Source organism: Rhipicephalus microplus, chromosome 3 (assembly GCF_043290135.1).
Source record: "Rhipicephalus microplus isolate Deutch F79 chromosome 3, USDA_Rmic, whole genome shotgun sequence".
NCBI lineage: Eukaryota > Metazoa > Arthropoda > Arachnida > Ixodida > Ixodidae > Rhipicephalus > Rhipicephalus microplus.
In genome coordinates, this window is record NC_134702.1 from 57,701,613 (window position 1) to 57,773,701 (window position 72,089).

The following is a 72,089-nucleotide window of genomic DNA, read 5'->3' on the forward strand; positions in this document are numbered from 1 at the left end:
ACCTGTGCCTTAGGCCGCCACGACGGCTGCATCATGTCCTTCGCCTTCCTATTCGGAACAAGCATGACTTCGATGTATTTTTCTTCGTGCTAGGGCATATTTTGGCGAACAGCCGTCGAAAGAACGAGGTTAAGCTCGTGCTCCTTTTAAATGAAAATTATCAAGAGGTGAGAACTTCCCGTGCAAGTAAAACGCGCGTTGGATTCCAAAGTTAAGGCAGTAATTATATGCGCACTTCCCGAAATGATGTCCACAGCTCTCAATCGTTACGCGGATATGATAAGAAAGAAATAAGATTAAAAAGCCAACGACGTATACGTTCTTGATGGCGACCCGCCCGTTATTACTTCTTAATCCACGCATGAAGTGAGCTCCTGGTTCAAGCGAGAGAAGCGGAACAGGAAAGATAGCAAGAGCGGAAGTTGAGTAATGATAGCAGAACGAACACGTCCCCGCACTAATGACGCCCCCTTTGTTGATGAGGGAATCGGGTCCGCGCGGAACCATAGCGAGGCGGTTAAATAATGACCGCATTCTCCTCCCTCCCTCCAAGGAAGCTCATTTTGAAAATCGCGAACGAGGGCATAGAGCGCGAGCAATTAGAGTCACTCGCAATTAAAAGTTGCTAAAGCATACACGTTTCTCTTTTTTCTCAGCTGGAACGTATATACTTACGGGAACTAGAGCAGAGTTTCAGAAGAAACCTTTAGGGAATTTCTCTGTGACCGCAAGAAATAAAAACGAAAATGAAGCGAACCAAGAGTCAACGAAAGAACCTTCGGCGACCTTTAAGTTTCGTGCATTTTATGGCTACAGTCCCTAGCATTTGGTGTCCTTTTAGTTAGCTTGGGTGTAATTTGCAAAGTTGTGGGTATGCGCCATCTTGATGGCACGAACCCACTAGCAATCTGCTTTTCCGATGAACTCATTTAAAAAATAGAAGTGCACTCGGTTGGCGCAGCTGCGGTTCCCGCTGCGTGTTCTCCAGCAGCCCGCTGCTAAAACCCAACTCCGAGGCCACGTAAAACGAAGAGCATGGTTGATATCGGCCCCAACAGGTGGTGCAACAGTCCTAACTGTTCAGAAGCTGTGGTTCTCTGCGCACACCGTGCCTCTGCTTGTTTTCCAGCAGCACGCTGCTGAAACCAATCTTAGAGGCCACCTAAATTAAACGAAGGGCGTGGTTGAGATCTGCCCTGCCAGGTGGGGCAGCGTTCTCAACTGTTCACATGACAAGTCCGCTCTTCTACTACTTCCACTTATAAGTAAATGGTTATTATTTTTACCGAATTCATGCACCGACATTGCGTTTGTCTTATGCCAGCCGTAACAGCAAACTATTCACTGTTTTAAGCATGAGCTTTTATTTTATTCAAGGATTTCATATACAGCACAGAAAACCTCAACAACTGGTTGACAAGGAGTGGACCGGAAGTCCTCGAGTGAGCAAGCGCCATAAAAAAATCGGTAGAGTTGTATGCGAAATTGTAATGACGTAAAGTCCAATGACAAAAAGTTTGGTATCATAGACTGTCCGCTAAATCTACCGTAGAGACGAAAACACATCACAACACTAATTCTTCTTGGAAAGAGTTATGTGGGTTAGCAAGAAGGATGGCGCATTTACTTGCTGCCGTATACTATAGTACTGAACAATATTTGGCAAGCGCAGCCTAATGCTTGCTACATGCTTCTTTTTAAAAATGGCTTGAAAATGGTTGATATCGGCCCCAACAGGTGGTGCAACAGTCCTAACTGTTCACAAGCTGTGGTTCTCTGCGCACACCGTGCCTCTGCTTCCACTTATAAGTAAGAAGAAGGCACGAGATCGGCGATCAAGCACCGTCATCTGGGTTCGCCTGCGTTCCTTTAGAGCTACCACCCGCTTGCTCAGCCCTTCAATAAGCCCCCTTTACATTTGGTTCTACGTGTGTTCTACACTGCGTCTGCCTAAGTAATTGATAGATACTTGGGGTTTAACGTCCCAAAACCACCATATGATTATGAGAGACGTTGTAGTGGAGGGCTCTGGAAATTTCGACCACCTGGGGTTCTTTAACGTGCACCCAAATATGAGCACACGGGCCAACAACATTTCCGCCTCCATCGGAAATGCAGCCACCGCAGCCGGGATTCGATCCTGCGACCTGCGGGTCAGCAGCCGAGTACCTTAGCCACTAGACCACCGCGGTGGGGTCATTCGCGAACCTAGAAGAGTGTCTCATCACTCGGCAAATAGAATGTGCTGGCACAAAGAAGTAGTGGAAGAAGAAGAAGAAGAAGAAGAAGAAGAAGAAGAAGAAGAAGAAGAAGAAGAAGAAGAAGAAGAAGAAGAAGAAGAAGGTGTTGATGAAAGTAAGAGTTGGCAAGCGATGCACATCTAAATCTCGGCGCTGTTACCGCAGGGCACGCTGACCAGCGCAGCTCAGCGGCTTGATAAGGCGTTCCAGACTGGCCCAGAATCGGTCGAGCGAGGAGGGTTCTCTAAGGAGCAGCCATTAGCGGTGGCTAAATGTAACGAGCCGGGCCGGTCGCGGGAATGCACGCGAGCCACTCGATCCGACCACCAAGATTGCGCGCATTGTCGCGGTAGTTCTGTGCAGTGATACCGAATCGGCGAAAAGGCCGAATGGGCTTAGCGGTTTCGTTAATTATGATTAGCATGAGTTACTGGTCGGCTTCTCACGACGATACTATTCCTGTATACGAAAATGGTTCGAACTTCAGGTGATGATAGACATCGAAATTTCCGCTTCTCGAGTCCCACGAGGAAAAAAAAAGGAAGAACAAAAAGAGAATACCTTATGATCGGAATCGTTCCTACCAGAGAACTTCATCGAACCCTGAAGCTGGACACATTAGTATTGATTCACTACTCCTTGACCAATTGTGTTGAGCACATGTAGTTATCAAGGTTAGCAACGTGAATTTGAGCCTGGTTATATTTTTTGTTAATGAAGTGTTTTTTCTTCGTAGGTGATTCCCGCCATGGTCTACGGGAAGATGCTCACATTTCCCCTTACTTGTGCAGGACATTTTCTTTTCTTACTCTGAGTGCAGTCCCTCCATCTTATTATGGCTGAAATCGTCGCAAGATTCGGATACTCGCTACTATCTTTTTCATGTTACTTATAGTGTTTCGGCATTAACTTGACGCAAACGAATAAAATGCTGTACATTTAATCTTATTATTCCTTTAATAGAGGCTGGCGCATACACTTTTAAATAACGTGCTCAAGTTATTAACCATTTTGCTTCCGCTGACGAGTGTATAGTTGTGAATGAGGGTGGCGATTTGGACTTGTTAGTATGTTAGCATGAGAATATATGGTAGCGCAGACAAAGGACACGGACAAGAGAAGGCAGGGTGTTGTCTTGAATGTGCCTTCTCTTGTCCGTGTTCTTTGTCTGCGCTAACATATACTATCAGAGTGTAGTTGTTCTGAGATTTTGAACCGAAATTACCTATGACGGCCTTCAATCAACAATATTTGGTCTCTAACGAATCCAATTACAGCTGCACTTGTCATAGTTGTGTTTCTTGATGGTAGATAGTTATACATGCTCATGGTGGGCGATTGGTGCCTCGGCTTTTACTTTATTGCCATATTTCATTTTATAGTCATGCAGTGAAGACTTCAAGTCATCTTTATTTACCCAATTAGTGAAATTAATGAACCCCTTTGAATTGAAAAGTCGTACTGCTCCATAAAAAAGACTTCTAAAAATTTAACAAAAAATGCTGCGTAAACTTAGTACATCTTTTTTTTTTCGTGGTAGTGTATGGCTCAAGGAATTTTTAGAATCCTTGAAACAGCAGCAGAATGTCCATAAATCACGTGGGCGATCAGGTTAGAATATATCTAGCAGACATTTCGAGGCGCTGCGTTGAAAATGCACTGCAGCCACGCTGTCACAACTGCCCAGAGACATTTGTTTCAAAGTATCGCACCATATAACTAAAGTGTGTCAAAAACAGCATAAAAAGAGTGGTGTCGAGACTATAGCCGACGTTCTAGTCATCTCGCAACATGGCAAGTACTCTATAAGGTGGTTTTTAAAAGCACAATAATTCGTATAATACCAGACACCAAACCATCTGTGCACTGTTTTAATTAAGTGAAGATAGATAAGCTCGCTTTATTTCTCGATAATATAAATCTGTTCTTCCATTTTTGAGCACAGAAAAGGCTTGTGAACTAGAAGAAACTACTTGAAAAGTATGTCTTGCTTTTAGAAACACGCCCATGATAAAAACAACGCGTTTATTACCTATTTTCAACGCTCAAAGCTGTTCGACATCCGAAGAAGATTTCATATCCACGGAAAGCTTCCACAACTGCTTTAATCCTACGCATAAATCTAAAGTTGTAACTTCCCGGATTTTAAAAAATCGTAAGTGGCGAATCAGTCCGTCGTTTCTCGTGTCGAGGAAGTGCCCCCACCCGAATTGTTGCAAAAGGTACCATTCGATACATTTGCAAATGAGGACGTGGGTGTAGCAGGCGGAAACAGGCAGAATTTTATATACAGTGTAAGAACCACTGTCATTACACAATTTATCGCACTTTACTTCGTCGATGTTACACTGCTCTACCTTCTACAGCTTGCTCACGACTAGCGTGAGGCGTCGTTACGAAGCACGCCTGAAGTTCTTTCTTTCTCTGCTAAAAGAATCAAATGAAAACTTATACACAAAAGTAATGAAAATACGTACAAGATATTTGGCCGATAACACACGTTGCTAGCGGCCAATCCAACATTAAAAACGTACAAAAGTTAGCAAGGAACATAGGTAGATGAAAACGGAACACGGTTTCATGCATGAGATTGAGTAAGTTTTGAATGAACAGTTTTATCTATGAAGGAAGAGACGAACTAGGCAGCGAACAAGCAATGCGAGGTTGGAAAAACTAAGGCAAACGCTAGGAGGTGTTGGGCAATCTCTATACTGTAGCACTTCCCGACTGATGTGGTCGCGGCCAGCACTCCCTGTACTGCACGGAACTGGCGAACTATGCATGGAGTGCGCGGCGGCCGATTCCCAGAAGAGGTGGTTGCTGCCAACTTCCGTTCCTCTCGCGCTCTCACGCGAACTAAGAAAAAAAAAAAAGCGCGAAAGAAAAAAAGAAAAGACGGTGTATAAAGAAATACAATGTAGAAGTATTAAAAAAAATCAAACGAGACTGAAGAGAGGTATTTTGCCGAGAGTGCTAATAGCCCTGTACAGTGGTCTTTAACCGTATAATATGGTGGCAACATTAGCTGGTTTTTTGTAGCCCCAAGTCGGTTTTTTTTCCTTTTCACATCTTCCCTCCCCCATTCTTCCCAGAAACATCCTCTTACCCCCGTTTTGTTCAACAAGGCGAAAGAATTTGTAAGCACTTGTTTACACTCTCGGGCGGCCCGAAGCACCTAGCAACAAAGCGTCGACGCCAATGGAGACGGCGTGAAAGGAAAAGAAGCGAACGAAGGCGGAAAAGCTGTTGGAATCTAGAGTGGCGCGGTTTATACGAAGGCACAAAAGGAGTTTCCCTCCACGCGTTTCTCTTTTTGTTCTGTTTTTCAGTCTTAGAGGGCTTTCTGAAGTGCTTCTCTTTTGCCATTAGGAGGAAGTACACATATGGGATTACACGGCGGTGACTAGTGTGTACCTTCTTTCTGCATCGGAGGGAGTCGATACACTAATTTATTCCTTTTTAACCCCTTTCACAGTGTCTCGCATTATCCTCCCTCGACCGGCTGGATAGTTGATTCACTCACTCAACGCGCCCTACGAATCCTACGTTTCCCCATCTTCATCGGTTTGAAAGAGAGACGGATTTACTTTGCATACTCGCGACAAAAAGAAAGTGTTCGGGCTTCCTGGTTCCTTGCGCGTAACGTATTCTCGTTTTGTTTTTCCCACCTTCTCCCGCGCCCGTTTCTGATTCCTCTTCAACTCGTCGACGAAGAGTGTGCATAAGAATTTCTTCCTCGGCGCCAGGCACCCCTTTCAACTGAAGTTGCCTTCCCGTAGAGAGAAAGATAGAAAAAAAAAAAGATCCTTCCTGTTGGTGTCCCCTCCCTTTCGCGTTCGTTTTGATTTGAAACCTCCTCGTCGGCGTAGCACTCGTGCTTGGTGTCCGCGCCGGTGACGGCGAGGACTGCTTCTTTCTCTCTCTCTCCTACTTCCCATCACACCCCTCCTTTCCCCGCGAACTCGCTCGCTAGTCGCTCGGGGAATTGCAAATGGCCCGACAGCCTAATTTGTCGTTCCCCGCTGCCGCGAGTCGCCCGGTCTCGCGCGAATGCCTTTTCCATTTCTTTCTTTCTTTCTTTCTTTCTTTCTTTCTTTCTTTCTTTCTTTCTTCCTTTCTTTCTTTCTTTCTTTCTTTCTTTCTTTCTTTCTTTCTTTCTTTCTTTCTTTCTTTCTTTCGTTCGTTCGTTCGTTCTTTCTTTCTTTCTTTCTTTCTTTCACATCCCTTCCTCTAGTTTTTTCCGTGCCGTCGCTCAGTGATCGATCAATTCGAGTTTCCTCACACGCTCCGCTGGCTTCGCAACTGCCTCGCGCATGCATTCGTCCTAGTCTTTTTGCGTCCCCCCCCCCTTTTTTTTTTCTACTTCTAGATTCTCGGGTTATTACTTTCAGGGTGGCCGAGCCACTACTATTTTGCGAACTCCGTCGAACAGGCGTTTACACCATGTGAAGGAGCACCCTTCTGTTTCGATGCAAAACTATCTTCCCCGTCCCCCGTTAATTCCGTGCATCGCCGCACAAGCAGCTGAGATTAAAGACAACCCTACCGCGATACCTGTTTAACTTGCGAAAAAAAAAGCGTTACATTTTTTTTTCTCGAAGTCGACTGACATTGATTTAATTGAACCTCAAGCACTAAAGTGCATCTAATGAACTGCGATAATTGAAGTATGCTAATTATGTTACGGAGTGATAACAGTGGTGGGCCGTGAGGGGAGGACGAGGTCACCGGCGAAGTGAGGGAGGTGGCGCTATTTCTGTTTATGAATAATGACACGAGTGTGGCCGTTCAACTAGCTGATAATTGAAATACCCTCACTGCGCTTACAAACAAATGGTCGCACACTTTCGATGAACCGTCAATTGGAGAGACGAAAAACGTGCCATGCCTCCTCGAATGTGAAAGAGAGAGAGAGAGAGCGAGGGAGAGGAAGAGATATAAAGCAAGGACATTTATTTTTCGTTAGATCCACGTGAAAAAAATGACTCTCAATATTATTTAATCTTAATTATTTGCTATTTAATGAACTTTTCTCAACTTAGTGTGCCAATGGTGAGCTCTTTGTCCGCCAGGTGGATCAGTGGTTTCGGTGCGTGGCTGCTTACCCGAAGGTCGCCGGTTTGATCCCTTTCGTGGCGGTCACATTTAGATGGAGGTGAAATGTTAGACACTTGTTGACTGCGTGATTTCAGTGCACGTTCAAGAACACCAGGTGGTCGAAATTTCCGAAGCCCTCCACTACTGTGTCTCTCATGTTCATATCATGGTCTTGGGACGTAAAACCTCACATATTACATATGTTATTACGATTTATTATTGCCATAGCATTACAATACGATTTGCCTTCTTTCTTGTCTGCTCCTGCTTTCAAGCTGTGACGCCGCTGGAATTAGATGAAAGCATAGAAAGTAGGTGTAAGGTGAGCACAGTATTTGACAAGTCTTCTGCACCTCAACTCGGCCCCTCAATGGCTCTTTCTCAGGCGTGTATTGTTCATCGTTGAAGTGGATGCACGATAATATCGATTGAGCTGGAAACGATTAGTCGCACTCGAGTCTCGTGTCAAATTCAACTGTATCGCCTTCTCACACAAACGCGAAGCAGCTCCATGGTTCGAGAGTGATAGATCTCAATGACTATGCAAATTATTCTGGCGAGCGATGCAGTATAGACTACGCCACACTATAGTTCAAACATTTCGCGCAGCGTTAGCATTTCGGAGACGGTTTCAGGTGGTCGAAATACGTGTGGTCAATAATCGACGAGATTGGTGTGCCATAGACAAATGAATGGTTGTGCTTTGGGTTCGCCGACAGATTAGATATGTAAATTGAACGCATGTGAATGCAAATGATTACTGCATTTCATTCATACATTAAATAAACAGCACGCATTTGTTATTGATCAGAGCGCTGGTGCAGTAATACGCTGCATGAACTATTCAGGGAGGTGGACGCATGTCTGCCTAATTTGTTCATGTTTTCATTGCTAGTACAATTTTTCACGCATTGGTCGGGGTTGTCCATCGATCTATGTTAACGAATTTTCCCAAACGGGGTTGTTGCCACCGGCTGGCCTGCTTTCGTAATATACCCTCGATATCAAATCGCACCAAGAAGATAAATTCTGTGTGTTTGTTTAGCACCAGTGAAGGTGGTGATCGATGATCGAGGCTTACAAAACAGGAGGCGTTGCACTGTGGGATGCCGCAAAAACTCTTTGATACCCCCCCCCCCCCCCCCCCCTCCCCAACCCTAGTCGGACAACCGATGAGTTAGATAATCACAGGGTATTAAGTTGCGCCGATCTTCGCAATTACATCAAACACACTGATATCTGTTCATGGCTAACGTTACCGGCACTCCGAACCAGCCGCTTCATATGTCACTGTATATAATTTGAGGATACCGCAATATAATTCGTGACGGATTGCCTGCAGAAACGTTTGCTGAATGCAGTCTTTGAGGCTAGCGGCGTAATAAGAAGGCGGTGCAGATAAGCGGGTGCGTAGTTATTACGCAACACCTCGTTTTCGAAACCACGCTCGCGCCACTCCATCCATGAGTTCAAATCGCTGCTCGTATACTCTCGTTATATATAGGCTTTATATCACCACTTGCACAGGAACTGTTCAAGTAACAACGCGCATCACATACGGCGCAGTCGCAGTGTGCTACGTACGCAGTCTTGCCAAGTCCTGTTTCAAGCGCAGCTTGCATTGCCTCACATGTGTCATTGACGTACGTTGCAGGCGTGACTGAGAGCGAGAGAGATAGAGAAGGGAAATGGGAGGAGGAGGGAAGGAAAGAATAAAAGAGATAAGGTTTGAAGTTTATTTCATAATTTTTACAATGACACATGTATTTGCAACTTTATGGACGCAACAAAATTGTTAAAAGGTTCCTGACGGCCTTATACCTGTGTCACACGGGCGCGCAAAAAGTCTTTTAAGTAAGCGGTCTTTTACGAAGTTGAAAGACTTTTAACAAAGAGGTGTTTGCGGCGCAGACACACGGCAGCAACGATCTCCTTTTAGTGTTTTCGTTCGAAGACGCTAGCGAAAGCGTGGCGCTAGCAGTTAAAAGAGAAGCAATGAAAATTAAACGATGTATCACGATGTACAAATTAAAGACTTGTTGCACTGCTCATTTCTTCAAATAAATTTAAGAATAAGAGATGAAAAAACACCAATGTGAATGTTTTTTGCACTAGATAAGGAAGCATTCATATAACTAGCGACGTGCACAAGTCCGTCTGGCACCACTGTGCTTTTATTTACCGCATTTGTTTTTCGCTGTTCTCGACTGATCTCGACACGTTATAGGCGACCGTACGGGAGAAAAAGCGAGGATCGCAAGCCTCACGGCCTGCCTTCTCGCTCTGGAAAGCGAGGCAGACGCTGCAAAAGCCGCCAAGGAGAAGATCAAGCAGCGCAAGACCGAGCGTCACCACGTGATATTGCCGACGCGCTGTAGCTGCTTACGAGAGTATAAAATGAAATAACCATTAAAAGAGTTCATTACACCTTCTGCAGGATATGAAATTTGTTTTTACAAAGAATTTTGATGACAGAAAAATAAGCATTCGCTCTTTTTTTCCCACCACTCGAAAATTGCTGGCGCCCACTGGTTTCGGGGCTACTCATTTGGAGCCGTAAAAGAGATCGACGAACGCCGTTTACGAAAAAGACCGCTTCTGAAAATGAGTTCGCTCTGTGCCGTGTGTCTGCTGTCAGGAACTCCTTTTCGGAAAAAGACCGCTTACTTAAAAGACTTTTAAGTGCCCGTGTGACAGGGGTATTATAACATCAATATAACATCAGAAAACTAAATGGCTATTCAGTGGATGGGAACGAAATATGTATTTATAAAGAACACAAGAGAACATAGATATAAAAATATTATGGTTTAAACAATGCCACTGTTATACCACTATTAAACAATGTAGTGTCAATAACAGTACTAAGAAATGTGGCTATTAAACATGCTCCAGCCACCCGCGTGCTTGTAGGTGCCGTTTTGCAATAACTGAAGTTCTCTCGATCATGGGCTTGTCGGCGATCAACAGTTTCTAATACGGCAATCTAATATTTTTATCGCGCACATATGTCAGCTTACGTTGTCACGTTTCATTAATGTTGCACGAAGTGTTGAACACGAATGCACCGCCGTCATTGTTTCCAGCAGCAACTGAAATGTTGTGCAGCTGAGCACGTGGATGAAGGTCCATTTCCCGGCATGAAACAAGGAAACAGTTTTACATAATTACGCACTGCGTCCGTCATATAGTTACGTCAAAGGAAGGGAGTGTGGTGTTAGATAGCCTTTTCTGTCTGTTCGGTTTTTTCTTTCCTTCTACCCTATTTTTCTTTCAAGTTTTATCTATCTATCTATCTATCTATCTATCTATCTATCTATCTATCTATCTATCTATCTATCTATCTATCTATCTATCTATCTATCTATCTATCTATCTATCTATCTATCTATCTGTCTATCTGTCTGTCTATCTGTCTGTCTATCTGTCTGTCTATCTGTCTGTCTATCTATCTATCTATCTATCTATCTATCTATCTATCTATCTATCTATCTATCTATCTATCTATCTATCTATCTATCTATCTATCTATCTATCTATCTATCTATCTATCTATCTATCTATCTATCTATCTGTCTATCTGTCTGTCTGTCTGTCTGTCTGTCTGTCTGTCTGTCTGTCTGTCTGTCTGTCTGTCTGTCTGTCTGTCTGTCTGTCTGTCTGTCTGTCTGTCTGTCTGTCTGTCTGTCTGTCTGTCTGTTTTTAAATGCGAAGCATTTCTTAGCGAACTTCAGCGACTTTGAGCGTATCTATCTATCTAGCCGCCCACGACTTGTAGCTCTCCTGGCCGTATCGATAGTAGTATCGATACCTAACTTGTTATGGCATAACATGACCGTATGAAGAACATATTTCACTACTCATGAGATGAAAATCACGACATCTATGTCATGATTTACATTTCATGGTCCTGCAGCTCTTGTGGTTATTTCGTTCACATGGCATGTTGCAAAACTGGTATTATATGACATGATTGCATGGCGAACACAAGGGACAAACCCTAACATGAAAATCATGACATGCGTGTCATGTAACAACATGACTACATGCCACACTCATGATGCGCTCACGGCCATTTCACTAGCTTCAGATATGCCAAATTTGGTATTACGTGCCGCCAATGAATGACGAAGGTATGTGACTGGTGCAAACATGATGATTATGAGATGCGTGTCATGTGAGAACATGACAACATGCCACAGTGAAGGCACCAAGACATTTCGACGGGACGCGGTGCGCGTGCTTGCCGGCGTTCATTTCGTCGCGTCATGTCGGCGTTGCCACGCCAGGCACCAGTCCTGCCATATACTCGCCGGTGCACGCCGCTCTGCATGGGAGCAGCCAGTCACAGCGCGAGCATACGAGTGGCGTCACAATGATAGTGGCGCCATCTCCCAGTCGCTGCTCTCATCACCCTTGGTCCAAGGCTCCAGGCCAGTTCAAGCGAGTCGCTGGAGCGGTGCGAGCGTGGATTTGCTGACATCGCCGATTGCAGAGGCGTGACAAACATCGAGTACATTTCTCTGGTGACGTGATGTTACACCGGATTGAATAAAGTGATGTTTGAAGAGTGCCATTTCTGCACGACAACGCCCGTTTTGAAACCGTTAGCGAGATTGTAGATCGTGAGCAGTGATGCAAGGTCATTTCGCAGGTAAACACGGCTACCGGCGTCTCTGCGATGGCTCGATTCGCTTCCACCTTTGCTCTTCACATCGATGGCATCGATAAAGTAATAGCGTATGCTAGCGCTTTACATACGAGTGCAAAGCCTAATAATGTTTTCAAAAACAAGCGCTCGATGACTAGCTCACGTGTGAACGGCGTAGGCGACGGCCGGTGCCCGCCATGCTAGGCCTATTTGTCGGAGTCATGAACAATCAGCTGTGGCCGCTGTTGCAACGTGCTTGTCGTTCACGAATGCGATTTATTAATTTTTTTTATGGAACGGAGCGTGGCTGTGCAATGTTGTTTGTTTTGAGCCTCATTACTAGGATACCAAGTCGTTAGACCCTGCATGCCGAGGCGCCGCATGGGGGCGGAGCCTGCCGCCCGTGTGTCCCGCAACGTCGCATTCAGCACACCGCACCATGCAACGCCGCACGCCGCATCGTACGGAAAATCGCACGGAATTTTGCGTCAGTTGCCGTAGGGCCGCGCCGACCGACGCTGTTCGCACCTGGCGTCAGACTTTAGAGTGCTCGCGTTTTGCTAGCGTAGCGTTGTTGTGCCCAGCGTGCGCAGGCGTCAACGCAACAATGGAGTATATACTTGGGCCTTTCATGATGCGCTTGCAGCTGTTTTGCTAGCTACACATATACCAAATTTGGTGTTACGTGACGTCAATGAATGACGAAATATATGACTGGTGCAAACATGATAATCCTGCCACGCGTGTCATGCAAGGACATGACAACATACCATGCTCATAGCGTGCTCGCTGCCGTTCCACCAGCTCCGCATATACTAAATTTTGTATCACGTGACGTGAATAGATGACAAAGGGAAACGAAGCACCCAAACATGATAATCATGCCACGGAAGTCATGTACGGCATCATTTACCTCCGCCTCATAACGTTGTGCCGATTTCAAAGTGACATATCAACCTTTCTTATTCGTCTTAGCATATCATCGATTCCCACTGTACGCGGGATCTGCCATATTTTTTTCCTATTTTCATCTTTCTGTTTCTATTTCTCGCTTGCTTCCTCTTTTTTATTTTTGATACGTCGTTCTTCCGGCGTTACGCTAAGCGATGGAAGCAACTGGCAGAATGCGACAGCCCGGGCCCCTAAAGTGATCCGCACTCAATGAATGATTGAATGAATGAGCGGATGAAATGCAGGTAGCATGTGGAGCACGTAGACGCAAAGCATCGCTTGCTTTCAGCTTCCGTATATGTTTCTCCCGTGTTCAATTACAATCACAGATACACAAGAAGAAGCACGTGAACTAGGCACTTTGCTCTAATGTGTCTCCTCAAATCGCAGAATACGTCGCAAACTATTGTGTACGAGTTACACGAGCAGTGTTGAATGGCACCGCAGAAGCGAGGGGGAAGAAGGAAATATCCGTCGAGCGTGATCAGACTCCATCGTTCGCTGTCTCCGTGACAAAGCCACAAACAATGCTGCCCGTGGTGAACAGGAAGCTATAAGAGAAGAAAGGCCTCGAGGGGTAACGGGAGTAAGACAGCAAGCTCGAGTGTAGAAGGCAACCACGCCTCCGAGTGTCAACAGGGCCCGACACGGCACGAGACGAGAGGACGTCCCCAGATGAGTGCACGACAGTCCGTCCACGGAGTGTATTGCTCAACGAACTCAAACGAATACGCGCCCTTGGTGGTTTCCGCACGATACAGGCGCTATAGTGGCGCATTGGTGCAGCGCATCACAGTTTGAGCAAGGAGGAAATGGGCAAAAGCAAAGAATGGAATGGCGGGCAACCGGATGAGCGATTGTGCAAGTTGCGGCATCATAATGCACCCACTTGCCCAACCTGCGTGCCTTCTGATAGCGAGAGTGCGTTATATGATCATGCTTTTTTTTTTTTCTTTGGCGGGAACGGATGTTGTCGTAAGCAGTCTGACTGATGTGCTGGAATGCATAGATTTTCCCACAATACTTACTAGAGGGAACTCTGGCGCTAGTGTCAATGGGAGTTGCAACACACGGCGCTTCAGCGAGCATGGGAATGATGGGTAGTACACACATTTGTCTAATTTTCGTACTTCTGACCTGCTTCTGGCTCCGTGTGTGTTCGTGTGGCTTGGAGCTGTTTTTTCACGAAAACATAAATTAGCAAATGTTCACCGTTTCCGCTTCACAACCTTATTCTTTTAAGCTTACTATTTGGAATCAAGTCCCTAAGTTCAAAAGGGTTCGTTCTTTCTTTCAAAACAAAACCGTAACCAGTAATAAACAAAGCCGCAAGTACGATTCGCCGCCCGCAAGTACGAAGACTATAGGCAAATGTGTGTACTACCCATCATTCCCATGGTCGCTGAACGATCGCAGCGCCAGAGTGCCCTCTAGTTAATTTTGGGAAACTCTATGCTGGAATGGGGAAACCGCCCTTGACATTTCCACCTTCTTTTTATTGTTTTCTCATTAATAAATGTTGCATCATCATTATGAATGAATGGAAGCCACGTGAGGGTTCGCGAATGGGCATATGGGCTTCGTATATATTATATATATTCGTACTCGCACCTGCTTTTTCGTTCACGGCGACATTCGTAGGAGGGATATATGGTGCTTTGGCATTGCTATTTTCAAATACTTTATGAGCCTCTAGTTTAGTGGTGGCAGTTTTTTTTTCGCGCTGCACGAGCTGTTTCGAGGCCCCGAGAAACAAGGACGGCATAGGATGAGGAAGACAACATCACAAAGCCTTCTTGATACGATAAAGGACGAAGCTATATTTGCTTCCGGGAACAAGGACTCATATAAACGTTTTTTATAAAAAGCGAAAAAAGCAGTATAATGACATGCAACTTCATCGCTCTCAGCGCGCTTAATTAATTATGCACACGTCGAAATTAGCCACTCTAGAGCTTTTTATAAAACGGAGCGCACAAAACGCGGGACAGAAAGAGATCAGGAGAAGTGCATGTCTTGATTTTTTTCAACGATGAATAACCAACGCACCAAAACCTTCTTTCTTTTGAAGCACTATAGAGCTGCCGTTGTAGACATCGACTAATTTCCCCCTTTGTGTGCTCTATACTGGTACATCCACCAAATTTGAATTCGGGTGACGTCAGAGCGGACATCAAAGGAATCACTAAAGACGGCGAACGTATAGAAGGAACCCTTAAATAATTTTCCAAGTATATACGAAGGGGGAAAAGAGCGGTGGCTCTTCTTTCGAGAATTTCTTTTCGAAATTCTATACGAAAAAGTATGTCTAGATGACCTTATTGTATTTACATTTTTTACTTTATCATTCGTTCTTGCCATTGTTGCCTTCCTTAACTACCACGTTGGATTTGAAATAAATGGCCAAATTTTGTGGGTGCTAAAAACGTTAAAATACGGATTGATTGTTCGACATCATGACGCCAGATCATCAGCGCGAAAGAAGCACGAAATTTGTGTTTGTGTGTGTTTGTGTGTGTGTGTGTGTTTGTAGCGTTTTGTTAGAAACACCACACTGACTGCAACGTTGTGACTACACGGGCAATATTTCCTTGTATTTGTTAGGCATAAGCATATATAGTCTTAAGATTAATAACCTTGTGGTGTTTGCGCAAGCCTCTCCCTCTTGTTTTTTTTTTTTACACCCACTTGCGACGTAGCCAAGTACAGAGTATGCATTGCTGCAGATCTCTGCTCTGGTTCAGCTGACTGTGCGCGCGCGGTGAGCGTTGATGTGTGTTTCCGCGTATCACTTCTACTCTTTTAGGGGCAAAGCTCCTTAGGGCGTGGGTCTGTCCATCCTCCGTTGTTGTCGTACGTAGCCACCGGGATGCGAGGTGGGAGATGGCATAACTTGGAGTGCCCACTAGATGGACGCGCGGACGGACGCTTGGACAAATGGACTAGTTGATGAACGGACGGACGCGCCGAGCGGGTATGTGCCACAGGGGATGCGAGATGGCGGTACTTGGAGTGTTCACTATAGATGGGCACATGGACGGACGGGTATACTGACGGACGCATGGACGGACGCACGGAAGGTCGCGCGGATGGACGGAAGCAAGAACGAATGGATGGACGGTAGCACGGACGGGCTGACGGACGCTTCGCTCCACTCATCATCATTCACTCCGTGGATATGCTGTGATTTTTTCTTCATTCTCTCTATTTTTTTCTCCCCTTTTCACCTTCCCGTTGGGTATTGAACCGTAAACAGCCTGGTTAACCTCCCTGCCTTTGATTTGCCTTTCTCTCTCCCCCACCCGCTCTCTCCCCCCTCTCCCTCTCTCTCCCCCTCTCTCTCCCTCTCTGGTTAAGCTATTTGCCTTGCCTTTTCTTAGCATTCTTTCATTCTTGCATTAGCCGGCTTTAACGGCGCTTCCTATATTTCGCTGCTTATAATGAAGGCGGTGACAGTCCGAAGTCTACGTAACCTGTCAAATGCATTCAAATTAAGCTTTAAGCTTTTCGCCAAAGAAAAGAAAGAAAAGAAATGTGTGTACTCTTGACAAAACGAACATCTGCGTAGAGACAACCTGAGGTAATTTGAATAAGATTAGACAGAAATTGTGCAATAACTGATTGCCTCACATATACGGAACTGCTGAAGATTAGTAAACAAGTATAGAAATGTTCATTATGTTTATACCTCTGATAATTTCCTCTGATTGAGCTTTGAATGCCATGCACGCAAAAAGAAAAAAGAGCAGAATAACGCGAGAGTTTTACTAAGTGTATAAAAGCCTTCATTGACAAAATAGAAACAAAAAAAGTCGAAAAACGAAAATAATTGAGAGCAGTCGAGATACGAATTAACGCAAGAAGTGACACAGAGGCAAAAAAAAAAAAGTGGACGAAACAATATCTCTACACCACATCCATGTGCCGTAACATTTACAAAGACACTCAACATTCTCGACACCACCATTGCAAAATGCAGTAGGCTACAATGAATCAACTATAAAGAAAACAGAAAACAAATGTAACCTAACTGGTGGACGATTTCGCAACAGTCTTGCATACTGCTTGCGCCGTTATACCGCGATGTTTCGACAGCACAAACTTTGTATACGATAGATTTACGCCTCCCCATACTTCGCGTAATAGAAAGAAAGAAGCCTGCGGAAGAGGCCGCCGGCAGTGTTACTCAAGCGCTAGTTCTATACCCGACAGCGTATGCGAGCATGCACTCGCAATCGGGGAGCAACTAATTAATGCGAAGCCGCACACAACGAAAATTGTTCCCGTCGTTTTGTTATCTTGTTGAGCTGGGACACGGGCTTCGAGTTTGAATCGATCGATGCTCTGCAGCGCTCTAGCTAACAAGCTGAAACTCTGAAGCTAGTTTTCCCGCCCTAACCTAACCATTTCCCAACCGTTACAACGGCGCTCTGAGTGCAGCCAGGTCATCTTTAAAATGTAATATTCGGAAGTATTGGGAACATAAAAGGGACGTCTCTTTACTTATTTATGTGCCATGCATGTCTGACGTGTCTCAATAAGCGATTTCAAATATTCCAGTGGATTGTTTGTTGTCTTTATAGGGCCAGCTCGGTTTTCCAAATATATGTTACTGGGAATATTCTGAAGCGAAATCTTATAACAAAACCTTATCAGACACGATGCGTAGTTCTTTCTTTTCCACTTTGATAAAAAAAAACGTACAATTTTTTTTTTGGGGGGGGGGGGGGTGAGAGTAACATAATTGAAAAAAAAAACGCCCAAAATTTTTATAGTACTTTGGTGCTTCTATTCTCATCTGACTATTTCCATTGTCTGCCTTCGAGAACACGATAAATTGAGACGACAAGTCTTTCTTCACTGTTTGGCATAATTTAATTTTGATGTAGCCTTGCGAAAACTGCCGTGATTATAGATCATTTCTTATCGATTGACAACGTGAGTTGGGGAAAAGGCGTGAATCTTCCTTGATAGTAGAATACATCGCTTATGCGTGTCGGTGGTGGCGATGCTGTTGCTGCTGCTGCTGCTGATGATGATGATGATGATGGCGATGATGATGATGGTTGCGGTGATGATGACGCTATCGGAATAGTAAATATGGCAGACCTGACCAGCAAGAACGTCTTTCTTAGTGTATACCACATATTGCCCAGTCTATCACTTAATCAGATTTCTCGCCAAAAAGTCAGAAAAAAGCAAAATGTTTCTCTGCGCTCCCTCAGTGGTCCTTCTGGGAAGCCAAGAGAAAAATTCAGTGGTTCAGCAGACCGCTTACCATATAAGTTTTTATGGGTTAATCGAAGCCGTTGACGGTGGTGGCAGAGCTATAGACATATATTAGCGTTTTGTCTAACTGCAATGCCACAGGAAAAAATTTGCAGTCGCGTCAGTGCACTTGTCTAAACAAAATAATGAAAGTATACTGTAAGTAGAACATAACTTAAATGGCAATGCTTTCAATCAGCCTAAAGTAAAGCTGCTAAGTAATCGAAACATTGGGATTGCGCGTCTCTGGTTAGGTTCTGCATTATCAAGAGGCACTACCTGCGTTGTACGCAACGTTTGCGTCGTCGATTTGATAAGCCGCAAAAGCAACCGTCCGTCCATCCATCTATCCATCCATGTGTCCATCCATCCATCCATCCATCCATCCATCCATCCATCCATCCATCCATCCATCCATCCATCCATCCATCCATCCATCCATCCATCCATACATACATACATACATACATACATACATACATACATACATACATACATACATCCATCCATCCATCCATCCATCCATCCATCCATCCATCCATCCATCCATCCATCCATCCATCCATCCATCCATCCATCCATCCATCCATCCATCCATCCATCCATCCATCCATCCATCCGTCCGTCCGTCTAACCTCACGTGGCATAATTTTTTACATCGGCTCCTCTTGCCGTATCCACTCCAGTGATCAACATATGGTTCGATCTCCAGGCAGCCGCTGCTGAGGCCCATCCTTGATTCTACATAAAACAGACCCACCTTGCCTGACTCGGCGGTGCCTGCTTGTACTTGTGAATGAGCTTCAGTGTGCTCTCTCGTCCACTGTGGTGGAACACTGGTCACGGTACTCGACTGCTGACCCGAAGGTTAAAGGTACGATCCCAACCGTGGCTGTTGAATCTCGGCGGAGGCGAAACGCCAGAGTCCCGTGTACTGTGCGTTGTCATTGCACGATAAGCAACACCATATTGTAGAAATTTCGGTAGCCCTGTCCTACGGCGTCTCTCACAATCACATGTTGGTTTTGTGACGCAAAAATCAAGATATTATTCCCTGACCCTTTCACGCACGTTTTCATTTTTTTTTAATTCCTTCTAAGACGATCTCCGCACACTCCACGCCACCAATAACCTTCCATACGAGGACGTTGTCCGCGTATGGAGTTCCATAGATAGACGTATTCCATGGATGTAGTCCAAGAATTTCGCTTCCTGAATTGGCGGTGGTCTTGCTGGCTCTTAGTTATGCGGAAATGACTCCATCTCGGTAGTTTGAAAGAGAGTGCACTCGCGAAGAAGGTGCGTTACTGTTTCTCTGCACCCGCTGGTTTCACCTGATAGGCTATTCACCATATCACTTGTAAATAAATGAACACAGGTATTTGTGAATATCACTTCAAGTTATACGTGAATAACGACGGCAGTGTTACGTCGCATGAGCTAGAAGCGACAGTATACCTTGTAAATTAAGGGCAAATGTGTGAATACGCTTAGCCTATTCTTTTTTTGCGTTTGTTGATCTTCTCTTGTTCAAACCTACGTTTGCAACTAATTTTACCGCTCTTAAAACGGTGAAACTTGTTATTTCTTTCTTTTTTAAAAATTTGTGTACAAATGCAACTGTCACTGCGCTGCCGTGAGCCCTTGTAGGGGGGCGGCGGGCTCGTCAAGCTGTCAGAAGATAGCTTTTCTTCGCCGCTCCTCCTCTGTCTGCTTGTGAAATGGACACAAATAAAGTTAATTGATTGATTGATCGATTGGTTGTTTGTTTGATTGGTTAATCTGGGCGAGTGCCTGAGATCGAATGACCGACGCGAGACTCTAACAGGCCCGTCAAGGGTCATAAGAAGTTGTTAACGAAAGATCACAACCACTGATTCGAAAAAACCAACTTCCACAAATGGATCCTCACATCTTTTCACAAGACCATTCACTTCCCAATAAAGCTTCGCACAGAACTAGAGAATAGTTGAGTATCGAAAGAAATAGCCAAAGACTCGAGATCATTGCACACACACACACACACACACACACACACACACACACACACACACACACACACACACACACACACACACACACGCACACGCACACGCACACGCACACGCACACGCACACGCACACGCACACGCACACACACACACACACACACACACACACACACACACACACACACACACACACACACACACACACACACACACACAACTATAGGTAAGACACGCTTTATCGTATATAGCTCCCAGCGACACGGTCGAGCGCTTTGTAAAGCACGCCTCGGGATACTTTCTTTTTTCCTTCGCGGTGCTGCTGCAAGGCCGCCAGTATATACTGCTCAGGCAGGCGGGTCACGCTCTCAATGCCGAGCCGGCTCGCGGTTATATGGGAGCCCTTGGAAAGCGTGACCTGCGGACCAAGGATCCCCACTCCTCGTCCAATCAGTGGAGCGCACACGAAAGACGACGGCGTCTTTGGTGTGCGCCGCGGCTCACTTTAGACGAAAGGAGCAACACACGTGTTCGCGCGTGCGTGTGTTTGAGGGCTTTTTGACGCATGCTCGCATGAGTGTGTATGCTGGAACAACCAAGTAGTAACGAAAAAGTGCGGAGTTTGAAAGTTTTCGTGGTTCTGTCTTCGTTAGCTCCCTGGTAAATCAGTCTGCACCTTCGAGTCACAGCGCACAATGAAGTGCCGGTAAATATTTAGACGGAAAAGTTTTCGGGGGGTGGGGTAAAGTGTTGTCTCAATTTATTGATGTTATTTTCTGTCCAGTGAGCAGCAGCGTTCCCGTGAATATTTTTTTATGAAGTGTAATCGACTTGCTGATGTTTCTTAGCCACCCGATAATGATATATTCCTTGACATTTCTATCTTTTTGCTTCAACTTTATTTATATTTATTTTTTTACCCTCAGGGCCAAATGAAGTTACACCGGGGGGTGGGTTATTTACAATAAAATATTTAAATGTACACAAATCAATGAATACGGTTAGATCGTACAAATAAATCTCCTAAAACTACAATGTCTGCTAAATAAATCTCTTAAAAGTGCAATGTCGCTTCCTTATAGATCCAGTAAAAAACAAAAAACAAAAACAAAGCACATTATAGAAGGTTTAGCCCAATGCCGTAGTCGAACGTTTTCTTCCCTTCTACTCCGAATATCGTGAGTCGTGGCAAGAGGGGGTTTCAGCTAGGCATACTGAAATGGTGTCTATCTGGGATACTTGATTCGGGGCGAAAGTGAAGCTTTATATGTTGAACTGATTCATCGGGCATACAATGAAATCGCTGAACTATCAACCACGCAGTCGATAGAACATCCAGAGGGTAGCTCGGACATCGTCCTAATCTGTCCCTTAACTTTATTGTTTTGCCTTTCTGTTCCACGATTAAGGTCGGCTGCCCGCAACCTGCCCTATAGTCTTATGTCTGCTGTACCCTTTCGCTTTGCAGGAAGGTGATGGCATCGTAAATTGGGACAGAAGTCCTCCACTTTGACCGAGTGACTCCTGCCTTTCTCTCACTGTTCATCTTCCTGTCCCCGGCGTGATCCACATCTCGGACGACAACTATCGAGACCCAAGAGGGGCAGCGCGCAGAAGAAGAAGAAAAAAACGGAACGAGCAAACAGAGGTTGGTCCTTTCGGGGCACAATAACCCATGTCGAACACGTCGGCAATGTCGTCGTCCATATATAGATGCGGCGGCGCGGATGCCACAAACACAGCAAGCGCACACCGCACACGTGAGCAAGGACGCGCGAAGGCTTCCACTCAAAGACTCCAGGGGTGCCGCTTTCTCAATCCGCGCCTTGTGCGACCCCGCGGGCTTTTGTCGCAGCGCGTGACGTGGTTACGACGGCCGTCAACCGACAGCTGAGGGATCGAAGGAGGCGGCCACCGTGGCCCACTTTTTTTTTTTTCATTTCTCCTTTCTTCGTACGTGCCTCCCACATTCTTCCATTCTTGTCCGTTCTGCCTTTTTCGTGTAATTTAGTTTGTTCCCCCTCATCAGGCCTTTCTCTTCTTTTTTTTTCTGCTTGCTTTGCTTAGTAATTCATTCTCTTCTGTGTTTCTTTTTCATATTCTCTGCACATTTCTTTCTTCTCTCCCATCTTCTTCAGTGAAGAGCTATCCTACGACCGAGTGACTCTGGATTCTGACGTCAAGCTATGAAGCCATGATTCATGGTTAAGCGAAAACGACAGAGATGTGTGTTTGCGAGTACGCTTTTGTGTGTCTCTAGAGGAAGGAGCTAGAAAGAACCCACGTGGATCCTGTTCGGCTGCTACCGCTCTATTGAATGAAGTGAGTTGTGACGAGGCCTTGGCTGCCGAAAAACGCCTTTTCCTCGACGGACTCGATGAGAAATGGCCGGTAATGGCGCACCGCGGAGTACGCCATCGGGGCCACACTGTCTTATTTCCGAGCGTTCCGCCAATGTTCGGTACCGCGCTTTTTCGAAACGTCCAGCGCCCCAAAATTATAAAGCAAAGAACGTGACTAAGTTTCCTCTGCTGTCAATTTGGGGTGGAACATAGTAAACGTATCTGCCGCCAGCCATCATTAACTATTCTTAATGACGTATACTTGTCTACTGCGGATCACTTGATTATGAGATCGAAAAACACTAGTCTCAATTTACAGCCCTTGACTGCAGCACTAGCGAAAGCGGGTTGTTTGCCTATTGGGTACTTATCAATCAATCAATCAATCAATCAATCAATCAATCAATCAATCAATCAATCAATCAATCAATCAATCAATCAATCAATCAATAATTGAATAATAATTTAAATATATAATATGTCTTTAAACAATAAGATACGTGTACACTGAGCCTACTAAGCACGTACACGAAAACATACGATATGCAGATTCGTTCTTCAAAAAGCAAGAAGTTGGTTATTGTGTTAATTTTTCAATGACGCTGTCCTCGCGACCCTTGGATTTGTGGTAGTCGGGGTTGACGTTGTTTTTATAGCTAAATATTCTGTGGTCTTCGTTACTGTTCTTGAGGTGGTGGTCCTTTAAAGCAGGGGTCGGTGACATTCCAAGGCGGAGGACTGTGTTCTACGAAGCCGACGTGACCGGGTGCTCACGGTGAACAGGTAAAGGGGGGAGGGGGCATACTCTGGAGGCAAAGAGAAAAACATTGACGAGCAGCGGCAACACTGTAGAAAACTGATATAGAAATCTTGCCCATTTAATACACAAAGGGCTTCTTCACAGCCGAGGTAGGAATTGAGAGGGGGGGTTCCCACGTTACTTCGGGAGCCGCCCAAAGGGGCCCCGAGGGCCGCACGCGGCTCAAGGGCAGCAGGTCGCCGATCCTTACATTATAGAGCATCGTAAGACAAATGGGGGCAAATTCAGGTCGAAGATTCTGTGTACGCTATTCCCCTGTTAGATGTATGTCAGGGCACTGTTATCATTCGCGCCTTGTGGCCGATCCCTACTACAAGAAAAGAGGAGTATGTTAGGGCACCCAAGTGACGGTGACCATAGACTCATTGTGGTCCCTTTATGTTCTTTTGTGCACTGGTGGCGCACAGGCCGCGGAGCACCAACACAAAAATGTCGTCAATCCTACAAGAGTGCTGTTACGTCCGACTCTATGAAAGTAGAGTGAAACAATTGGAATTGCATACAAAACAAGAAAAGTATAACAATGGAACGTAAAACGCGTCCCCGCTATCAACCATGAATTCCCGCGCGCACTAAACCGTTCATGTGGAAAACCCCTCGAGAAGTACAAAAATCACCGGACGAGAAGCATCTTAATCTCAACTTTATTCAAGAGACGACAAAGAAATTTTTCGAGTCAAAGGAATATAATGACGCTCGCGGCCACGAAGTTTCGGCCTCGCGAGCAGTAGCGGTCGTCGCGCATAATTCCATTTGACGGCGCCCCGTAGAAAGTGGCTCTGTCAGCATAATAAGCAGCTGTCCTCGTCCGAAATAAAAAAAAAAATAAAAAAAGAGAACGCAAACAAACGTAACGAACACCTCTCGATGTCCTCGGTGAATGCCGCACTGCGCGGCGTGGTTCCTCTGTGCATTGATGCCGGGTGACGAGCGAAATGAACCACGCACCGAGTGCACTACTCTGCATGAGGGCGGAATAAGCTCTCTTTCTTCCCTCGATTCATTATTATGATTTTCCTTTCTTGCGCAATGACCGCAACTCCACCCGTGCCCACACGACCACGAAACGTCGAGGGTCTGTCGCTGTTTCCATTGTGCCGCGACGATGTTGGAAGGAGAAGAGGGAGAGAGGAGGAAGAGGACCGGCACGATGCATTCAGGACAGCAAGTGCGGTCGCTCGGATTTCCTGCGGGTGCTGCCGGTGCGCTTGGGTCAGCGAGCGTTTGTGCGTGCGTACGTACCCCACACATTCCCCCACTTTCTTTCATTCCTTCTAGAAGCCCGCCAGAGATCTACCTTTTTCCCCCGGGCTTTTGTAGTTCGCGCTACGCGTTCATTATTCATGCATATCTCCCGTAGGAAAAAAAAAGAAAAAAAAGAAAGATTCCTCGTTTTCAGCTTACTCCTGTGTGTGTGTTTTCCCCCTTTACATTCACCTTCTTTATTGCTCTTTGTGCGTAGAGGCAAGGTCTTAAAGACACCGCTCTCCGCGTTCAACAGAGTTGCGTGCAGCACCTTTGGAGCAACCAACTGAACGCGTCGTCTATTTCCGTGTTCCAACCTGTTTACGCGCCATTCGTGTTCCTGCACGAAAGTTGTATCTCGTGGAGGTTGTCGTTTCAGCCAACTATATACCCGAAAGGCTGTCTTAAGCTTCCTTATCGAAGAAGACGACGTTGGTATAGGCTGCACCTAGACGGGACTGGAAGCTATACTCTGACTGTTGTCAGGCCAACTATGCATGTTAACCAGTAGAAGACGATGACGACGGCAACGCAACAAGCATGATACGTCATTTTAACATATGGTGTAGTAGCACAAATTTGACAGGGACACAGAGTGCAAGAAAACACGACGCTCGCTACACTCGCGAATAATTTTATTTCAGAAGCAGCACTTCATATGTGACACAAGTCCCTAGCGACACAGGCAAGAACTACGAACTACGAGATCACAAGATGGTCGCGCCTGTTCTTGTTCGCGTCTGCATGAGTGGTTTCGGACGAAATACATAATCTGTTGTCTCACAGCATCGACATCTGTCAGACTGCTCCCACTGCCCTAACTGGCCCGCCAACAAACAGTGTTGTTATAGGTCTGATGAAGTTTGTGGAAGCGTCATATAAGCGTTCTCGTGCGACGGGTTTCATAGACGCTGCCTAAACTTGTCCCTTACAGCATTCGCTTCCACTTTTAAAACTCCCGCTTTGCTTGAGGAATGATTGAACTTGTGTTGGGCGATGTTACGACCGGCCCTGGGGAGCCAAGCAGGGAGAGTTTGGGGGAGAACCGGTTCTTGACCTGACGGTGTCGTCCACCCCCACCTCCCCATTCGGGTTCCTCCTCGCCGGGAGAGCTACGGGGTCTGCTGTGCGTTCGTGACCATATTTGGTAACATTTTGGGGCGCCGGGACCATATATGGACCTCGTGTTGGGTTGTGCCACTCCTTGTGTTGTGAGAGGTGTTTTCCCCTCCCTCGTGGCCGAGGTGCCGGCGACACCGTATTGGCTGACGATGCGGACAAGGCGCCCAGTGTCAACAACGTGGCGCTATAAAATGCCGAAGACGTTTTGTAACCATGCACTCTTCTCTCTTTGGGTCAGTTGACCACTTCTCCACATGTAAATAAATCTCTGTTGTTCGTTCGGGCGCTTCTTCTCGCTGAATTGTTGGACGATGGATCCTGCGACGGGGCCAGCTACCGAAAACGAGACCGGCAGGACCCGGAGTCACAACAACTGGTGGCAGCGGTGGGATGCTGATAACCCCGAAAGCGACCACTGGACGGAGTGAGCCCGAAGTTCAACAACGGGACGACAGGAGAAGGAGGACACGAGCTCATCGACTTCCAGAGGGAATCGAACGGCACTTCTGAGAGGCACGACGCCGGAGACATGACTGCGAACTGGGTGAGTGCCGGCTTTCTCTGTTAAATTTTACCAGGCATTTACTCTATGTGTTAAGTAAAAGATGGTAGAGAGGGGCTGTCTTGGTCATTGGGTTAACAGGTAACTTGCGTCAGGCAGAAATTGTGTGATAACTTGGTTAAGCTCTTTCTGTCAGTGGCGTCAAGGTTAACAGTGACAGGGCAGGATTCCGTGTAAGAGCTTTTGGAGCTTTATTTGTAGACTAAGTTAACGGAAAACTTGAGGCAAGGCAGGTATCTAGAGCAGTCGTTGCCGTCAAGGTTAATTAGTTGCAGGACAGGAATCTTTGTGGAACAGAGACAGCGGTACTGGAGGCAGCCATGAATCTGAAATCCCTGCGAAAGTCCATGTTGTTGCTTCTTGCAAGGGAGTTGAATCTGGAGGTGTCGGACTCTCAAAGAAAGCCAGAGCTGATAGAGGCGATTCTCGCATTGGGGGCGGAGGATGACGAGCTGTCAGAATGTGTCGAGGAGATTCAGGAGAGGCAAGCGGCAGAGGCCGAAAGAAAGGCGGCCGCGGCCGAGGCCGAAGAAAAGGCGGCGGAGGCCGAAAGGAAAGCGGCAGAAGCCGAGGCAGATAAGATGCGAAAGCACGAGCTTGAAATGAAGCGCCTCGAGCTAGAGATTAGCCATAATAGTAGAGCAGGAGGCAGCGAGGCATCCGGTACCGCAGAGCGGGTCAGGTTCAAAATGACGGACCTAATGAGATCGTACAAGCTAGGGGAGGATATTGGGCTGTTTCTCGTCAACTTTGAGAGAACTTGTGAAAGGCAAGGTTTCAGCCAGGATACGTGGCCTCAACGCTTGTTGTCCCTACTTCCGGGGGAGGCCTCAGAAGTAATCGCGCGCCTCACGAAAGAGGAGGCTGACGAGTACAGTGAGGTAAAGTCGAGCCTTCTCAAGAAATACAGGTTGTCAGCGGAAGGTTTCAGACAAAAATTTCGCAACGCCGTAAAAGAGAGCAATGATTCATACCCGGAGTTTGCTTACAAGTTAATGGCCAACATGGGGGAGTGGCTCAAAGAGGCAAAGGCGTATGGGAATCATGACAAGGTGCTCGAGTGTATCGGTCTGGAACAATTCTATCAAAGGTTACCAGAAAAGGTGAGGTTCTGGGTTCAGGATAGACCAGACGTGAACACCGTAACAAAAGCCGCAGAGCTCGCTGAAGAATTCGTTACGCGCCGCGCCCTCGGGGCAAACAGCGAGCCTAAAAGGGAAAAATTCCTACGGCCGAATAAGGCGCCGTTTAGAAAACAACCAACAAGTCTCGCACAAAAGGGTGAGGAAAACAATTCATCTAACCATGGGGCGTCGGCAGAGGCAAGCAAAAGGAAATTTGAGGCGAGAAAACCGGCTGCTTGTTTTAATTGCCATGAAACAGGGCACTTCGCGAAAGACTTCCCGAAAGAAAAGGTGGCCTTTTTATCTATAAATGAAGCCGACGAGAACATGAAGTTGTTAGAGCCCTATATGTACGACCTTACCGTGAACAGCAAGCAGTGTCGGGTTCTTAGAGACTCCGCAGCCACTATGGACGTAGTTCATCCGTCTTTTGTTCAGTCCGGACAGTATTCAGGAGACTGTGCCTGGATTAGACAAGCCGTAGAAGCAAACAGTCAGTGCCTCCCCGTAGCTAAAGTTGTCCTTAAAGGCGCATTTGGTACGTTGGAAACGGAAGCCGCGGTATCGCCATATCTACCCCCTCAGTATCCTTACTTATTTTCAAATAAGTCAGATCAAATGCTGAAGGAGAAAGGTCTAACGTTGGGAGAAGGCATAGTGCAGGCACTGACTAGATCAAAGGCACGTGCGCTGGCTGCGAGAGCAACATTCACTGAGGCAAACAAGCCTCAAATCGACAACGGGCCTGGTTGCGAGTTGGACACCACGGTAACAAATCGACTTGTGCGAGAACAGGCTGCAGAAGCCGTAGTCGCGGAGGCAACCATTCCTAAAGGCGAAGTTGAACCTCCTCCCGAATTGGAAGGGGTCAATTACGCCTCGTTGACCGAGCAAATAGAAAATGCCGTTGCTCCCAAGCCGATTCCTGGTAGTACAGAGGATAGCACAGAGGGTGACACATTCCAGGTACTAGGAACTACAAAAGAGTTGTGTGTCATGCCAACTTCGGATAATTTCAGTCGGCTGCTGCAGGTGAGCCCCGCTTCATTAATAACCGAACAAAAGGGTGACCCAACGCTTAAGCAATTCCAGGACAGTTCGAAAGAGGGAATCGCCAAACGAAATGTGAGATTTCAAGAGAGGAGCGGCATACTCTATCGAAAATATCTAGATAGGCGAGGAGTAGAGTTTGACCAGGTAGTCGTACCTCAGGCGTATCGTCAGGATTTGCTTAGTTTGGTGCATGGAGAATCATGGTCAGGCCACTTAGGCGTAAAGAAGACGAAAAATCGTCTTTTACAGGAATACTACTGGCCTGGATGCTTTGAAGATGTAGAGAGGTTTGTAAAATCTTGCGATGTGTGTCAGCGAGTGGGTAAGCCGGGAGATAAGGCGAAATTTCCAATGAAGCTGGTACCCGTAATCACTGAGCCCTTTCGTCGGTTGGTAATTGCCACAGTAGGTCCTTTGCCCAAGACAACTTCAGGCTACCGTCACATCCTGACCTTAATCTGCCCAGCTACTAAATTTCCAGAGGCGGTCCCGCTAAAAGAGCTAAGTTCCGTGGAAGTAGTGAACGCACTTCTGTCCGTGTTTGCCCGGGTAGGCTTTCCTGCCGAGATACAATCAGACCAGGGCACCATTTTCACGAGTGCCTTAACGACAACCTTTCTAGAGCGGTGTGGCGTGAAATTATTGCATAGTTCCGTCTACCATCCGCAGTCTAACTCGATAGAAAAGCTTCACTCCGTGATGGAGCGAGTGTTAAGAGCCAACCTGTGCTTAGTTCACCGGACTACTCGAGGCCTTTCATAGTCCAATGCGACGCTAGTGATAGAGGCATGGGGGCAGTTCTTAGTCAAAGGGATGAGGGGGATCAAGAGCATCCCGTCCTCTATGTTGGCCGGAAACTCACCCTTCGCGAGCAGGTTTACAGCGCTAGCGAAAAGGAATGTGCGTGCTTGGTTTGGGCAGTCCAGAAACTGGCTTGTTATATTGCCGGAAGCAAGTTCATTGTGGAAGTGGACCACTGTCCTCTCACCTGGCTACAGACCATGTCCTCTAAGAACGGCCGCCTGCTGCGTTGGAGCCTCGTTTTGCAACAATATACGTTTGAAATACGCTACAAAAAGGGTGTACTCCATGGCAACGCTGATGGCTTAAGTCGATGCCCCTGACGCGAGAGGATGTCTCGAGAACTCTGGCATTTTTTTTTCCTGACCTAGACAAGAGCTAGTGATTGTTTTTTTACTCTTTTAGGTGTACTTGTTTGAAAACGTTGAAGACACGGCTATCCAGGTTTTCGGGTTCGGTGTGCTTCCAGTGTTGTTGTTTTGTGTCACCTTAAAGTGTGAGTAACATTTTGAATAAATTGTGTATTTCCTTTAATATCAGTTAAAGGGGAAAATTGCCTGGTGGAGTTTGGCGGAATTGTCCGGCGCTCACCGGCTGAGTAGTTGTGTTTTCATGTGCGTATGTGACATCTGTTGAGCCCTCAATGAAGCAGGTGTTGCCCTCGACTTCATCAAAGACAGTCGTCACCAAACCGACTGCCGGCGCTGATCTCTCCGGACAGTGGCTGCAAACCTCAGCCCATCGAGATCTTCACCCCCCCGCGCGAGAGACTGTTACGACCGGCCCTGGGGAGCCAAGCAGGGAGAGTTTGGGGGAGAACCGGTTCTTGACCTGACGGTGTCGTCCACCCCCACCTCCCCATTCGGGTTCCTCCTCGCCGGGAGAGCTACGGGGTCTGCTGTGCGTTCGTGACCATATTTGGTAACATTTTGGGGCGCCGGGACCATATATGGACCTCGTGTTGGGTTGTGCCACTCCTTGTGTTGTGAGAGGTGTTTTCCCCTTCCTCGTGGCCGAGGTGCCGGCGACACCGTATTGGCTGACGATGTGGACAAGGCGCCCAGTGTCAACAACGTGGCACTATAAAATGCCGAAGACGTTTTGTAACCACGCACTCTTCTCTCTTTGGGTCAGTTGACCACTTCTCCACATGTAAATAAATCTCTGTTGTTCGTTCGGGCGCTTCTTCTCGCTGAATTGTTGGACGATGGATCCTGCGACGGGGCCAGCTACCGAAAACGAGACCGGCAGGACCCGGAGTCACAACAGCGACAAAGATGAGTGATTGGCCTTGAACTTCAAATTTTCCAGCTAATCATGCGACGAAGAAAAGGAAGAACAAGAGAAAAGGTCAGAAGGTTAACCAAGCACTTGCCTGGTTGGTTACCCACACCAGGCGTTGAAATAACGGAAAAGCAGGAGGTTAACATAACAAATATCTGTTGTAACACTGGGTCATGGTAACACACACAAACACACACACACACACACACACACACACACACACACACACACACACACACACACACACACACACACACACACACACACACACACACACACACACACACACAATTGTGACAGCAAATGATGATAGCTAACAGTACCTAATATTACTCACAATATTCATAAATGTTTGTAGTAAGTATATTAGTACGATAATGGATTCGCAATCCTCTGATGCAACGGCATAATCATCAAATCTGTGTTCGATTTTTTTTTCTTTTGACAATGATCTGTCCTCAGTAAGAACCAGCGCTGTCACTGTATAGCGTTTGGTTGGGTGCAGTCAGCCTGTAACAGTGACACGTAACTTCTTCAAACGTCCCGCCGATAACACGGCTGTTGGAGGCAGTGTTGTCCGTTATTAGAATACGTACGTAATGCAGAATGTTGTGTGCTATACCTTCTACCGTAAACCCACAACGCAGCTCAGCATCGCATTGTCGAGTTGCGCAATGCAGAGGCGCACTGCAAAAATGTTCCAAACGATTAAAGTCAGTGCTGTTTCGACCTGCTGACTCTTGTCCTGGCATTCAACCTACTGCACAGATCTAATACAAAGACTAGCTCCGACGTGGCGTTTACGCATTCCATTGTGCGCTTTCATTATGCAACCTCGCTTTCCCGTGACGTAACACGTGCGCGCTTACCCCTACCACCACAGAGAGGAGTGGATTAATGGGAGAGAGAGAGAAAAAAAAAGAAAGAATAGAAATTCGCTTCGAAGTTTAGACCGACAAGGCACACACGTAGATCAAACCCCTCTCCCTCCCTGACATGGTTCGGTTTCTTTATTTTTTTCCAATATATGTGAACAAAACAAAACAAAAAAGAAACAAACCACGGATTTTGTACTGCCTCCTTTATTGCATTGTTCTGCTTTGCACGTCTTTGTAGCCCAAGTGGAACACACAATGTCGCAGTGAGATAACAAGTGTATTGATACCGCCAAACACCAACAAAGCAGCATCCATGTAAGCCTGCAATAAAGTGATTTCATTGAAAAAAAAAAGCTGCTGACTGAATAGCGATGTAGCGGAGAAGTGCACACTATAAAGAATCTGTACGTGACTTCTGTTGCAGGACTTGCGCCTCAATGTTAGAACACTATATTAAAAGGAGATGCTGCTTTATGTTTTAGCGCTTGAGGAATGTACGCTCACCTTGACAGCTTCGAAAAAAAAAACATGAAAAGAAGAAAGAATGCAATAGATGATATCAGAGCGAGAGAGAGAGAGAGAGAGAGAGAGAGAGAGAGAGAGAGAGTCATGCGAAGCAGTTAGAAAGCGTTCAATAAACCCTGCCTGTGTATTGATTGGTTATCGAATTAATTGGCGTAATTTTCCCTGAGTTGGATAACATACATGATACATACGCCTACACGTACGAGACATTTGCTCTGCATTACGTCACGACTGCTTGTTTGTTTCCCTGGACTGATGAATCATACCCACTCAGGGAGACTGGCCAAGAAAGCGTAGGGCAGTTTTTTGTGATCATTTTAACTATGTGTAATGAATTTGTATTATAATATGACTAATGTAAGGAAAAGGACATAAAAAGGGAGCAAACGACAAAAAAATAGAAAAGTCAAGCTGAGAAATTTTGAGATTTCAGGTGTTGTGATTACCACTCAGCTGCGTTTACTTCACTTTGACAATTAGAATTTTTGGGGGGGAGTAATAAATAATAATTATTTGATTGAAGATCACAAAGGTATACGTTTGTATGCCTGAATATAATCGCAAACGGCATTGAAAGCATCCCTGTGGCAATGTCCCAAAACTGGGGCACCAAAGCTTACTAAGTTTTGGTGCAGTTTCCACCGTCAATCTAACGCCTATCTTCAGAAATGGAATAACTAGAAACATTTTTCGAAGTATAGCGTATCGGCTACAATACAAAAAATAATGTTCTAGTAATTCCATTTCTCCGCAGAAAGCGCAGAGGGGTGATATCGTCTGACCAGCTCTGTGTAGATACAGGTTTAGGGGGGGGGGGGGGGGGACACGACTTTGGAATTTAGTAATTAAAACTTCGAGCTTTCTGGACTGGCTCCAGTGGGGTCGCCATGGACACTTGAGGTGGTTATATTAGGTCCATGTAGTTACCTTTTCTATCGTATCAGTGGAGATTGCTGATTTTCGATATCTTATTGCTGTAATATATTCAACATCTGGTAGTATGGATAAAACTGGGCCATCAAGTGCGGCTCGTGCTAAGGAATCGGCCAATTCATTTAATCTTAATCCACAATGTCCCGGAATCCATAGTAACCTCAGGAGTCTCAACTGCGGGGGTACTAATGTTTTGATTGTCCTTACCATTCGAGAGCTCTCTGAAGCTGTACGACTGCATTCGCACTGCTTCTTTTTCGTTTCGCCGAATCCTTTATTATCAATAAGGAATGGGAAAGGGTGCTCATGGCCCCGCCTTGCTTACTCTGTTTTTAAGTCTTGTTGTCGGGTACGATAGTCTGGACAATAAATAAATATATTGTAAAGGCGTTTATTGAGCGGTTCCGTGAGAGTCGACCAGTTTGATTAACGGCCCAGCTTGAGGAACCTGAGAGCATGCGGCGTCCTCGAGCAACGCGCGGTATAGAGACGATGTATCGGTAGAGACTCCCCTATAGATGTCACTGGAGAGGTTTCCTGTACCATTCATTCCTCTTCGCTACAAGATGAATAAATAAATAATTAAAGTGCGCAGTTAATTACTTCGACTGTTCTCGTGGGCACGATGAATGAAGCCAACTGAAAGGCAACTATAGTTGCCTTTCAGTTGGCTATATTGTATATATACATATTGAGTGACCTCAGTTAGCTATTGTATATACACAATACTGCCGCTGTGGTAGCCTTCTGGTAATGCGCTGAGCTCGAGGTCTTAAGTTCAAAGCCAATTGCTGTGGCCGTAATTGGATGGAAGTGAAATATCAAAGCGTTTCTCTACATAGATGTAGGTACAGTTTAAAGATAAAAAAAATAAACGTCAGATATTAAATAATTTGGAGCCCTCTGGTACAGTGGCCCTCATAATCGGATCATCGTCATTGAACGCGACGCTCCACAATTTGTTTATTATTTATTACATTATATATCTGGGTGCCTACTCGCTCGTTAAGTCCCAACCATTGGCCGGAAACCTCTTTCGACGGGCGCTGTCTTTAGCCGCTGATAAGTGGATAGACTAGTTAATCCAATGTGGGTAAAACGCTGTGCGACTGAATCAATGTAGAACGGTACATCTTATTTCACTTTCTGCTAAGCTGGCATAAAAATAACGCGCGTTAAATGCCAAATGTGATCAAGCTATCTGTGATCAACAATATGAATTTCGGCTCATTATATTAGCGTCTAAACGATGAGCGCTACTATGGTAGCCAAAACTAGAATGAGGACGTATTAATAGTGAGTTATGTAGATAAGCCGCTTAAGTTAAGCGTGCCCCTTAACCGAACGTGCTTACCAGATGGAAGGGCGCCGATTACGGCTTAAGCGCAGTAACCTTTACACTTGAGGCAGTAAACGCCTCAAGAGAGCTGCATCGATGGGTAACCGTGCTCCAGAACAATATAACAAAGAAGGAAAAAAAAAACAAGGTCATTGATGAACTTAGTGAACCGCAGCTCTCCAAAAGGGTTTTTTTTTTTTTTTTTGGTGCGTTGGTTGTTGATGGGAAATCATATTGCCTAGCAAAGCAGAACGAACATTGCCGAGAAAATAGTGGAGTACACCTGACGTATGCTCGATCTAAATCCCGTTGAAGTGAACCCGCTTCCTTTACGTTGAAAGAAATTTTATCAAAAGGAGTTTCGTTGCTGACTGTATACGGTGCAGCATCGTGAGTAAGCGTGTATTTACTGCAAGCAACGCAAAAAAAAAAAAAAAAAATCAAATGACGCTGCTTCTTCAAACAGAAACTGGTTTGACATTTCAAGGAAATGTGAGCCTCGTAATATTGTGCCATCGTCAACTATAAAACTGTTTTATACGCATTAAAGTAACAAAGCGTCATTGTGCTTCGCCATGCTTTGTGTTTGCGAAGACCTTCGCACAGGGTTATGTCATTGGTCTCTTCACGGTGTACGGTTATATTCTGTCTCGCGAGTGGATGCGTGCTTTCTGAAAAAAAAAAAGGATAGATTCCTTTGCAACATGTTACCCATCGTGAACTATAGCTCTCCGGTGCGAGTTCCCAAGTCCAAAGGCCTGCGCAGTGCTCATGTGTCGGTATCGCATTACTCTTTTACGACACTTGCTAACGCTCAGAGACGTGGCGCTGTTTTACCACACACGGCCTTGCTTCAACAAACTCCCTCATCGATCTATACTTCGACGATTGACGGATGGGAGGTTATGAACGTGGTTGAAACAAAGCGGATCCGGAAGGGCTCATGGCGCCATCTATAGGAGCATGCAGGCGATACTCCATCGATCTGTGTTTCACTTCTTTCTTTCTTTCTTTCTTTCTTTCTTTCTTTCTTTCTTTCTTTCTTTCTTTCTTTCTTTCTTTCTTTCTTTCTTTCTTTCTTTCTTTCTTTCTTTCTTTCTTTCTTTCTTTCTTTCTTTCTTTCTTTCTCAGTTGTTCCGGATTCCGGGCATACGAACGCCATCGAGTAAAGGAATGTACACTGATGGTCCTGTCATTAAACAACAGTTACACCCAGAGACGTGCATAAAGAAATGGCGGCAACATTCGAGGGCGTCGACTGAACAGCAAGAAGCGCTGCAAAGCACTCGTGAAAAGCGAGAGTACGTAGCAGGTTATCTTAGCTGAAATGGCTAGTGCATGCATGGAGTGACACACTCAAGAACATATAGGCGTCATCAGTATTCTTCGATAAAGTACACCCAAAAGAGCAAACACACTTCAGTATGCCTTGCGATTGCTTCGAGATGACAGCTCGGCACTCCGGTGCACTTATATAGCCGGTGGTGGAATATTCTATGTTCTGTGTACGTATTGGCCTCCTGCAGCCACTTAGGACAGATAAGAAGGCGATAGGAGTGTTGGAAGTGCGTACAACGTGGCTGCTTTCTATTTCCGATCGCTTCTGGCGGCCGATAGTCGATATGGACGCACGCTTCACCACACCGGTACCCACCGGGACTCATACGCAGTTGCGAAGGTCGGAAAGCCGCAATACACGCTATCCTTTTGATGCGGTAGACGTGGGTGCTGCTTCCAGCTGTAGCAAAGTGTCTTATTTTTGCCCCGCCGCAGTGGTCTAGTGGCTAAGGTACTTGGCTGCTGACCCGCAGGGCGCGGGTTGAAATCCCGGCTGCGGCGGCTGCATTTCCGATGGAGGTGGAAATGTTGTAGGCCCGTGTGCTCAGATTTGGGTGCACGTTAAAGAACCCCGGGTGGTCTCAATTTCCGGAGCCCTCCACTACGGCGTCTCTCATAATCATATAGTTGTTTTGGGACGTTAAACCCCAGAAATCAATCAATCAAATCAAAGTGTCTTATTTTCCCATTTTTCGTTTCCTATGTTCGAATCATAATTCGAACGAGATAAGAAATTTGCCCAGGCCTTCCTGGCTTCATAGGCTTAAAGATACTGGTGTGATTGACAACATTCAGAATGTTGATTTATCGGTTGAATATTTATTGCATCATCTTAGGCTGTCGTTCACGTTGTGCTTGAAGTTGTTCTTGACGTTAACTTTGTTAAAAGCTGTTGTAAAACGTTGCCGCGGTAGCCGCGTGACCGGTAGCCGCGTGACCGTGGAATATAGCGCACAAAAGTTCATTCCGGTATTCCACGTATTTCGCCTCGCGCTTGTTTGAGCACGGTATTTGTGTCTTGTCTGGTATCTCCCGCCGCTACATATAAAAACAGGACTTCTCGGTAGAGGTGGAAAACACAGGATACTGATGACCTTGCCTGGAAACAGCCTCGTTCAGCTCGTTCACACTGAAGTGGTATCGAGAGCGCAAAATACGACATAAACAAAGAAGCCCGCATGGAATCGGTCTTTCGTCTCGCATACGGGGCTGAAGAAATCAATCCATTTTGAATCAGGGACTGCTCGCTCAGCTGCACATTTTGTTATTTTTCAGGCTGTATGTTGTCTTATTTTAGATGATATGTTGTAATCATTTGGGCTAATTGAAATGAATAGTTAACAGTGGGTGGACATGCTTTCCATACTTTTCTCATCTTATAGACCTCATCGCTTATTTCAGGTTGCCAGCCATGTACAACTCAGCCTCTTAACCTCCTCCGCCTTTCATATCTCGGTTATTATTTCTGTATATCTTTTGCGCATATATAGAACACAATGACGTATATGCTTAATTAGTTTTCTTGTTGATAATCATTATTGTCATTTCACTCATTCACTGTCTTTTACCGAGCTGCCATACTACATCCAACGATTCATCATCCGAATGCAACTTCAGTGGCAGAGAACCGAAAACGTGACCCATGTCACACCGACGCAGCACCGCAACCGCTGGATTGTCTTGGTTGGTATACGCGCGCGTGTTTCGTTTCGCAAGTCACGATCTGTGTGCCACGTCTTCCCACCTCGCAAGTGTTAATCTCCGACATTCGCATCACAACATGTGGCAGTATTTTGCGCCGTTTGTGCGCAGCCAATGTATCAATCCTGTACTTGCTGTTTGGCGACTGCTTTTTTTTTTTTTCGTTTCATCATATCCCGGTAAAGCTGATTACGCATAAATGCACCCCGAATCTACTCTTATTTGTTGCTTTTCCTGCATTGCAGTAATGCCTTGCGTTTCGGCAACGCACTTGCGTTTCGGTTAGCCCAGTACAGCGCCATCACGTCATGCATCGTTTTGTCGCCACATTATCGCATGAACGATTTCTGACAGGGAAGATGAGGGATGCCATTCTCCTGCGCACCTTCGAGGTACTGCATATATGTATACCTTTAGAAGTACAAAAGAAGGCGAACTGTCCAAGGGAGGACGAGGCTTCTTTTTTTTTTTACATCATGCACAGCTAGTGAAATCGACAGTCAAGTAAGGTAAGGATTGGTCAAAAGACAATACTTGTGGTTTCTTAACTGCAGTACAATGATTCTAGCTCGAATTAAAATTAATTAAAGTGGCCTAAAAATTCCCTTTCATGGTGATTAGGATTCGGACCTCCAACCTTTTAAATACACGTGCGATTCTCTACCATTTCAACTACGACGAAGGGTGCTCCCTCGATCACTTTGTTTTTTTAATACCCCACAAAAATATGGCCGAGGAAGCGCCATTCGTCAGAGCTAAAATGGTAGAGCATCGCAGGCGTAATTCAAAAGTTTGGGGTTCGAATTCTATTGACCAAAAAGGGCGATTTTTCGACCACTTGATCATCATGTGTACGCTGAAGTTTAGCGAGCGCCGGAATTATTGTGCGCACAAGCGTGCATGTGAGCATGTCGCATTGTACCTTTTTCTTTTTTCACTTCACGGGCGTCATATAACCGCGAAGTGGAAAGTTACAACCTGTTTAATCGATCGTTTTGTAAAGTAATGTATCACTTTTTCACTCACATTATGTCCAGTTTCATTGCTTCAAAGATTAGTTATTTAAGCATATTTAGCTGTGTAATTAGGCGGAACGCTCAAAGTATTCTGAGATATTCCATGCAATAGTCAGCAGCATGAATTCGGTTGCTTCTTCACATTTTCGAACTTAGGTTACAGTTAAGTGGGATGACTGTAAAGGGGGGCTGAAAGTAACGGTCGTTGAAAACTCAAAGCCAAATAATGTAAATGAAAGAAAGTGCAATGTCAAGCCATTGAACGAAACTTGAGTCCAGGTAGACATGTTATGAAGTTGATTCCCTCAGGATGAGGCGATTGCGAAATTGGTGGATAAGCACGTTGCTCATACTTCCCTGGCGGCCCTGATCGGCATTTTCTTGGCGGCGGCATCCTTTCAATCGTATGCCTTATGTTTATTCTACGTACGCCCATGCGCAATGATTCTGCTTCAATGTATAAACAGGTTAAGGGGCACAGCAAATGTAGTTGACGATTTGCACTGAGTCTGCCTTCTTCTGTGTTGCCCGCGTTTTTCTTTATTTTTCTGGTTGCGCAATCGCACGGAAGTAATTGATTTTAAATTTAATCGAAATGCTGATCTCATTAAGCAAACGAACTCAATTCAGTTGACCACCAATGTTTACACTGCTGAGCCGCATCTCGGACTTGAACTTTTGCAGGGAACTATAAAGAAGCAAAACAGAAATATCATCGTGCAGCAAGACTGTCGACTCAGAATCGCGACAGACGTGGAGTCCTTGCGAGCGTCTGAAAGTTGAGACCATGGGATCATATAAGTAACGCGAAAAATTTGGAACTCATCTAACCGAAAGCTTTATAGCGTTTCTACGTCTACAGTTTAATATATGGTCAGCGTTGCGTTCGTCGAGTAGCTCTCCATAGTTTCAAGGCTTTTCATAAGTACCCGAAAGTAACTTCAGTGTACTTTCTCGCGCAGTGATGCATTCTAGTGCTGCCCGTATATGAAAGCCCACGGTGCATATACCGTGTATGCACGAGAAAGCAAGCTAACGTGGCCTGCGGCCATCACCGTTCTATATAGTCCGGTAGAAGCCGGTCCTGCCTGTCTCCTTATACGACGAAGCATTCCCTTTCCTCCCTCACCCGACTACTGCCACTCCCACCGCTTCCGTGCTTGCCTTTTTAATCGCTTCGGCGAACCGTTTCGAATTTCCGTCGCTCCTCGGCAACGCCGAAATGAGCGTCACGACTCGCCAAGTCACTTTCCTTGCCCCGAAACAGTGGAAGATTGATATTATAGTACGAAACGTGGTTTAATACCGTTTCCCTTTGCGGGCCTGCCTTCGTAGAATGAACCATTAATTTTCACGAAGGCTGGCTGAAACATTATTAAACAACATGTCGTACGAGCGTTCTTCTGTATTTAATAATTTGTCTCACGAGAGACTCATCAAACCTCTTTCCCTCTATCTCTATCTCTCTCTCTCACACACACACACACACACACACAGAGAGAGAGAGAGAGAGAGAGAGAGAGAGAGAGACAGACAACTCAATGCCATGAAAACCTCCGGACAGCTAAGCTGCAAGTGCGCGAGAGAGCACGCATATCATCATCATCATGATCATCATCATCATGACCATTGTCGTCGTTGTCATCATCATCATTATAATCATCTCGAAGGGCGTCATCATAATTTCGTTGTACTTTACTTTTTCACTCTTTGGTCTTGTGACCTGCGTGAACTACTACTACGCTACTAATAATACTGCTACTGCTACTAGTACCACTATCACTACTACTACAACAACTACTGCAACTACTACTATACTAATACTGCGTCCACGCCGATACAGGGTAGCATAAAGACAGCTTCGCCGCCGATTGATTGATTGATTGATTGATTGATTGATATGTCGGATTTAACGTCCCAAAACCACCACATGATTATGAGAGACGAGGTTCTTTAGCGTGCTGCCAAATCTGAGCACATGGTCCTACAGCATTTTCGCCTCTATCGGAAATGCAGTCGCCGCAGCCGGGATTCGATCCCGCGACGTGCAGGTCAGCAACCGAGTACCTTAGCCACTAGACCATAACGACGGGGCTAAAAGACAGCTTGGCCTCTAAAGAAGAAAAGTTGGCTTCCAAATGCACTGCCGCTACTTGCAGAGTTATCAACAATTCATTACCGGAAAAAGGGGGGGCACCCAATCGCTTCCTACTCGGGCTTATAGTTGAGTAGCTATGATACAATCCTAAGCCGCAGCCTCTTCCACTTTTGCTTTTATTTTTTCTACGTTGCAAACGCCGCCAATCTAGCTCCCGAGAACTGCCCGTTCATTTTCCCGGCTCATCGGATAGGGAGGGAAGGAGGCTGCGCGGCGTTACAGACGTTTCATCGCAGAACACCATACGCATGCTTTGCTCGAAGCGCGCCCCCTGCTTACCCCGACCAATTCCTCTTTCGATGGATGCGGCTCAGAGAAGCCGAGCGACCGGCTGTGGGGAAAAAAAAAAAAAAAAAAAAAAGAGCGGGTCTGCCTGTGCCTTCTCCGGAGTCGAATACGAATGATCTCATTACCCGGTCGACGCCGCCGAGACTGAACAGAACAAAAAGAACGCAAGCCAGAGAAGAGGGGAATAAAGAAGCGGGAGCCAGATTCCCACGGATAACTTTCTGGGCCAGAAAATGCGTGCAGCGTAGCGTGAACCGCACTCGAACTCGTTTGAGCAAGAGATCTGATGCGGCTAGTTTGGTTCGACAAGCAGCTGTTACAGAAAGAACAAATGCATACCCTAGAAAACTTTGGTGAGCGTTTTGTGACAATGCTTATTTCCGCGATGTGTGCTCATGTCGACATTCAATACCATTCTTACCGGTTCTTCTTTTTTTTTTCTTTATACCCTTGTGAAAGGCAACCGAGGAGAGTTTTTTTTCGTTAGCCTCCGTTCTTTCCTACTTGCTCTTCCACTTTACCCGGTCTCTGTTCGTCTGCTGTATAAATTGGTTGAGCCAGAACAATGGAAACCTGCAAAGCAGAGTTGTTTCGGAGCTTCATTTGACATTCTTTTGTTATCTCTCGTTTCATCACGGCTCCCGATGGCGATTTAGTGGTTGTGATGTTGCACCTGCCAAGGCTCAGTTTGATGAGAATGAAACGAAAAAAAAAAGAAACGGAAAAAAAGGGCGAAGAACACACTCGTATTTCTTGCGCTCGTTAAAGAACCGCAGGGTATTAAATTTGATATCGAGATTTGAGATTTGGTTTATTTCACCATACTCGATACATAATAATATATACAGTTTGAACAAAGGTCGAATGGGAAAGAGGAAATGTATCATACATAGTGAGGATAGCAGGGTGAGAGCTGCAATATCTGCAGCTTGACAAGCCTCGCCGCCCCGACACAATGGCAGCAACGTGCGGTACAGAGAGAGGTTTACTTAAGGTAACCCATTTCAACTCGCACTGCAAAAATCACTAAAAACACCCAAGAAACATTTTTATTAAAAAGTAAAACATTTATTCAAACCAAACTGGAAATAGAATTTTTAGGCACTACACGTAAAGTATCGCTGGTTAATTTGAACTTATTTAGTACAGTGGGTAGGGAAAATTGTAGTAGCTGTGACCAGTTATTGTGTAGCTGTAACCCATAGTTTGTATGAGGCCGCGGAGTGTACCAGTTTGCAGAGTGTCTCGTTGAACGTGTGGAAGGATCTACAATTAAAGTGGCAAGTGTATGTATGTAGTGGCTTTTACGGATTAGTTCTGATCTGAATGTTGTTAAGAGACAGTATTCATAGAGAAATTAATTTTTAATATCTTCAATCTTGTGAAAGAATCACACGAATGCGCATTGTGAGAAATATTTGAGATGGCACGTATTGCGTTTTTTGTGATATTATCAAGTTATGTAACGATTTTTTGTCCCCTTTCTCCAAAGTAAACGACAACAGCGTATGAGGGCAGTAAATAGGGCATGATATATCAGAAGTTTTTTGCAGTTCTGGTAATATGCGCTGACGTTTTATAAGAATTCCCACTGCTCTAGAAATTTTATTCCTTATGTAATCGGTGTGATGCTTATAATACATATGTTCGTGAAACACAACTTCTAGTGTCTTTGCAGAGGGAAAGAATGTTATTTTCACGTTATTTTAGTACAACGAATTAAGTGTTGGACGTGGTGTAGATTTCGCTCTGAAGATAAAAGCTTTAATTTTAAAACAGTTAATATGCAAGGAGTTTTTTAGTGTCCAAGTGTAAAGCTGACTAATGTAACATTTGCCAATGATATGATATTGTCAATGTTCATTACAGAAACAAAAAACTCGTATCATCTGCATAAATAACATACTCTATTGATGTGTTTATCCTTGTGATATCATTTATAAAATTAATAAACAAAAGTAGGCGAGTATGCTACCCTATGGTACGCCATGTCTTACTTTTGCTAGTGGGGACAGTTCCTTCATCGGTAGTTCACTATCGCGCATTGCATCCGAATCATATGAAATTATGTACTGGTCAAGGAATTGATTGACTTATTGCAATATAAAATGCACGACGGAGCTGTTAGTATAAAATGGTTGAATGTTTCCTCTCCAATGTGGGATGAGCGGGGTTTCGATTCCCTGTGCCACCGGGTGTTAGAATAACAGAGATCTGTGGTGTATGGTAAGTATTTATATTTAATGACATGGAGTGCGAATACGGGCTGTAGAAAGAAGCCGTGACTCAAGACACCACAAACGCCTCCTGGCACAACAATGAAATAATCGAAATATTTGGTTTTCACGATTTCATGGATAAGGTGAAAATGGAGAATTGAAGAAAAGGCCGAGAGTTCTTTGTTTCACAAAACTGACCCGAAGTACACACAGAACATACGGGTTTGTTCTGAAAAAAAAAAGGAAATTTATTACCTTGGCATGGAGATCGGTTTCGTATGGCCATTCACCACTCACCCACTCACTGTACTCACTTTGCTCGAGCACTCACTCCCTGCACTCACTACGATCACTCCCATCACTCACTCACCCACTCACTCCACTTATACAATCACTCCACCCACCCACTCACTGCACTCACTCCGCTCGAGTACTCACTCCCTGCACTCACTACGCTCACTCCCACCATTCACTCACTCACTCTTTGATAAAGATGAAATCCCTAGAAAAGCTGCGTGACTGCCCGGCTCGGTAACCGAAGCGACGACGACCAACCTTGATGTTGCGGCTGAGCCACACACTGCACAGGACAGCGGCGGCAGGAAACGCATCGCGTGCGAAAGCTTTCGTCCTCGGTTAAAGAGCTTCTTCCACGCTGCACCGTATTGGCGGCTCTGTGGTGGACCAAGAGCAGGCACTGAACGGCCGACCGAGCTGAACTCCCGAGAGCATAAAAACGCGCAGCAGCCGAAGCGCGCGCATATAGTATGCCGAAGCAAAAAAACTTAACGGACGAACAAAGTTCCGCGGCCTGCCTGGTCCGGCATTCTATAGCCGGCTCGGCGGCGCGCTCGGCTAGTGCCGAGAAAGGCAAGCAGCAAGAAGCGAGTGGGGCGCATTATGCGAAATGGAGCGAATGGTGGGTGATGGGGAGGGGAGGGGGACCTTCTTTCTCGTTTCGCAGAGAGGCTCCACTTCAATTTCGGGAGCGGCGCTCAAGCGAATCGGCGCGCGAAGACGCTGCTGTTGATAGAGGGAGAAACGGCCGGGCTTCGCTCTGGCGTTCCTCGCGAAACACGCAGGAAAATAGAAAAAAAAAAAGAGGACAAAGGAAAACTCGATTGAAGTAAACACGCGGCAGTTAATTAGCGATGTTGTTGTTACGCTTTGCAATAGCGTAACAGAATGAATCGCCGCGGACAGGGCAAATCTGCGGGCGCGTCAAGACAGCCGAGACGAGCGTGTGAAAGTGATAAAAAAAGAAAAAAAAAGGACGAAAACAATGAACGCGCTTGTATACAAGAAGCGCGGTCGAAAGGGCGCTTTGGGAGGTGATGCAAAGAATGGGAAAGGGGAAAGGGGGAGGGAGACGAACGTGGAAATAGCTTTCACTCACCGGCGTCCTCATGAATGTTTTCTGCTGCTTTGACTGGGGCGCTTCTCTGCATTCGAGCTCCGCAAACACAAAGATCTTCATTGTTCGCCCCGCAACGTCTTATCTTTCCATCCTCTCAAATTTCCTGACTCCCGTACATATAATTCCTTCGTTCCGTCCTCGTTTTCTTGTTCTTCTATACCCATTTCTCGTTGCTCCGCTTGTTTATTGCGTACTCTCTCCTTCTCTCCATTATTTTTTTTTCTTTCTTCAAACGCGTGAACATTCCCAGGCGAAGCGAGTGCTGTCAAAACGCGTGGAGTGTTTTGCATGACAATGGGATTGGACTTGAAAGGAGGGGAGGTAAAGCCGCGCACCGTGACGAAGAAATGCCAGGTCACTTGCTTCCGTTCACTGAGAAATAAAAAAAAGACCACAAAAAAAAGGGAAGAAAAAGAGAACGAACTACGATTGCGAGATGAATAAAGAAAGAAAGAAATGAAGAAATAACGAATGAATGAATAAAAGAAAGCAAAAGAAGTGCAGTTGCTGATCGTGCGGGAAAAAGAAGATTCACAGACACGCAACGTCTTTGCTCGAGTGGAACGGCGATACCGAAAGGGGCAGCCATAATCGAGCGGCAAGAACAACAGATGTGTGCGAAAGACATGAGAAAGCTGGGAAACGACTTTTATTTATTCTTTTTTTCTCGCCTAGAAACAAAGGAGGAATGCGGAAATGGCGGCGACGGAATAAACTTATCCCTTTGTAGTACAAAAGAAAACTGGGACTTCGCTGCACGGTAAAAAAAAAGAGGAACAAAAGAAAAACAAAGCGTGAAGAAAGATCGGGCAAACCTTGGAATCAACAACGTGAGTATATTGCATACACAAGCAACGTCGAGAATAAGGAAATAGTTGAATGTAAGCGCGGCATTTGCTTCGTCGCGAGAAAAAGATGTCCCCCCCCCCCCCCCCCATTCAGCTCCTCCGAGAATGGCTCGTCGAACGACGATCGGCTTTACATGAAGCGGTAACTCGCGATGACGTTAGGAAAGTCCCTGCTTTTTTACTACAACTCTCGCTCGCATTTTCCCTCTCCTTCTCCATCTTCTCGCGCGTACTCTCTTACTCGCCGTTTCACTCCTTTTATGGAGTTTAGTTTTTGTGCGTGTCGTCTTCGGTTGTTGAGGGAATGAAATATGAACCTCGAAGAAGCTCAAAAGGAAAAGAAAAAAAAACAAGAAAAAAAGGAAGTGTGACGTTTCGTGCAAATAGAACTACGGCTGCTTGCGGGGATGTTTTTTCCTTACCTTACGTTTCCTCTTTTTCTTTTTGGGTGAACTTTCTTTTCTCTTTTCTCTTCAACAGGGTTGATTTATCTCCCTTTAACGGTTTCAAAGCTAAGAGGCGCAGTTCGCTTTTAGGTCCTGAGGGCCCTTTCGGTGGGTGACATTATTATAGGTGGACAGATAATGTTGCGGTTCATGAAGCAAAACGTTCTTTTACTCGGTAACGCAGACGACGTTCTCTAGTAACGAAATTGACCTTAAAAAAAAAAAACAAGCTGTTTTGCCGGCTTTTACGTCATCCTTGCGGCAGCGCTATAGATATGGGACGCGGATTTCGGAGGCAAGCACTTCTCGTTCGTACCTGCGGGCACGTACGTTTTCTCTTTTAGCCTGCCGCAGAGGGGAAAGTGTCAGCGCACATAAATTGGCGCTTGCGTCAAAATAATCACTTTGGGATTTCATGTGATTCTTTTTTTAAATGTTTTGCAAAGTGTTGTGTAACTTTGTAAAAATTGTGTCAGTTCAGAAAAGAACATTGTCGCAGCAAAAAAAATCTCTAGCGAGGATTAATGACAAAGGATGGATAAGGTATTAAGGTACTAAACGTATGGACACTCCTATCTCCTATGTATGTATCCTTGGGGTTATGGGTAACGAAAATCTTGAGAGAAATCAAGCGACACACACCGCGGCCCGGTAATGCGTCAACCGAGCATCCCCGCTTGATATCCGAGGCACCTCCCACTCAGCAACACAAGCAGATGCAAGAAAATCCGTGCCGCTATCGTATCATGCATTACTGCAACATTGTCGGCTTAAACGCATATTATACCTTCCGGCACACCCGAAACTCGAAAGAGAGGAATGCATGCAGATGCCTTTAAAGCAACACCTTCACCCACGGCACTGTATGAGGTCAACGTTGCTTTGCTACATCTGCTCTCACAGCAATGTGGCAGACACTCTGGCGCACCTCCTTCTGCAGTGTAAAATAAGCGCACCAAAGCTATAATCAGCGGCAACAGATGCGGGCACAAACCTGCCAAGTGAAGCGTGGGAGGCTGCGATTTCCCAGCCGAACGTGGTCGACTACTGTCAACTCGTCGCTCGAGCTCGGCGGTTGGTCCAGGCCAGAGGGTTCCTGGAATAAGGGACCCTCCCACCTTCACTCACAAGCTTTACACAATAAATGTTCTCTCTCTCCCTCTCTCTGACGCTAGACTTTGGACTAAAAGCGTGTGGTTTGCTAACTATTGTCTCACGATCAAGTGATGTGCGTGCAGTTTTTTTTTTATTTAGGAACGTGAAGATGCTTTCTGGTTAACCTCACAGCCTTTTCTTTAACTTTCTCTCTCTTTCCCCTCCCTCGTTGCTCTCCCTGAAGATCGTTGCATGTCAACCATCCGCATTGATCAACGTTATATATTAGTCTCTCTTCCATCCCTCAAAGAGGCCTCAAGAACGTTTAATTTGCGTTTCTGAATTTACCATGAAAAAAATGCACGTATATAAAACCCACAAAATGATAAAACGAAAAACAATAAAACGCTATAACTTTCTCGTGAATTTCAAGCAACGCTTTCCTCTTTCCCATCTAAGCTGGAAAGCCACTTCGGCGTGGTCTCGTGTGTGTACACGCTGCTCATGGCGTACTTATGCGGCCTTGCGCGCCACATATATCATACTCAGCGCCGCAGTTCGTGACAGTAATCAGACACGACACGCAAGACTGCTCATGGACTACCTGCCTCGAAACGACAGCATAAATAAAGAAGCAAATAAATAAATAAGGGAAAAACTGCCCTCAAGCCTGTTTACCGAACGTTCCCGACGTCGTCCAGCAACAAGCTAGGAAAAGGGTCGCGGAGTGTACTGGCCGCATACTAATGGAGATCGGACAGCAGCGAAATAAACTGCAGCAAAAACAAATCAAACGAAATGAATAGCAGAAGTTGCGTGTGTTCGTGCGTGTGTTTGTTTGTGTGTATGTGTGTGGTCACGGACGTTACCTGTTTATCTGCCAGCGAAATAAAGCGCGCACGCCGGGCAGAGGCGTGAGGTTGTTATCTAGACTACGAATCACCATTACACGCAATGCACCCTAATGGCATTTTTTTCCTCTTTGATGTTCGCAGGGGTGACTTAGTATAACACGATAGATAAATATTGCCCGTGTTAGTGGCAACTAAGCTGGGAGTGGGGATGATGGCTGTTGTGCGGGTTCTTAGGATGTTCCTCTGTTCCGTCAATTTGGGTAATCGCTCGCGTATAATTGATCCAAAAAGGGGAAAAAATCAATTGGAAAACATAAGGGAGTGTAAGTAGGCACAGAAAACGCTTCAACCACATGATGAGTGCACTAGCAGTGTAGAAGGTGGAATAGGCTCTGTGGGCGCGGGTAAACATCCTTTATAGTTACGAAAGAGCGGTAATCAAATGGGTATACATTACATTTTTATGAACGGCCAGACATGGTGAACAGATTTCCTCTACATTTATTACTTTCGTTATGATCATAATCTCGCTCATGTCCTTTACTGTGTTTCTCACACTTTATCCACTTTTCAGCCCGTCACCCTTAAAACAATTATTATTCAGCAAAGACACACAAAAACATAAAAACACAGACACTGAGGAAATAAGGAGGGAACAGGCTGACAAGCTTGCTTGCTCCTTCGGCAAAGATAGAGCATAGAGGAAAGGAAGATAGGGGGGAAGAAAGAAAGTAACACGATGTAAAGAAAAGTGTTTATAGATGCGCTTGAGGCAAAATTGGTTTTGTTTAAGAAATTTGAGAGAACTATAGGGGTCTGGTCATACCGAGCAGCAAACCCTCCTGGGAACAGGAAATCATCGAGAGCAGTGCACTTGGGTCCGTATTTTTGGATGAGTGGTGCTTACTAAATAACGAATGCAGGACAGTCCAAAATCATGTGACCGGGGCCATCTGCTCGGAAGAGATAAAATCGAATATAAGGTAATAATGAAAGACTTGCTCATTTATTTCAGAAAGGGCGTAATTCATCATTGCTGTACAGTGACTGGTGGACATGCCACTCACTCACTCACTCACTCACTCACTCACTCACTCACTCACTCACTCACTCACTCACTCACTCACTCACTCACTCACTCAAGTTTAGCCTAAAAGACCTGTCATACAAACCAGTAATTTTTACAAATAGCAGGCATGCATTGCGTTGTGATAAGGCTAACCGGGTCTGTCTTGTACTTTTCTGCAGGTCCCCCAGCTGTCCTCTGCAGTGAGGCGGCGATCCATTATAGCTCACAGTGCACCGAATGAAGGGAAGGCGTCAGCAGCGATGTTCTTTCGTCACCCCAAGTGTCAGCTGAAATTACATCAAGACACTTCACGATAAGCCGTGTATAGAGGCCTTCCTTCTTGATCGAGTTAGGAAGAAAGAAAGCAGACAGCTCGACCCACCCCCTCTTTCTGTCTAGGAACCAGCGACCTTGTTTTGGAGATTTCTCTGAAGATAATGGGGAGGAAGTAGCGTGCCCTTTCAGGCAGGCTGCGATTGTAAAACACGCTGGCTGTCGTTTCTCCATCATGATAACGCTTAGGCAGCTTTTCGCCAACAGACAACTCTTCTCACACTTCCTTCTCGTCTTCTGGTTTTCCTTTTCTTTTTTTCTTTTTACGCATCTCGTCTTCGTCGATGAAAGGCGTGAACGGAAGCCGATGCTGCAGGGTGATTCGAGAAAACGGAACGGCAGGCTCGTAATTTGACTCAGCCGGGTCGCGGACAGGCGCGAACTCACTTTCTTGCCCGCCAGCGTCGACAAGTGACCACTTCATTACGCCGAGACACACTGATCGTCTCGGCGCCGTCTTGGCGGCGCTTTATTATACTGCTCCTGCATTGAAAGCCGAGGCGCCAATAACCACATGCCTCGTGTACGTGAGCGAACGCCTAAGGCATAGGCGTCGCTTTTCTTAAAAGTTTGTTTACAACGCCAGTTCTGATATACTGGTGAAACTTTCGCGTCTATATACCACGGAGCCTGATTGCCTATAGCATCCGTTCGGTCGTAAAAGGAAATCTGCACGAAGTTGGGCGATTTGGACTCGCTCAAGTGAAAGAAAAACCGAGAAGTGGTAAACTTGGCGTTCCTTTCGATGCATGAGCTGCTCTAAAGGGTACCAGTTGTAAATGTAAATGGAATAGAGGTGAGCGAAATAAATAAATAAATAAATAAATGAATAAATAAATAAATAAATAAATAAATAAATAAATAAATAAATAAATAAAAATAGAAATGGAGAATTGACTTGCTGCCACTAACGTGAAGGCCCGTGGATTCAGCTGGTGTTGACGGGTGGTCGGTTAAAACAAAAACAAAAAAAAATCTGCAAAAATTGCTTCTTATTCCCCCTTAGGAATTCGTCTAAAAGACTCATAGGTGTCGCTGAACGTCATTGTTTTAGGGAAAATATATTTTGCTAAACAGTATGTAACTTGGTTGAGCTGGGGTCAAGGAAGGTACAGGTAAGACGGTTTTCAGAGACTATCTCCGTCAACCGTTAGGGTATAGCAACGCCGTCACCGCTCACTATATACGGAAGCGAGAAACTTAAGACATTTCGCGTGCCAATGATCTGCGTTCATGTAAAACTGTAGGAAGCGGATACTAGGAAAGCTGAAATTGCCGGCGGTTGTCCCGAAGGCCGGGGCTTGGTTGTCACATTTCGACGAAGGCGAAATACCAGAGACCCGTGTTCTTTGAGATGTCGGTGAACGTTAAACAACACCAGATGGTCCACATTTCCGGAGCCCTCCACTACGGCGTCTCTCATGATCATTTTGTGGTTATGAAACACAATACCCCGAATATTATTGTTCATTGAGAGACGAGTGACAGTGCGCAACAATGTTTCGCCTCTTATACACAGATATGCACGCTACACTGTTGTTATTTGCTTATTATTATTAATTAACTTATTAGTTATTTGCTAAGTGACTGATTAACATTGAGATAGAGAAAACTGGGCAACATTTCTGGTCCTGTGCTCGTATTCACAACAACAGCAGCAAAAACAAAACACAAAAAAAAACATGCTATGCTAACAAGATTCTTGAGAGAATAATTCAGCGGATCGTGATGCGGGACATATAATAAGTGAGACCGGCCGGCTGAGCGTTGAGGAAATGCGTTTCCGAAAATGAAGCCTCATGAATCAGGCCCCAGATTTTGAGGCTCTACTTGCCACGTGGACACAGATAGAGAGGTAAACTTTATTAATTTTCGGAAGATTGCTGGGCTGGGTTCCCACGAAATAACGGAGGGACCGTGTCGCCCAGCAGCTTTCTCGGCCTGCTGGATCACCCAGAGTTGCTTGTGCAGGCCTAAACAGAGCAGCACTGTCGGCCCGCGTGCCCTAAGGCCTACAGTAGAGGCCGCGACCCTCCTCATTACCAAACGACCAACACAGATAAGGAACAGTGAAGCACTCTTGTTGACTCCTTTCACTGCATTACGTATATCGTTGCACAGCTGGTAGCAGGTTGCGATTAAAACCACGACAAATACGGCACAGTGCTTTCGCTTAAGGATACACCGATGGGAAGTTCAGTCGTCTAAAACCAACGTTATGTCATACGCACTTTCTTGATATGAACGACTGATGACGGATATGTACAGTCGCGCCCAGCATGAACTGCAACACGCTAACCGTGGTCAAACCGGAGCCAAAACTGAATGATGGCGCCTACATATGATATCATAGGTTGTGCTGCTTATGCAAAACGAAACCGTGCCTTTCGCCCTCATCCGGCACAACACAGAGCATCATCTCGCAACACTGGGCAGCTACGTCACCAGGGTGTGGCAAGAACATCTTCAGTTGATCTAAGCTGAGTGCAGCGGCTGGTCGCATGCCACTGCATTTTACGGCTAGGACCATGTAATCGAACTATGTAACCAAAATATGTAACTCAAGCAAAAGTGTAATCCGATTATTGTAACGTCTCTATTATAGATTAAACAACGTTTGATTGAATTCCTGTTGTCATCTACCACGATAGAGGGTGTGCTACGACTACGTCGAACGCTGCCTACCAGGCCTGAATATATGTAACAGATAACATAGGCACTCTTTCGACTGCTGGTGTTTCGAAAATCAATTTCGCGTTTGCCCATGTTACAGTATATACTCAGGGCCCCTTCAACCACGGCGGCCGTGTTGCAACTGACATTGAGTGCCTCTGTACGTACATCGATGGCCCGGTTGCGAATACCATGACCGTCGGTCGCTTCCGCTGTGAACTCCCGCACAACGAAATTGCCAGTAAAACGAACGATTTCTCATATCTGGTCCAAGTTGCAAGTGTTGCAGTGCTATACCTTTTCAACGAACTCACCCATAAAACGAGGTAGTTAGAAGGTGCCATCAGTTCGTTGTTGAGAATTTTGCCAGTAGAACTGCTACTCAGAAACGGGCGCCACCTACACGACGCCAGGACTAAGTGTCTTTCAAACATTGATGAAAAAGTGTATATGAAAAAGTGCTAGGACAAAATCTGTGAAGGGGGGGGGGGGGGAGGTTCACCAGCAAGCCAATGTATCACGACTCAATGGCTTCAATGGTGTCCTCAGCTGGGGCTAAGCGCTCATAACTTGAGCCGCGATTAACGTTAAGTATACGGTTTCCCCACTTTTTAAAGAAAAAAAAAATCCCTTTAAACTTCTTCCGCATGAGTGCTTCACCGCACAAACGGACAGCACGTCCGCTCCATAGAGCACCGCCGGGAAACCGCCTCCCTCGGGAACACACTTGCTTCCTGGTTCACGAATCTCCCTTAATCTTTCTTTTCACTTTTATACGCGTGTTTCTTTCAATATGTTCTTTGTCTTCTTGTCTTCTTTTTGGTCTTCATCCTAAACACGGCACCGACCAACCAGTCGCTTCCTGCTCGCCACTGCCGGCAAAGGGGAAAACTTATTTCGAGGGTCTATCGGCTGCCACTAGGGGGCGCACTGGGTTCTTTCACTTTCTCCCAGAGCAGCGCTTTGCTTTCACTCTTCACTATTATGTTAGTGCCCTTTTTTTTTCTTTGAAACGAAGTGAGTGGAGCCTATGGGCTGGATCACCACCTTAGCTCTCCATTTGTGCCATAGATGGGAAGGCCGTTGGCAAAGCGGGAAAAGGCAAACAAAACTGGTGACGCGATAGAAAAGAGAGTGGTTTCAGAGAAATGAGACGAAAGGCTGAAGACGGAGAGGAGGAGAACTGAAGTAAAAGCGGATGGCGGAGAAAGGAGGGAGAAGTTCTCCATTTTACGCCTCCACGAGCGCTGTCGTCCTCCCGCTGTGGTTCTCTCGACTGGCTTATACTTCTCCCGTTGCTTGGCAGGCGGCTCGGTTGGTCGGTGCCAGCTCTTTGATGACCCTATATTTCAACGACGCCACTGGGGTTCCGGCACCGCTGCTTCGCCACATGCGGTCTGCAATTCGTGGCACATCTCTCCAAGCCTCGATGTTTTTTCATTGCTGCCTTTAAGTAACGTTTAGTTCATTTTTCTTCTTTTTTGCGTGTGTATGTACTGACGATGTATACTCCAGGCTGCATCCATACAGCGAAATAAATATGTGTTCATGGACAAGTCAGCTTTGGGGCCCCAAAAGATCCGGATCAAAGTACTTGAAGTAGACTTGTATGTTCTATGTATCCTGTTTAATGTAGATGACACGAAGCTCTGTGGGCTATCTTGTTTTGGCCACTTTGTGACTCGAGTAATGGAAGGGCACTCTTTCCATTGAACTGTGTGATCTTAAAAAAAAAGAATGTATGGTTCAGGCTGCAAACAACACCGATATGCAAAAAATTATGCCCGAAGGTCATGTTTGTCTGTGTGATTGTATTACAAAAATAATCCTGCCACTTAGCGTTATACTGATCAACCTGTGTGCAAATTAACGCATCAACTTGTATGTGGATAAGGTGCATTGTTTTTTTCCTTGGCCTCCGATCATGACATTGTATTTGAATAAAAGCACAATATAAACGAGTTAATTTACGTGGTAATAAAGGTAAACACACATTAAATCACTAGTTGGAAAGCATGTGTAGAATTGAATACAAACTAATTGTACCGGCCTACACTGGAAGCAAGCAAAGTGCCACTGCTTCTCGGAAGAAGTGAATGAACGGGGCTTCAGTCCCCTATGATAAATAAACACATAAGCAGAGATGAAATACACTGTGAGAGGTAGTACCGCAAAAATTCAAGGTATTTGCGAGCAACAAAAGGGCTTTCACACCTTAGGGTCCCCAATCTTAAAAACGGTTTGCTTGTTCCCAGCCTATACTACCTACGCGAATGTTTCACAGCATGCATGCTGTCATTGAGGTGTAACGAAATACAGTACAGTAAATACCGAAAGCTGATCAATTGCCCCAAAACGAGATTACGCTTGGGATTTTCGACGTCTCTATAGCTTACCCAGAGTCGTCGAGGTGCTGTCATACTAAGTGGAACAAAGCGATGTCAAAGAAACCGCAACTCATCGCGTAAATGGTGCCGCATTAAGCTCTGTAAGTCCCCTAAGCGCTTTTAAAATAGTACAATCAAGCACAAATAAATATTAACAATCTCCAGAAGAAACATTTTGCGAATTATTCAGTCGTCTTCAATGCGAACGTTCAGGCAGTGGGACTGTAAGGGCCACATATGGCAAGTCGCATGCATGCCATATTCTTAGCCGCGTACCACTTCAAAGGAAAGGGGTTGTTTGGCGGGATTAGAGTTGATTGACCAGTGTATCGACATATCGCTGGAAAATGTGCACCAGGCATCTTTTGCAACTTTTGCAGCAGGCACCTTTCGCAATGCAACTTGTGCACAACGCATAAATTGCATTAAACAACTTGTGCGTTTTAGTAAGCTTCACCGCAGCACACATGTGTGTTGCAGTGTGTATCTGAGTTTTGAGCGTTTAGACCATTTCCCTAGGAAAGATAGGCACCGGCAAGCACGGGTCTCAGGAGAGCATATGACAATGTAATAAAGTGACTGGGTGCATCAGGACCCAGACGCTGCAAGTACAGTGGGTCTAATAAAAGCTAGAATCAAGGACGGTCCTTTAGTGAGTGGCAGGGCGTAGGCAGAAAATGATTTCGCGAAGAGGGAGGGTGGGAGGGCATTACCTTGATGTGAAGCGGGGGCCGGGCATGCAGATGTCATGTCATCTCTTGCTTTGTCATGTCAGGTTATGACATCGTGTCATCTCATATCATGCCATGCGCTTTTGTGCCATGGCAAAAAAAAACAAAAAACAAATTTCGTTGGGAGGGGCATAGGGGAAGGGGGTTGGCACGCCTACAAGATAGCGTAGTTAAACATAGCAGGTGAATTATTTGTAGCGAAGCGATGATTTTATAGCTGAACATCCCGCCTGGCTACGCCACGGGTGTTCACCTCCAAGATCGACGCTTCGCTGTCACGTACAGCCCTTCTGATTTATACTTCGCAGGCCTCCGTTTTCAAAAATGGCCCTTCACTCAACTTCGAAGTTCCCCTTGACTTTCGAACGTCAATAGGAGCCCCGTCTATAAGTAGAGCAAATAACTGCATATCAGCGATAATCTACAGTGATTCGTGAGAAGTGAAGCGTCATTTTCAGTCGAGCAGTGGCGCAGTGCTATACTTTGCCAAGTGAAGGACGAAAGCAGCGTTTGTGAATACGGGGGTTAGGCCTAGGCAAGACTACAACCTATAGACAAGTTAATGTTCCCCTTTCGGTGTCTCTGAAGCTGACTTTGTACCCTAGAGGCGTCGCCAATGTACATTGTATGACAGCGTGTGTCTTATGTTTAGTACTAGTTCAAATAATCAGTTCTCTTGATTTCAATGCAGTCTTTATGTTTTTATCCGTGGTGGTGTATCCAACAGGTACGCGAGATCAGGCAATGTAATGGAAGAGCAGGAGCAATTGGCGTTACCACCATCAACACTGATGACGAGCCCAAACTAGGCAAAATCTCGAAGCGGCTTCCGATTACTAAATCGAATTCCACAACTAATCTTTACTTACATAGACAGTCTTAATACATCCTGTCTACACCAGTCCAGTATAGAGTGTGAAAGTGTGGATCTTTTTGTACTGTCAGCTATTTTTTAACTGGAGAAAAAAAAAGCTTTTTCCAGAAGATGATCTAAGGTTGAACATTCCTGTGTTTTTATCATTTGCGGTCAGTGCGATAAGTTGCTATCGCTGCAGGGATGCCGCTGTGTAAAACTGTATAAATGCAACGAGAAGTTGTTCTCGTGAGATTTTATTTTAATCATTTTAATCCTGCATAGTTATTTCTGGATCTTTAACGCCTCTTGCACCATGACCTGCAGTACAATTTTCATAGTTCATTCTGCCTGACTGATCGTCAAACATCAATTTTTATGTGGCACTTCTCGTTAATTTAGTTCCCACACCTAATTTAATATTACTTCCTTGCATGTGTCTACTGCCGTCCAATTCTTGGTCCATCCCCTTTGTTGGCGTGGGCAACAGAATAAATGATCATCACCATCGTTATCACGATGATTATCATCGCCATCATTGCAATGATATTCATCATAGATCATTCGGAGATATGTACCTCTCACCGTGCCGATCTGCACCGTTCTGCTGTTTCTCAGTGAAGGCCTTATTGAACTTTTTGCATGGTAGTAGCCTATTTAGCATAGCTTCCCAGCTCACTCTTTTTTCTTTTTGACGCATCTATTTCACTCTTCGTTTCCTTTCTCAACTTTCTTTCCCATTCTCCCGTCACTTAGTGCAGGGTAGCAATCCGGAGGCTCCAATTTCAGGTTAACCTCCCTGCCTTTCCCTCATTTTATTCTCTCTCTATGCTTCTTCGGGAACTTGGTTCAGCAAAAAAAAAAAAAAGGTCCCGGAAACTATCAACAATTTATCCTTATTACGAAACGAGCGTCCAGCGGCCCTTACGCACCGCCTCCAAATAACTAACACAACCCTATCACCACTTCTGCGCGGAAAGGCAGGTGAGTGTACTCTCAAAGCAGTGAACTTATGCCGAAAAGAGCAACGTCGAGAAATGATGGCCCTTACCGCGCCCCCTTGTGAGGAAGAGAAGGAAACCACGCATCGTTGCTAGAACCAGGAAGACACATTCGGCTTGTCGCAATAAATGAAAAAAAGGACAGGTTAAACACGACTAATGAAACACATGGCAGGACGCGAACCGTAACACAGAGGCACAAAACGAACAAAGAATTCAAACAAAATGAAAGAAAGTAAAAAGAAAAGGAAGACGGTGCTGTGCCGGCCGCTCGGTGTCACCCGCGATATATCAACCGATATGAACACTGTTTCCAAGCCCGTGTCTCCAACAGCGGCCAGGCGATAACGGGGAACTTCTGAGCAGTGAGTACGCTGGCAGCGCTAATTAAATCACCTTCTCTCCGATCCCGCAAACATTGGTTGTGGGAAAAAAAAATTAACCCATGCTCTGAGTTTCTTAATTCGGTGCAGTGTGTTGTTAACGGAGCTTACTTCCCTCTTGAAGAGGAACAACGAAAATATTCAGTGAGCGCTTCACTACTGCACCAAGTTAACTCTTTGCGCGGTGCCATTAATTCGTCATACGTGCTCGTTACATCGAAAGAATGAGAGAAGTTAGCGTGGTGAGACGTTAGAACGTTAAAGAAAATGCAGTTCTGTCAGTATTTTTGCTTTCTTGCTTATATGAAAGTGCTTCTTGGTAGCTATGCAGCCACGCGCAAGTAATTTTTTTTTCAGCCATGGTAACGGTGGTCGCACGGGGAATAGAAGCTAGCCAAGAAGTATTAGTTGAATTTGTTATAATTGTTTGTAGCATTTTATATTTTTAAGAGACCACCTGTACCAAAAGAAGTTATGGATGTCCTCAAATTGAAAGTTTTTTTCTATTATCGTATACAAGTTCGTTGTACTGATGGCATGCCATTTTTGCGGTGTGGGCTAACAAACTTCTTAAAATGTCACTGCTCTGAGACACCAAACTTGCTATATTGACAATACAGTCTATGAAATTGTTTACTATAATAGTTGTCGAATTGTTGTAAGACTGACTACGTGTGCTTCTTTTGTTGTGTTATAAATAAGTAAAAAAATAACACATGCTGCTATGCGTCGGGCTTTTCAGTAAAACATGCACGCCTGAGGTGGAACAAAAGAGAGAGGAAAGGCAAGGACGTTAACCACTTCGAATGACATTGAACGATATTCTGCCATACTCTGGGTAAATGCAAGAGACGCAAGTGTCGACCATGAAACGCATGGACGTTGCCCTCACGCAAGTGACCTTACTGTATAGTGACCACTACATAATTCATAGTGATTACTTGCCATGCTGTGTGCGTTCGTTTTGTCAAAGTGATCAATAGAACTTTCTGTGAACAGTACGCCAACGTGATCCAACTTTAAAAGTATATGCTCGGTATTTATCATTCTGGCAGGCCCTCAAACCTGCATACGAGTCCAATAGCGATACACCAGGATTTTGTGCTGGCATCAATCATCGTCATAGCTTGGCACCGACCCAGAAAGGCACAAGAAGTTCCTTTACGTGCATTTTCTAAATGCAGAGCATTCCTTAGTCGCACGATGTAGCGCTTCGGCGGCGCTGGCGCGGTCCACACCTCCACTGCGTATGCTCGCGTCTCGTAATGGCCCAGGAAGACAGCCGCAAAACTGTCGCTCCATGAGCCATTAAAGGATAAGACACCACCGGGTGTTCAGCAAGCCGTGCAATCCTAAAGCATTTCGATGCGAACACAGATGGGCGGTGCCCACACTGCGGGGAGACGTGTGATATCTTCCACATGGTATGGGCATGTACGCAAAATCCCCACCTACCCCCTTCCCCTACCCCTTCCCGAGAGGCATGGGAGACTGCCCTCCTCAACTGCTCATCACTAGAGTCTCAACGGGCTCTGGTGAGACGGGCGCGAGTAGGGGCCTCGTCATGCGGTGTCCCGGACTAAGGACGCCGACCATGTAGCAGGGTCATGCTTTGGCCCCGTACCTCTCTCTTTTGTAATAAATGTTTTTCATCATCATCATCAGCAAGCCGAGCATGCGTAGTGGGGGTGAGGACGTCTCTCCCGTATGCCTTTCTCTCGAACGTGGGCGGTGTGCATATATGCGGCAGATCACGCGTTCGGAATTCAGTCAAGGGCATCTTTACTTGGCTTTCGCCTGACTTAGCGCTTAGTTTGAGTAGAGTGGATGCGATGGAAGCAACAGTATCTTCAACCAGTAGTGGGACACAACCCAACATTAGCGTCCCACCACTCGTTGACGATAACGCTTGTCTTCCATTCAATAAGTAAGAATAGTAAAAATGAAGTAAAAAAGATGGCCCCGTATCTCCATGTTACACTGGAAAAGTCATTCAAAAATGATAGTCTCGCGTCTGGGGAGAGTGAACAAAACGTTTATTTGATGTTCTGCGCAAGAAAATTGGTGAACGGTATTCTGGAGGCGCTGCGTTTATGCTCGAGCGCGCAGCGGAGGGGAACGAGCGCATCAGATCACGTCACACTTGAGACATGAGCGCTATGTGGCAGTTATCTTGGAAAACGAAGCGCGTGGCGTGCGCGCCCGTCTCGGAGGCAATAAGGTGTCGAACGCAAGGCATGGGCTAGGTGCCACCAGAGTGTCGTCTCAGCAAAGCATTGGAAACACTTGCCTTTTAATGCAAGCGTTGCATCATCAGCGCAGCGTGATAAGCGCTACGGTCCTTAGAATTACTTATGTATGCATTTTCTAGTAAAAAGACACACAGAATATTGACGTATTGTTATGGTGCCTCATACTAGAAGATGAACTCTAAGGAATGTAGCGTTTATCGCGCGTCACTGACAGTGCAACGCGATGCTCAAAAAGGTGTTTCAACGCTTTGCTATGACGTCACGGTGGTGGCACCTGCTCGTCGCTTTGCGTTCTACCCCTTATCACCTCCGAGACTGGCGCGCATATTTCTCCGCGGGCTGCATGCCTTGGTTTTTGAAGATAACTGCCAGATGGCGCTTGCGTCTAACGTGTCTCGGTGCGCTCGTTGCCTCCGCTACATGCTCGAGGCACTCTAACGCAGTGCCTCCAGAATACCATTCAATTTTTTTGTGCAGAACATGAAATAAGCGTTTTGTTCACTCCAGGCTCCAGACGCAAGACTAATGTCGTTCAATGATATTTGCGGTGTAACATGCAGATTAGCAACCAATTTTTAATTGAAAATCGGACAAGTATGAACGCTGAAGCTTAAGCAATATTGGTGGGCGCTGCGAATGGGGTCTGCCGTTTAGGGTATCGTTAAGGGTGGACAAACAGACAAACGTACAAGCAGACAGATAGACCAAAATTTTTGCGTCGAAGGTCCTCAAGAAAGACTATCGTCTGTAAAATTAAGCCTTCCCAAACCATACCAAATCACGCAACATTGACGCGATGCTTCTACCACTCTGCGGCGCATTTACTCGAGTTCTTCACGTGAGAAGATGGGGGCGGCTTTTATTGTTGTTTTCGATCATCTGTGTGAGCGACGTCATACATTTCGATTAATATTAGTAGTATCTCATTTGCATCGTGGCTCAACACTTTTTGAGCCACGATGCAAATGATTAATATTAGTAGTATCTCATTGTGCATCGTGGCTCAACACTTTCTACGGTTTCGGTATCACTTCCGTGATAAAAGTAGGAGGCTGGCAAGAACATGGACGAAAAGAAGCTTCTCCGATGAGTGCGTTGATCAGCCTTACGAGAAAGGCCTCGAGTATTGAGCAAGAAACTGTCTCGCATTCCTTGAACTTCGTTTTATTTTGTTTTTAGAACCTACCCTTAGGCATTCATCTATCTTTTACGTGGAGAACTGGTTTAAGTGCTACATTGAAAAACACGAGCAACCTTTCTCATGCAAGTTTATAATGCCTTGCTTTGGTTTACAAGATTCCATGACTTATAGGCGAATAGTTCCGACTTATAGGCACTAGGACCGATATTTCTCACAGATAAGATTACTTTAACTAATGAAGCGGTGTAAGTTTTCTCAGTTGCAAATAAGCAATATTATTTTTTTTTTCATATACCGGCACTCCAGGTTCACAGCGAGTCCTTTCGCTTGGACGCGATATGGTTGCCACAATGAATGAAACTGCCAGACTTGTGCTAAGTCAGCTCGGCTGATCAAGTGCTTAACTCTCAATTTGAGGAACAACAACAACAACAACAACAACAACAACAACAACAACAACAACAACAACAACAACAACAACAACAACAACAACAACAACAACAACAACAACAACAACAACAACAACAACAACAACAACGACGACGACGACGACGACGACGGCGATGACGACGACGACGACAACAACAACAACAACGACAACAACAACAACAACATCAACCACAACAACAACAACAACAACAACAAATACTACAAGAATCTGTGTTGCAGCCAAGGAAGCTTTTTAAACCTCCTTGGTTGCAACTTAGCCCCGCCGCGGTGGTCTAGTGGCTAAGGTACTCGGCTGCTGACCCGCAGGTCGCGGGTTCGATTCCCGGCTGCGGCGGCTGCATTTCCGATGGAGGCGGAAATGTTGTAGGCCCGTGTGCTCAGATTTGGGTGCACGTTAAAGAACCCCAGGTGGTCGAAATTTCCGGAGCCCTCCACTACGGCGTCTCTCATAATCATATAGTGGTTTTGGGACGTTAAACCCCACATATCAATCAATCATTGGTTGCAACTTATGTTTCTCTTATCACGCTGCGTTTAGTTCCTAACTTCTCGGGATTCCAGCAATCTTGTAGTTATGGCAGATATTTTTAACATCACCATGTGCCATGCCTTGTAAAACATCGCAGTTTTCTCCTGTCCTTCAGAGACCTAACATTCCACAGCGAATTACTTCCTACTTTCGTTAACAACGACAAATTCTTCAGCTATCTGTGAGCACAGTTGATCGCTATTCTACAGAAAGAAAAATAGAAAAAAGTGTTCGCACGGTTCATCAGCGCCCTTCCTCAGAAAAAAAAAAAAAACGGTTCTGGCTACTGATGTGACCTACTCAGGCGTACAGGGCGCCTCAGTAGGTCCCCGTTCTATGCAATTTGGCCATTATGAGGCACCATTGTCTCAGTGACTAGAAGTGACATCCACATAATGCACATATAATTTTTAGGGGCGAAGCTTCTTAAGCCGTGGGTCGTGCTTCGGCGATGTATGTAGTAGTAGTAGTAGTAGTAGTAGTAGTAGTAGTCTTCGTCATCATCGTAGTAGTAGGTAGCCACCTCCACAGCCGGACTAGAACAGCGGCACGCACGCACTCTTCCGAATTTAGAAGGAAACCGACGCACGTTAATCATAAAGAAAAAGATAATTGTTTTTGATGAAATAACCCACAGAGACGAGTATTGGTGACTTAATCTCCAATAAAATTTGCTTTGAATTTGATGCTTACTAAAAAAAAGTGAGCTTTGCCGCAAAGGTGAAGCAAAGAACGCGATAGCAACAAATCGGAAGATCACGCGCAGAATGGCAAGCAGATCGAAACGTGCCCCGCGTTTCTCACGCGCAAATTACGCACAAAACGTACTCACAGGTACAGATGAACGCGAATAAGCATCTTAGTTGATGCTTCGCTGTGTCTGAAAAGCGTGCTCTTCTCGCAAATGTAGATTGTGCAACGATTGCAGGGACCTTTGTGCGCCCGGTAACTACAACAGAATTGTTCCTGTCAAAGCTACAGGCCAGCCAAGACGTACGATTCTCCCCGTCGCGAGATAAGGGCACGCGAGCGAACGGCCACCTTCTCCCCTCTGAGTGGCAAAGTACGTGTGGGAGACGAAAGCGTGCGCCGCAGTGCGCTTAATGCGCCATCTTACTATGAATGCTGAAAACACGATAGCTCCCCCCCCCCCCCCCCGTGATGGCCATCACCAGCGTTAAGTGGTAGATATAAATAACTTGCGGTTTGAACGATGAAGGACGTGTTTCTCCATGGCTCAGTGGTTGACGTCTCGCACTCACGACTACAAACACGGTGAGTGATGGCGAGGCTGATGTGAACGACGATGTCTATGTCGATCTAGCCGAGAGGGTCGATATAATTGCTGTCGCAATAAAACTAGTAACCGAAGGACGCACTTCAAGCGCTATCTGACCAGAAAATGTTGCCACGTTTAAATCGTCGGGCGTAAACTCCTTGGTTTCAGCAAGGTTTTGGGGGGGGGGGGGGGGGTTGGGCCGCAGTGCCATGTTTCGCGGCCATGGTGCTCCTCTAGTCCGGCCATGCCACCTCTCGTTTAGTCCTTGGAATGTCCGCTGGATGATGGTGTTTGTATATCAAAAATATGTGATGAAAAGATGCGAGATGGCGGTATTTTGAGTGTCCACAAGATGGACGGACGTATGGATGGAAGCAAGAACGAACGGACGAATGGAAGCACGGATGGACTGATGGATGCTTCGCCCCCTCATCATCATGCACTCCGTGGATATGCTGTGATTTTTTTTTGCGAATTTTCCTCTTTTTAAATTTGAGCAGATGTATTCAAATCGGACTAATATTAAAATTCTGGTGAATGTTTTACCACCAGGAACTAAATTTTGAATAAGTATACCATCTTTAAATATTTGTAGCGCAATAACTGTGAAATACATAGCTTCAATTCAGGTTTGGTAGTTTTGTGGATTTATGCAGCATACAAGTAAAAAAGCAATCAACTGGTTTTTTTAGAACACATAGGGAATGATTATGCCAAAGTGATGAAAACGTGGTCTAAGAAAACCGAGTTTAGAGCTTGAAAACAGCAAAAAAAAAAAAAAAAAATCCGTGCATCTCAACGCAGTGAATTATGAGGAGTGGTCAAAGCACTGGTAGCGTCATTACCGACCTACATATGCATATGAATGAGTGATAACGCGTGTGCACGGTATTTGGGTCATAACTCGTACGTTGTGTTGAGTTCTGCATTTCGTTTGGTCGTCATTATAACCGCTTTGCGGTCCGTGAAATATAGAGCCAGTGGTTCTTCGATGGAATCTAACCTGAACTTGGCAAAAACGAGATCTATGCACGCTTTCTTTACATTGAGGTGTTTCCAGAGGGGTGGGTCAACCACCACACAAAGCGCGCAAAAATGCCTTACAGATGTGTAGCGGGTACATTGCTTATCGACAGAATGACTATTGCCATAGTGGCATAGTGGTTGCTACCTCACTTCCTGAAAGTTGCGGTGGGTGGTGCCTTGCGTGTGTTGTGCCGTGATGGACGTCTGGTTGGCGTATAGTGGGTACCATGCATGTGCTGTACCGAACAACACGCAACGGACAAGCCTAGATCCTCAGGTGCTTCACCCCTAAAGCGAACACTCTTTGCCGCAAGCACCACTCAACTATACAAGATTGGCAATCATTGCCAAGGCTAAGTTTTCCTTTGAAACCTATCATCTTGCTTGTTTTGCATTTTTTTTGTGAGCTGTCATGCAACTCTATCCGCAAGGTATCATCAATAGTGGTAAACTTTTTCCAGAAACCTTGCTTCATTTTGGCGAGACATCAACCCTAATTATTTAAGATTTTCGCCTTGTGCAATATTTTCAGTAATGAATGAAAGAACAACATCAAATCTCGCAATAATTAAGACTTTCAAGCCTAAACAAACAAAGCAAGGACTCTGCGACACAATTCCCATTAGCGCAACACTTGCACCACGAAGTTTTCATGTGCAATTATATCTAATTGCATTACAAATAATATTCATGCCCATTAAAGAAAACCTGTTGTCAACTTGCACGCGATTCGTCTCGCAGGACGCCGAATAGGCTGAGATGTTCAACATTGAAGATCTTGATGGTTCAGCGTTCAACACCCAAAGTCGTCACTGGCATTTATTCGCATTTGCGAGAGAACTGGACTGCTTGCCACGAATTTCAAACTTGCTCAAGGCCTTCTTTACCCCCAGTATTTCAAATTATCGGCAAGCGCGATAGACGCAAGTTGTGATGAAGCTAGGAGCTGGAGCTGTTCGAACCAATGAGCTCCAAAAACCAAGATGCGAATAAAAAGGCGCACAGCGTCTTCGAAGTACTACCTTAGAATTTACCGAACAATTTAGTGTCACTTCTTTTTTGTTTTTTTTTTAATTTTCTATGCAACATTTTTGATTTTCTACAAATTTTTTCAAGAAAAAATGAACCGTAAGGATGACATGCCTGCAAGGAGTTTGTTCTAAGACGCGTGTTCAATCACTAATTGCTTTGTTAAAAATCGTTTTTGATCAAAATATATGATTTGAAAAAACACAAATGCTGAAATAACACAAATGCGTCACAATATAAAAAAAAGGGGACAGCTTTCCGAAATTACAATGATTTTTATTTTTGCCTTACCCTATGTCCTTGAGTTCTCGACGCTAAATTTGCTGTACCATGTTTCTCTAGGCCCATTTATTCTCCAGTCCGTCTCTTTCTTTTTATCTTCCGTTCCCCTTCGTATATGTTGCGAACATGACAAGGTCTGGCTATCCTCTCTGCATTCCCTCTTTTCACACTCACCCCTTTCTCGCACAGCTGTGATTTTCGACTAGTCTTTTTTTTTTAATATATAACGCGGATACTTTACATATGTATATGTTATACATGTTCAGAGTAAGTTTTCGATAAAAAAAAGAAACTTTCGTATAGAAAGCTTTCATAACAACGATACTTGGCAAGAAATCTTTCATGAATTAAACCTTCCATAAAAAGTACTATACAACACTATGCTATATTTCAACCTACCCCCCTTTCTCTCCCTCCTCACCCTTGCGTTGCATCTCCATCTCACTTCCATTTCCCAGAATCTCTGTACTATACAAGGCTATGTTATGCTATACCCTCTCCCTCTCCTACTTCCCACCTTCACCCCCAAAATTTCACTTTCCCGCCCTTTGATGTGCTGCACGTGCTACGCTACGCTTCTATTTCGCCTCACACAGCTGCGCCGAGCTCTGAGAAATTGCCGGCCACGGCTGGAACTCACGATCTAGAAAAAGTACAGGGCGCAAGTGCGCCAGTGTGCTGGTCTGCAGCAGCAGAAGGAAGTATAGAGCTTGACAGCTCTGTTTCAACCCTGGGCACAAGGCATCAACTGAGGACTTGAAGGGCCTCGAAGAAAGCACAGCAGAGTAAGCCCTTGAGTGGAGACAGACCCCCTGCGACGACCAGAATAAGACAGATGGTCGCGGCTTCCCGTATCAGCGACGGACAGGGATACATGACTCGGAAAATGGTCGATCAGTGGCGCGGTTTGTTTGATGTTCATTTGAAATGGACGAAGCTACATGGTGGATTCCTTCGGATCTGATGTGGAGACTGTTATGTAGAGAGTATATAAAAACGATGCCGCCGATGGGATTTATTTCTTCCTGACCTCTCCGAAACATTATTGCTGTGGTGAAATGGTAGGTACTTAAGCTTTAGAAAAGCGGTTCCAGTTCTGGTTGTACACGGCATTTGTCAGATATGGTAGTAGCGCAATCGAGTATCTTCGTTTTTTTTTAAACGCCAGTGATACCATTCACCTCATGTCAGCTTTTCGAAAATAATTGTGAATTTTTTTCGCGCAAAGAAGACTAATATAGAAAGGTAGATAAACACCTCTGTCAAGGATTCATGATTTAGCTGGTTTGTAAGTCGTGACTACCGCAACGTTTACTGCAAACTGGAAGTAACCGTCTATCGCCTCTGTACTGCCCCCCACTTTTACAAATTATGCCAGACTTTTGAGTGTGCCCTGAGGCGGCTTTATGATCGGCCTTTTGCACACGAAATTGAACGTTATTCCATTAAAATTAACAACGAGAAGTTTACTGTACAGTTAAAGAATACTGAGTACGTTGCTTTCGTAAAAATAGTGGAACCGAGTGCGCTCAGGAGGCGGAAACTCCCTATAGATCCCACGTATACGCGCTCTCACATGATGATACGCAGCGGCAGTGTCGCTTTTATCACTGGCGCCTGCCGGGTATCCAACTAGAAATAAATCGCAAAGAGAGCATTTCATTCATGACGTTACTGGTGAGGCCACCAAATAGAGAGAAAGGACGAAAACTGAGAGAAGGAGTGGGACCACGGAAGCCCTCCTGTCCCATTTCGCGTGCAAGCGGAATGCGCTCGTGCCTTTTTTGAGGGTCGCTGGCCGGTTGCTTGGGCGATGCAGCCATTCGTAAAACTTCGTTAACCATTTTTCGAAATTTCGCTCGTGTGTTCTGAGGCGGCTAAAGTTAAGCTGACCGATTTGTCAGCAAGACGAAGCTTTGTCGGCACAAACAAATCGAACTTTTCATTTTACGTTTTGTAAAAAAATAACAGAGACATAAACAAGGTGTTAAAGTGTACATCTATAAAAGCAGCTTTAATTTACAACTGACATATGGACATAGTTAGCAAACATCAAACCCAATAACTGAACCAATGCGAAAATTATCAACAATCACTAGTAGGAGACGTCGTACTTGACTAAATTCTGTTTGTTATGACGACGCACACAGTTTTATTACAGTACCAAACGAGACTGAAGTACAGAGCCAGAGAGAGGCTTGAGGTGATCATAATTTGTACTGCGATGGCAATAATATAGACACTCTCAGCTAGATTTCGCCGCTGGCGTCGTCGTCAACGTCACTCACCATATATGTATCTATATATGTGAAAACGCAAGAAAGAAAGAGAAAACCAGAAAAGGACTCTGGTGTGCAGAATTGAACTTGGGACCTCTGAAGCGTGTCTGCGAGGCGTTAACCACTGAGCCACAGAGCAGCCCCTACTTCAACGTTCAAACGGCAAGCTATTTATACTTATCTTTTACCGCCGGTGACGGGCATCTCGGAGGGCGGCGGAGGGACTGTCGTGTTTTAAGCATTACCAGCAAGATGGCGCAATGAGCCCGCGGTGGCATGCACTCTCATTTCCCATGCATACTTTGCCTCGCGGAGAGGAGGGGTGGATGTAAAGTCCCTGGGTGATCACACACGCGCCCTTATCTCGCATTGGGGAAGATCGTACATCTTGGTTGGCCTTTAGTTGTCACCGGAACAATTCACTGAAAAGGTCTTTCACCGAAAAGGTCACTGCACTCGTTGCACAGTCTCTCTTTGCAAAAAAAGCGCGCTTTTCAGATACAGCGAAGTAACAACTGAGACGGTTATTTGCGCTCATCTCTGCCTGTTAGAGCGTTTCGTGCGTTATTTTTGCGTAAGAAACGCGGGGCACGTTTCGATCTGCTTACCATTCTGCGCGTGAACTTCCATCTTTTTGCTATCGCGTTCATTGCTTCGCCTTTGCGGCAAAGCTGTGACTGTTTTTAAGGAAAAACGTCTCTGAAAACAATGTTTCGGCAAGTCAACTTGCTCTTGTCAGGCCAACAGCCTCGTCTTGACGAAGAAAAGTTCACTTGTCAAAACGTTGGCTCCAGCAACATTCCTTGTAATGATTGTTAGAAGTATTTAGTCCATCACATCTATTTGAGCGACAGTATTAGAAGTAAAGAATTCAACCGCGGCCACATGAATTTCATGAACAGGAAGGAGCTTATAATTACTTGACATCATTTGAACTACACGCCAAAAGTAAAGGAAGCAACAACTATGTAGCCGAGTCAACACAGATTCAAGCCGTTCATTAAACTCATTTTGCCGGCACTAGCTTGACTGCCGTGTTGACCATTAAGTCTAGTGACACTACACTTCTGTAAGTCCGGTCAGGCTTGCATAAAGCTGGGTTGATACTCCTGTGCTCATGCGAAATCAATATCTGCTCAAATAATAATTCCAAGTACTTCTGCTCACCTGTTGCCACTATGAAACTGAAAAAAACCTTCGCGGAACTTGAAATTCCCAGGTTAACGCACGGTAGAGCCACGAAAAGCATGCTTTGCCTGATTAGCCATGTTCGTCTAATGCATGGTTGACTTGCTCGGCGCAGCTCACAGCGGCTTCCGTTTTCTTCCCGCCACAAGTTGCTTTCTCTATCTTTCCCGTAGTTGCGTGCATAGTGAGCGCGATCCAACTTGCAATATCGCTGAGCGAGTGGCAAGAAGGAGCGGATGCAAGCTTTGCGAACTAAAGTAAGCCACTACCCGTGCTTCGCTTGATTTAAAATTCCTGAAATAAGAAATAAAAACGACATATAAGCAAAAGAGAATTTCTTTACAGTGGGATCGAAATGCTTTCTCTGTAAAGAGTTGTGAAAGCCAACCAATAAGAATATACGCATCAACCTCACTCCATTCAACCAGATCTTAGGATGCCCGGAAACCGCTACGAGTGGGCATGTTCCTTGAAACCTAAACTAGCGCTGAGTTTTTGGGGCCTGGTGCGCTTTCTAGGTGAGGGCTACTCGCTCGAAAGTCATGTGAGCAAAGGAACCTTGGATTTCTTCAACGTCTTTCTGCCTGAAAGTCCCTGTACCACGTCCTTAGAATGTCGCTGAGCACACGACATGGGTGAATAGGAACGCGTAAACTCCACCATGTTTAAAGTTTTGATTACCAGCCCTATACAACCTCAATCTTCACGTTTTCATAACAGTGATACTTACACCCACCATTTGTTTATTTTAGTAAGTTGGCTTTCTAGCAGCAACACCCACACTGAGAGGAAACTGTCTTCCTGCAAACGCAGAAGTGATGGAGTAGTCACAACTGAGTAGTAAGCTTGAGATATCATATTATAATGTTATATTAACGCTTTTTAGTGCCATTATTTTACCACACCATTAGAAAATAAAATACAAATTAATAAAAAATAAAATCTCACCTTATTTTTGATTGCTATTTATTGAGGCATTCGCCTTCATTCAATTTGTTATCCGCTAAATTTATCTCGTGTACGTACTCTGCTTCCAGAACGTCATTTGTTTCCGTTCACCCTTTTGGTAATTTTAAAGCCACCCAGAACATGTGGCTTTCTGGAAGATGTATAGCTCAGTCAGGAATGTTACAGTACTGCTATGTTTGTAGCGATGAAGCTGTTTTTTGTGGTCGCTTTCACGATTGGTGACCGTCGTAGATGGTAGATACTAGCGGAATTCACCAGTAGAATGTGATTAAATGCCACTATCGATGTGTGCCACTCCTGCCACTGCTTCCGCTACTCACTACTCCCACGACACACCACTAAGCCTACTGCAGCTCCCGCCGCTCCTCTCACATCGTTAAGCCACTTCTTTCCCCCTCCACTCCCACTTCAATCAACCCACTTCATTCGAGGTCAATGTACCCCAATGTTGCAAATAAAAGAGGACGAAGGTGTGGTGGTACACGAGCAACATCCAGGGGCACTGGTTCACTCGGTTCTTCTGTTTACTTTGATACAGCCAGACGTACGAGTCCGGGTCTGCTCTTTGTTATCCACACTTAGTTCTGGTGCTGAAGCCCATGTGTGGGTGGTCAATGTCAGGTGTTATATTTGGTAACACCGAAGGATCCGGAGTGCTTCGCTACTCGTCATGTTCAACTTCGTGGAGATTAGTGGATTTTATTCAACGTGTAGCTTCCAGAATGACCAAGTGGCATATTGCATTATCGCATATCTTATAGATAGATCATCATTATTATTATGTTGGCCTGTATGAAAAGAGCTGAACTTATGATGATACATCATACCAAACCTGTAAATACATGCCGATTACTATGATTGCATACAAACGAAGAAGTCATGACGGCCCCGCCTAGACGACCAAAGCGGGGTAGTCAATCGCCTCAGCGTCTAAAGAAATAGTCTCACTCTTGTTCTCGGCAACGTTCTCTGCAGACGGAGTCAATGACCGCCCGGATCATGACGTCATCTAGAGTACACGCGTATTGGTGCACGCTTGTGTGCATCCGCCTTTGAAGGGAGAATGCCGCTGACTTCTAAAGTTGTTACTGGCCACAGCTTGTTGATGTGTTGTCTTTCTAGCAACACCACTCATATTGCGAAAAAGCTAACTTTCCAGGCAGAAGAACATGTCTCATTATTTATGCTGACCGAACGACAATGGTGTCCGTCCGGTCTCCGTGCGGTAATACAATAACCACCACAAATAAGTAGGTTTCCTTGGTAGTGCTCGGATTAAGCTCAAGCCCTAACCCCGCAGGCAAGTGTTTTGACCCCAGCGTTAAGAACCGTGCCCAAACAATCACGTGAAGGCGTTGTACCCATGGAACACATGAAAAACAATTAAAGTAATGCTTTCTGTGAAGATTTCGTTGAAGAATTGGAATAAGAGCCTATCATAAGACAATTGTGTAAAGACGACAGCTGAAGGCAGAAAAAAATCACAGCATATCCACGAAGTGAATGATGATGAGTGGGGCGAAGTTTTGGAGGGTAATATCGGTAAACCGTGAACTACTCGTCCGCTGGCCGCGTCCATCCATCCGTCAGTTCCTCTTTCTGTCTGTCTATCTGTCTGTCCCTCCGTCCGCCCATCTAGTGAACACTCCAAGTACCAACATCTCGCACATTTTCACCATATTGTCATGGGTATAGAAAGGTACCTCAGGCACGTGCGCCAAAATGACACAGAAGGAATGAAGACGACGATGTTGTTGTGGGGATGTGTCTGGTCTGCCCTGTTGTCCTGCATCCTCGCGCACTGTGTGGTGGCGTTCACTTATTAAATACTCCACGTTACAATATGTTCCTCATATACAAGTACCGCCATCCAGCGGACATTCTAAGGACTAAACCAGAGGTAGCTACCTGATGATTTGATGATTGATTTGTTGGGTTTAACGTCCCAAAACCACCATATGATTATGAAAGACGCCGTAGTAAAGGGCTCCAGAAATTTCTACCACCTGAGTCCTTTAGCATGCACCCAAATCTGAGCACACAGGCCGACAGTATTTTCGCCTCCATCGAAAATGCAGCTGCCGCTGCCGGGATTTGATCCCGCAACCTGCGGGTCAGCAGCCGAGTGCCTTAGCCACAAGACCACTGCGGCTGGGCTGGTGCCTACCTACTACTACTACTACTACTACTACTACTACTACTACTACTACTACTACTACTACTACTACTACTACTACTACTACTACATACATCGGGGATGCATGACCCACGGCTTTAGAAGCTCTGCCCCTAAAATTTGTACTTGGTGAAAATCTAACGCCAAACTCGCGTTTCTGGGAGAGGTACCTTTTGAGCGTTCCTTTTAAGTCGCTGAGGAGCGCCTTAAGATGATGAAAGGCACCATGTCAATTACACCTCAAAACAGCATTGCAGAATGGCCACAACCAGCAATAAGCTCAAGGGTTTCTTTTGCGTTCCTCTGAGATTACTCGATGGCGATGTTGTCGTTGTAGCCTCTAACTCAAGTGGATGGGTCAAAAGTTGATTACATGACATTGTTAACCTTTTCGATGACTGAATTGAGATAACCAATAGAGCAACATACATAAAAAAGAATGCTATAAATGTTTTC

General features: G+C 45.4%; 1 long non-coding RNA gene across 1 annotated transcript; it reads left to right on the forward strand.

Moving 5' to 3' along the window:
- The first annotated feature begins 21,668 nt into the window (after positions 1-21,668).
- Positions 21,669-51,755, forward strand: LOC119160046 (uncharacterized). Its single transcript, XR_012894256.1, has 2 exons — positions 21,669-21,843; positions 48,852-51,755. It is a non-coding gene; the product is annotated as an uncharacterized LOC119160046 (long non-coding RNA).
- The last annotated feature ends 20,334 nt before the right edge of the window (positions 51,756-72,089 follow it).